The sequence below is a fragment of the Zalophus californianus genome, chromosome 8 (genome assembly GCF_009762305.2).
Source record: "Zalophus californianus isolate mZalCal1 chromosome 8, mZalCal1.pri.v2, whole genome shotgun sequence".
In the NCBI taxonomy this organism is placed as follows: Eukaryota; Metazoa; Chordata; class Mammalia; order Carnivora; family Otariidae; genus Zalophus; species Zalophus californianus.
The window spans coordinates 9,988,757-10,060,845 of record NC_045602.1 but is presented as its reverse complement, the minus strand read 5'-3'; the positions used below and the strand labels follow the sequence as shown (position 1 = coordinate 10,060,845).

At 46.8% G+C, this 72,089-nt stretch overlaps 1 protein-coding gene across 1 annotated transcript; it reads right to left on the bottom strand.

Moving 5' to 3' along the window:
• Positions 1-36,564: 36,564 nt before the first annotated feature.
• On the bottom strand, positions 36,565-61,147 carry TRIB2 (tribbles pseudokinase 2). Its single transcript, XM_027623436.2, has 3 exons — positions 60,796-61,147; positions 55,761-56,053; positions 36,565-39,044 (listed from the first exon to the last, which is right to left on the bottom strand). Exons 2-3 carry the CDS (start codon positions 55,913-55,915, stop codon positions 38,576-38,578), a joined length of 624 nt encoding a protein of 207 aa, XP_027479237.2. The 5' UTR covers positions 55,916-56,053; positions 60,796-61,147; the 3' UTR covers positions 36,565-38,575.
• Between the last annotated feature and the right edge of the window lie 10,942 nt (positions 61,148-72,089).

Below are 72,089 nucleotides of genomic sequence, written 5' to 3'. Positions count from 1 at the left end.
TAGGTTCAAACTTTTCTTGAGGGGGGCGCCTAGGTGGCTCAGTTGTTTGAGTGCTAGATTCTTGATTTCAGCTCAGGTCATGATCTCGGGGTTGTGGGATCAAGCCCAGTGTCAGGCTCTGTGCTCAGCGGGGAGTCTTCTTGTGATTCTCTCTCCCTCTCCTTCTGTCCCTCCTCCCTGTGCACTCACTCTGTCTCTCTCTCTCTCCAAAATAAGTAAATCTTAAAAAGAAAAAAAAAACTTGTTTTGAGGATGCAGTGTCATTACTATAACTATCTATTAGACTCTCAAGATGATCCATGAGAAAGCTTTGTCACACAGTGGTTCTGACAGCCCACTCTCTCCCCAGTCACCCATCAGGCCCTCCATTCTGGCCAGCCTTTCTCTCTAGCAACCTTTTCCTCCTTCCATCTGCTGTAGCTGGTGATTCTTACATCAACGTGACTATAATTACCTGGGAAGCTTGCTAGCCATGCAGATACCAGGGCCCCACCCGAGAGATGCTTAGGTCTGGGGTGAGGCTCAGAACTCCCAGTTTTAATAGGCTCCCCAAGGACACGCTGATGCAGGTGGTCTGAGAACCACACCATGAGAAATATTATGCTATGGGCTGGGAACCAAGTTATTCAATCATTTATCTATTCAACAAATATTTTCCAGGCTAGGTACTAGGTTTGGGACATGCCAAGATGAAACATCCCAACCTCTGTACCCTGGAAGGTTCACAGTCTTGTGAGCTACCAACCCTAAAACAAATAGTCATCACCAATTCTGGGAATTGAGAGAAATAAGAAATTTGCACTCAGAAGCTCTCTCAACCCGTCAAGGTTGACTCTGCTGTGGCACGAATCACAAAGCCCAGTTTTAAAAGATGAATTTCTGTTCCTAGAGCAGGAAGTTCATTCTGGGCCAAGGGAACAGAATGTGCAGAGTCAGGGTGCAAAGAGACCCCAGAGATTGTAAGAAATATGAGTACAGGGCATGGAGGGCGTGTGGAATGAGACTAAGCTAGAACTGAACAAGACTCATCCTGTGGCTGTAGTCCCTGAGAGGAATGAAGGTGGCATTTTCTTCTGAAGGTGATCAGAAGCAAGTGGAAGGTTTTCATCAGGGCAGTGGCATGATTAAAGCTCAGTTTTAGAAAAATGAAGTGTCTCAGGCTCCTTCACCTGGCTCTGTGGCCTTGAACACTGAGTTTCTTACTAGTACAGAACTGCTTACGTAGGGCATTTTTGACCCAAGCAGAAATACAGTCAGGCCCATGAGCCTGTGGACATTTTATAGATAAATACACACACACAAATTTCTCCTACGTGGTAATAAGTGGTGGAGGGGCACCTGGGTGGCTCAGTCTGTTGGATGTCTGCCTTTGGCTCGGGTCATGGTCTCAGGGTACCAGGATTGAGCCCCGTGTCGGGCTCCCTGCTCAGCGGGGTGTCTGCTTGTCCCTCTGCCCTCTCCCTGCTCATGTTCTCATTCTCTCTCTTTTTCTCTCTCTCTCAGATGAATGAATAATAAAAAAAAAAAAAGTAGTGGAGACAGAATTTAGCCGTACATTGTTTGGTTCCAAAGCCTGTGCCCCTTCTTTGTCTCTTAGCTTCTCAGCACCAAATCACCCATGACTACTGAGTAATGGGCAGATATGGGCATTCCTGAGAAATGGTGTCCTACAGATGAATGCAAAACCTCCCTTCATTTTCCCCATATGGAAGGCTATGACTCTTTTCCTATGGACATCCTAATGGACATCTAGAGACGTGAGTGTCTCCAAAGTTTCTCTGTCACTCTCTTTTTCTCCAGGAAAGGTAAGACATGAGCCCACAAGACTTCTTGCAATATCTTCCCAGGCCACATTTCCCATTGTCACATAGAGTCAAAGTCACCTCCAACCCAGACTTCTATTTGGGTAAAATGATTCCCAAAGCACTTCCTGGGAGATAGTCTGGCACCAAACGCCAGTAAGCAGCAGACACGGTCCATGTGTCTGGCATTTGCCTGGTGTATGACTGAAGCTCCTCATCCGTGGATATAGTTACCCCACGGCCTTTGAACAGGTCTGCTTCCAGACAGGGGTCTCCAAGGACCTGCTTTCCCACCATGTCTTTGCTGCTGGTTTCTTCTACCACTGCATCGCCTGAGCTTGAGTTTGCTGACAGTAAGTTCTAGCCTTCCAGGGAAACTTTGGGACTACTCACTTGCCCGGATACTAACAACCAATATGCCTCAAACACTGTCATTCATTGGCCCTTTCCCCCTCCAAGTGCTTGCTCCTCCTGTAACCTTTCTTTCTCTTCCTATAACCATGAACACTAGTATTAAAATTATTTACTGAGTAATGTTTATGTGACATAAAAGAAGAGGCACAGCATGTGTTTCTCCTTTACTCACACACACAACTTCAGACACCAGATGTGTGGGTTTTTTTCCCCACACCAAGCGACTCTCTGAAATGCCAGCTAGGTGTCCTATAATCCAATTCAATTCTGACTCTAATGGAAGTTGGTGTAAGGGCTCAATCCCACAAGACCACCCACCACTTCAGACGCCACTCGCCAGTAGGTCTCAAGGTTGCCCACAACCTCGGTCCAACATGGCTACAAATTAGAGGGTCCCACAACTACTCGTTGGATTCATTCATTTGTTAGAACAGCTCACAGAACTCAGGGAAACACTGACTTACATTTACCAGTTGTTATATAATAAAGGATACGGATGAACACTCAGATGAAGAGGTACACAGGGTGGGGTTTGGAAGAATCCTGAGCACAGGAGCCTCTGTTCCCGTGGAGTTGGGGTACACCACCCTCCCTGCTCACAGAAGTGTTCACCAACCTGGAAGCTTTCCAGAGCCCATACTAGTGGGATTCTGCAGTAGAGAAGATTCATCCTGTGGTTGTAATCAATTATTAACTCCATTTCCAGCCCCTCTCCCGTCTCTGAAGAATGGGAGGTGGGGCTAAAAGTTCCAAGCTTCTCATCTGGCTTGGTCTTTCTGGTGACCACCGCCATCCAGGAGCCCCCAAGAATCCCCTTTGTAGAACAAAAGACACTCCGATCACCCAGGAAAACGTAAGGATTTTAGGAGCTCTGGGCCAGATGCTCCTATCACTCAGGAAATGACAAAGGACTTAGAGCTCTGTGTCAGGAACTGGGGTCAAAGATTAAATGGTAGAACAAAAGATTCTCCTAGCACCCCTATTTGTAAGGATTTTAGGAAATTTGTGCCACAAACCAGGGATAGAGATATGTGTGTGTGTGTATGTGTGTGTCACTTCCCTATGTGCAAGACATTTAAATACATGATCATTTAGGAGCACCTGGGTAGCTCAGTCAGTTGAATGTTCGACTTGGTTTCAGCTCAGGTTGTGATCTCGGGGTCGTGGGACTGAGACCCGTGTCAGGCTCCATGCTCAGCGTGGAGTCTGCTAAAGTTTCTCTCTCCCCTTCCCTTTGCCCCTCCCCTCCATGCTTGCTCTCTCTCTCTCTCTGTCTCTCTCAAATAAATAAATAAATTTTTTAAAAATATAAAGACATGATCATTTAATTTAGATCTCAAGCATCATTATCCTTATTTTACAGAAGTAAAAACTGAGGCACAATAATTAAATGACTTATTCAAAATCACTCAGTAGAATGTAGGGTATCTGGGATTCAAATGAAAGGTTGTAAGCTCGTACCCATTATCCCACTGTCCTATGTCATTTGGTCCTTTTGCCAAAAGAAGATTTTTCACTTTTACTTCCTGTACCCCATGTACTCATGTTGGGGTTCTCAATCTTTGTACTCATACTCTGGATGCCTAGCCCTAGAACAACAGTGACTGCCCCAATACCTCTCAGGCACCTATAGAAACTCCAACATACACATCTCTGAACCCAGAGGCATGTGAACCCATTTTTGTCCCAAATGTACCATAAGAAGTCATTTGTGTAATGACAAAGACAAAAACATAGCAACAATGGAAAGGATGTAGAAATGTCAAGTTAAGTTTTTGAAGTTTAAATGTTTATTAATACCATTTGGGAACTGGCTGTTAAATATGGCCATGAAGGAAGGAAAAAAAAACCCCTCTTGTCTTGCCGCCCTTCAGAGTCCCTCTGTATCACAGCTGTGAGGTTTCAAGGGGGGTGGGGGGAGTTTTGTATAGAAGACATTTCAAAGATGGAATCTCGTGCAGGAATGAGGCAGTGTGGTCCCAGGGGGTGACGCTGAGGCTTTCTTCCTAATTAAATCCTCCTGTTTTTCATGTTCAGCCTCCCAGCATTGCTTTTGGATCCTCTACCACCCCCAAAGAATGCAAAAAATCATCTAGAGCACTTGATAAAATACATATTGAGTAGTACTCTTTCAAGGCTAAAGATACTCACATTTTATAATTAAGGACTCTCAAGAAGCAGGTTTGAAATGAACAGGCCCAGGCTCAGAAATGGTTGAACCAAGTGGATGTCCCTGGGGGTGGTTTTAAGCTAGGTATCCACATGTCCTCAGGTCATAAATCACTCAAAACCAGCCCACCACTCCCAGATTTTCCATGGACCTTTTTACATTGTCTGAAAAATCCAGAACTTACCAGAATGTCAGTTAGATTTACTTATGCTTCTTTTTAAAATACAAACTCCCTAAGAAATGTGTGGAGGTTTTCATTCACCAACACTTGGGTGCAAATTTATTTCACCAGTGTGCTTCCTTTCTAACACCTGGCTCTAAGCCATCAGTTCAGACAATAGAATTTGATGAAGAAGGGGGTGGGGTAGGGAGGGAGGGAAGGGAGGGAAGGGAGGGGAAAAAAGCGAAGAGCTCAGAAAGAGAACAAAAGTTTCCTGAGATGAAAAGGGTCAAAACAGCCTCAGAAGGTCAGAACTTCTGTGTGACAGAAGGTAACCCTCCTAATGTATGAAAGGTGGGCTGAGTTCCCAAGAGTGGGGGCGGTGAATGGAATAGATACGCTCGCCTCCTCTCTCCTGGGGGTGAGGCGCAGGGCAAGAGGAGCGAGCGGTGTGGCCTAAAGGAGTCAAACTAGTGCAGGCGTGGAGTTCAAGACACAGGTGCGTAAACAGCCCTCCTTTCAAATCTAAACTCAGCTCTTGGTTTGGGGACTAAGTTGGCTGGCTACATTTGAATACTTCCTGGTCTATATAACAGAAGTGTGCTGTTGAGCAAAAAGTCACACTGTACCTGAGTATTCTCATCTATAACATTGAAATAATATGATCTGGGGGCGCCTGGGTGGCTCAGTCGGTTAAGCGTCTGCCTTGGGCTCAGGTCATGATCCGGGGTCCGGGATCGAGCCCCAGGACAGGCTCCCTCTCCCTCTGCCCCTCCGCCCCGTTTGTGTTCTCTCTCTCCTTTTCTCTCTCAAATAAATAAATACCAAATCTTTAAAAAAAAATCCTGAAATAATATGATCTGCTTTATAGGATCATGTGATTATTCTAAGGTCACTCTGCAAGATGGTGGCAGAGGTAGCATTAGAAATCTGATCTTCTCATCCCTGGTCTGTTGTGTAGAGTGTGTGTGTGTGTGTGTGTGTGTGTGTGTGTGTGTCCACATCTGTGTGTGTCATATGATACCACCTTCAAAAGATTCCCCTGTACTGAACACGAGTGTTGCACAATAGCATAAAACCTGACACATTTGTCCTCTCAATCTGGATTCCTGCCTGCATACCTGAAGCAAGTGAAGATGAAATTTCTTATCACTAAGAACTCTTTTCTAATTCTCGAGACTATGACCAGATGGTATGAACAGCTGAATCTCCTTAGAAAAATTGGTTAAGAAAAGGCAGGAAATAGATGAATACAAAAATAATTTTCAAACTTTCAGGAGAGAAAAAAAAACTCTGCAGAAGAGAGTAAAAGCTATGCATTAAGAAAACAAATTATTGGAGCCAAAGTTGATAAGGGCTGTGACGGACAATGCCCTTGAGTGAGTGATGCCACAGTGAGTGACAAACAGAACTGCGGGTGAAGGGAAGGCAGGAGAAACTAGCAGGACAGCTCAGTCACCGGAGGGTCGGTAGGAACTGCATGCTATCCAGTTACCTTCAACCTCTTAGCAAATGAATGAACATCACGCCGCTTCTGTGGTTATAATTATTGCTCCTTCCTCTTGGATATAGTTGCCACATAAAATCTTCTTTTCCTTTGGAAAGAAATGATTGCTTTCTAGTAGTGCATATGCTTTGGTGCACCCGATTGAATGGAAATAGGAAGAAAGAAATGGAATGGAATCGAATTGGGAGCAGGTGCTTGGAGGGCTTGAGACGGGACCCTTGCTGAGCACCTGCTGAGCACCGGGGAGCACAGCAAGAAGCCACCAGCAATCCTCCAGGGCCCTAACTGTCACATGTTCTGCACGGGTCACCCCCATTGTGCAGATGAGAAGACCCAGCCTCTGAAAGGAGAAGTGGCTCACTCAGGATGAAGGCAGGAGTTGGATTTAGGACACCAAAGCTCAGGATTCATTTACTTCAGAAGAGGCTGATTAAATGCTTTTCACAACATCGTTAAAGATGATTCAGAGGGGATTTTGCACAGGGCGCTGCGATCTGCCTTCTCAACTATCTCCACATTACTTGGCTTAGTCCCTGGCTCCTGACCGCGATGGGAAGTCTGGGCCTCAACTGCCCACGTCCTAGCATCCTCCTGCCACCTTCTCTGCCCCGCGACCTAGAAGTTCAAATGCACACACAAGCCCCTGGGCGGTTGGCGAGGTCAGTGAGCCACCAGCCAAGCTGGGTTCTCCAGCAGCCCATCTCTCCGGGCTTGGCCCTGGCAAGGGGACAAGTGCTAATTATCCCACTTTCAGCATCCTTCAGAAACAGCAGTGACTGTGTGCTGACAGCCAGCCAGGGCAGCCGGCTCAGCTCCACTGGTTACACAAGTTCTTGCTTCAAGGAAGTCGTGGCGGGGCAGATGCCCATGGGTGGGGGGCGCGGGACTGCAGCCTGAAGACCCGTCCCCCAAAGCATGCTAGTTTCCCCGTTTCCTGCCTCTCTCTTCTTCTCCTCTGCTTTTTTTTCCCTCCCCCCTCTCTCCCCCTTCACATCTAGGATTCCAGCCTCTCTGTGTCTTTCTCTACAAGCCATTCATCTTCCCAGTTCCTTTCATTCCTTTATTTCTTTCCTCCCTCCCTCCCTCCCTTCCTTTCCCCCTTCTTTTCACCTATTCTTCGTGCTTGCTTTCTTGCTTTCTGAGGCCCCACCATTACAGTGTTCGGCACAACCTGTGACCTAGTTTTACCAAAACAACTAAAAGAAAATACGCCTAACCATGCATATATTTTTAATATCCTGAAGATCTTGGTTTCCTAGGAGCCAAGTGTTGCTATCTCTACTGATTGTGGAAAAGACTTCGGTCTCTCGAACTCAAAACTCGGGGGTATCTCAGAGAACATCTAGTTCATTCCCCCGTTGATGCAGGAATAGCCTTGGCAACACACACCAAGGTATTCCCCAAAGAGCTGTCAAGAGGACTCGGATGTGGTAGAGGAAAGTGGAGAGGTGAGGGAGACGCAGCTCAGTGCAGCACCCGAGGTCATCCTGGAGGAGTGGAGACTCCACCCAAAGCAGCCAGCTCCAAGATGGGCACCCTTTGTTGAAAATTAATTGAGTCCTTAGAGAAATCTGAGAGATAAGAAATGCATCATGGCCAAGCGAGCTGAGCACATGAAGTGGCCCTGGGTGTTCTGTGGGGTGCCATGGTAATTGAGCAAGACATTACAGAGGAAGACTCTCACTGAAAAGGCCCCTGCCCATCCCTGATTTTATAGAGGAAGAGAAGAAGGGAAAGGTACATGTCAGCTACTCGCAGAGCTGGGACTAGAACCCAAGTCCTATGACAGTAATTACTATGTTAGTCCATTGCACACAGCGATCTCCCTAAATAGAGCGAGCTGGTCTTGCTGAGAGACCTGGTTTCTGAAGATCTACCATTCAGACACACCTGGCAACTACCCTCCTCCACCACACCCTCCTACACGGCCGGCCTCCTGCTTCTTCCTCCCCACCCTTAGTTCCCCCGTATCCTTGCTGCTCAGATCTACTACATGGTGGCCTTCCCAGACTAGGGGCCAAACTTTTGTCCTGAACAACAAGGAAGAATGTCATGCTAAAATGAAAAGGCAGGAGGCTTTCCCCGGTCAGCACCGGCACCGAGCTCCAGAGCAAGCCCTCATTCCTGGACTCCAGCTGCCCCGCCTATGCTGGAGGTGCTGGATCCTGCTTAGGTTCACTCACGGTGGGTGCAGGGGCAAACACTGGTCTCTAAGACTCTACATGTCTAGATGCATCGGCCTGGATGGCGGGTAGGAGATCAACTCCCCCAGCTTGGTTTGGAATGGAAAGACAAAGCCCAGAGAGGGAAATGACTTGCCAAAAGTCACATGTCATTGAACGATGAATCTGAACTAAAAAGCGGTCGGTCTCTCATCCTGGTCTCCGAACGCCCACCACTGTGCAAGACACAAGAGTAGGTAGCAAACGCTGGTTTTATTTGTTTATTCCCTCATCCCTTCCCTGTCCCTTCTTCCCCTTCCCTCTCATTAGATTAAAGTAATTTATAAGGACTTTGTGCTTTTTTTCTTCCTGTGATTTTTTTCCCCCCAAATTTGGTTAGATTTATATAGATCTATAATTTTCTCCCTTCATTCATGTCTATAAATGCTCTCAAAGGGGTTCTGAGATCTTCTCTCTGGCCCTTTTCCCTCTTTTCTTCCCATCCTAGACAGAGTGGGGGACAAACTTAAATGAATGACTTCCTACATCTTCATCAGACTCTGACTGGGCCCACACAGGACTCCCTGCAGGATGGAAGGAGCCCCAAGGAGCCAGACGCCCTCCCAGTCAGGCTGCAGACCCCCACGCTGTTGGCGTGGCCCGGGGGCGCTCATGAGGAGGAGCGGGGCAGGCAGAGAACGAGCCGAGGAAGTTGGAGGTGGCAGGAGTCGGAGTTTCCCATGCTCAGGCAGGCTGTGTCAGTATGAAATGTGCAGTTGGGTTGGCCAAAGACAAAAGTGGAACATTTGCCTACAAATTCCAGAGGACTGAAGCCATTAAAAAAAAAAAAAAAAAAAAAAAAATCTCAGTGAGAGCAACAATCTTCTTGCCTTCCTCCGGAGATGACTATCAGGGGTTCTTTCCCTCTGGGGACCTAGGTGGGGGGTGGGGGCAGGAGGGTACAGCGTGTGAAACAGGGCATGGCCGGGCTCTGAGGTCCCATAGACCCTGCTTCCAACCTCACTCTGTCACCCGCAGGCTGAGGGACCCCGGCAGAGGCAGTCAGCGGACAGGAGTGCCCCAGGTCCATCGCTCACAATTGTATGACCTTGGGGAGGTGAGTTAACCTTGGCAAATATCCATTTCCTCACATACATAATGAGGATGATGAAACCTACTTAGCAGAATTGTTATAAAAATTAGAACTGATTAGCAGAATACAGACTAACTGTAGCTGTCCTGATTATCATGATGATCATTATAGAGGAGAGAGGGAGGGCCATTCGAGATCATCCTTCATTTAAGTGGGATTGTGCTGGACAGGACCCTGGTGGCAGTTAAGCTGTGGCGGAGTGAGCCTTGGGCTTCAGCAGAGGAACTTGCTGTATTTGAGTTGTGTGTCTGGAGGGAAGCACCCAGAATGCTCACCAGATGGGTGTTGTATAAATAGCATCTTTGCCACGCTGTGGTTGTTGCCCAAATTTCCTTACCAAGAAATAAGTTGTGTCTGCCCTTCTCATTGCCCCAGGCTCCGCTCCCCCGACGGCTGCATGACCCCTGGTCACCCTTGGACTTGTCCCCACTCCAGGGACTCCCCGCGCAGTCGGTAGCTCCCCGCAGCTGCCTCCTCAACCACCTCTTTCATCAAGAGAGCAGCACCAGGGATCCGGCACCAACCACAGCCCTATCCAAGTTAACAGGCGTGTCTCCATCTGGCCCCGCGTCTTCTGTCTGGGACGCGGCCACCCACACCATTCTCCTCCCATCCGCCAGTCGGGCTTGTGATGATTCAGCTCCGCTGGGTGCTGCAGGACCCGCTCTCCTCTCCTCCGAGGCCAGGAGGCCTGTCTGATGAGTGAGCAGGAAGTGTGGGCCGCACAGCGCGACCGTCTCAGAGTCCGGGAGAGCCCACTCACATCCGCGAGGTTGAGGAAATGTCTCTCCTGTCATCATTTTTAGCCTTGGGAGCTTCACGTTATCTTTGTGAGATGAAGCACAGGGAGGCCAAGAGAGGGAGTCAGGTCACATGGCTTCTGGTTCTGGTTTTGTCACTAGTATCAGCGTGACTTCGAAGATTCATTTATACCCCTCTGAGACTCAGTTTCCTCTTCTGTACAAGGGAAAGAGTACTGTCTGCCTCTCTTCCCAGAGGGCATTGTTGCTAAACTCCAAAGAGATGATCATGTGAAAGACCGATGTCAACTGCAAAACACCAGTGTTTAAACTCACTACCCCCCTGTGAAAAGACACATTTTTATCCCCAAACTGTCCCTTTAAGACTGAAGGTGCCTGCCAGTGGGAGGCAGGGCTTGTGACCAGGGCTTTGGAGGTTGGAAGGAGAAAGACGGGCAAAGGTCTTTGAGCAAGTGGGGGACACAGTCTAGATTTCTGGAGTTCCCTAAACAGAACCCTTTCTTTCCTGCCTTTCCTGCTCCCCAATCTCCTCGCATCCCTCTCAGAGGAGATGCCAAGAGTCTGCCACGTGTGCTGCGAGACAGTGATGTGAAATCTCCAAGGAGCTGAGCAAGTGAAAGGGGACGGGGAAGCAAAGCGACACTGAAATATGACAGAGTGTCGGGTTCGGGGAGCCCAAGGAGAGAGTGAACAGGTCAGCCTCGTGTGAGCGGTCTCTGGAAGCTTTGTGAGAGAGGTGATATCACTTCTGTCTTACAGAGGAGGAAACACAGACTCAGGAAGTTTGGATGACTTGCTTCAGGTCATAAATCAGTACGTGGTGTTGCCTGGACTCAGCCCAATTGCATCTGGTTGCAAAGATGATTCTCTTTCCATTACACCATTTTGAGCCACTTTGGCTACAGGGGAGGAGTTTTTCCTGTATCAACATTCTTGGAGTAAGGAGGTAATAGTCTTCTTCATAACCTTCTGGTTGACTAGCAAAGGCCTTTTATTCTGGGACCTCCTCCCTGGCATAAGCCTTTACCTTCTTCCATTAAGACTCCAAGCCATCCTGAGATGGCTCTCCTGAGTCTAACCTCTCCTCCTCCCTGTCTTTCCCATTCACAGACGTGCTGCAGGCTCCGAGAGGCAGTATCTACAGGTCACAGGGCAGACTCTTGAGCCCCCTTGAAGCTCCATCACTCTCATTTCCCTGGACCTAACCCTCTGCAACTTTCTCCCAAGTTCACCCAACCAAACTTGATCTCTGTTCTTATTTCCTGAGGTGCCAGTAGCAGGTGCAAGCTGTAAAAAGAATGTAGCCCTAGGAGTCACAAGATCTGGCCTCAGCTCCCAACTCTGCCATGAATAGTCTGTCAACTTGAGAAAAGTCCCTGGGGTCTTTGAGACTGTGCCTCTTTGTCTATAAAATGAGAACATGAACATTGACCCATAGGCTTGATGGCAAGCTTAAGTGATGTGATTTATTACTGAGAGCCTGGGGAAGTGTAACGTTTCTGATTGTTATCAGCATAGAGGGAAATCCACGGGTAGGCTTCTGATCTGGAATCAGCTCTTTTTCTTTCTCTCTCTTTTTTTTTTTTCTCCCAGCTTTACTGAGATATAATTCACATATAACATTATGTGACTTGAAGGTGTACACCTGATGATTTGATGCACGTATATGTTGCAAAATGGTCACCACAATAAGGTTAACACCTCCATTGCTCACGTAGTTACCATTTTTGTGTGTGGTGAGAACTTTTAAGATCTACTCTCTTAGCAACTTTCAAATATGCACTACAGTATTATTAACTATAGTCCCCACGCTGTAGTTAGATCTGTACAAACTTCCAGTTATAAGCTCTTTTTCTTTAAAGATAGGACCATGTTGAATGCCTTCAATTCTATCTCTTTTGAAATGATCATCTGCCTGGCAGATGCCTCTTGCCTCTTAAGCTCTGAACAAGTAAATCAGTTCAATCTCCGACCTGCCTGCTTCCAATCAATGCATAATTTTTCTCCTCCTCCTCTCCTCCTTCCCCAACTTTTCCTCCTCCTCCTTCTTTGCTTCCTCCTTCTTTTTCCTGCAAAATGCATTCCTCTTTTCTAGTGAAGTGTCCCTCCTGATGTTAGCTGGTTGGAGCCCAAGAATGCAACATTTGAAACGATGTTCTGTGAATACAGGCTGGGACATTTGGGCCCAATATCAAGAATGATTGCCTCCAGCACAGTCTAGACTGTAGACTGGGGCTCCAAGGAGAAGTAGTGGTAGCAATGCTTCCTGAGTCATTATTAAGCCTTCAGGCCAGGACCCAGGCATGGAGCAAGCAGCCTGTGTCTTTCTTCTCAGGAATGCTCTCTGGCTGGCAGGGCCAGGCACAGGATGACTTTAGGGAGGTGGACTCTGTCTCTCACTTCTTCAAATCTTCCTTGCATCTGTATGACATTGCGGCTAGCTGTGGGATTTTCTGTGTGGTTCCTCTGGAAGGTTTAGACAAAAGGGAGAAGCCACCCCTTGTGAGATTCTTTATGTCTCCTGCTCAGTCTTTAAGTGCTAAGCTTACCTCAAAACTGAGGAAAGGGGGAGCACAGAGCTCTACTCTCCTGCGAGACGCCCGATAACTGGCAGAGTTCACCGAACCGATCTTATCTCCATCGTGTGTCTTGGGGAGGAAGCCTGTATGATTTCTTGTCAACATGGCAGTAGAAGGTCAGGAAGACAGGTTTAATTGCAGTGTCTGCCACCTTAAGCTAGAGACCAGACTTCCCTGAGCCTGTTTTCTCAGCTGCAGAAAATACATAATAATTTTGCATTTCATTGAATCCAAGCTGCCATTATTTTATGCACTTCTAAGAAAGGAAAAAAAAAAACCTGCTGCCAATTATACTGACACACTATTGACAATAAAATACATCCTGAAATCAGAGATGTCAGAGTGTTAAAAAAGAGGGGAAAGAAACATGTTAGAACAAATGAAATGTGGCACCTATCTCAGAGGGGCTCCTATGAAGATTAATTAAGATCATGCATCTGAAAGTGTTTTGAAAACTGTCAAGTACTGTAGATATGCTACTATGTGTAATAGAGACACCACATTGCCGTAGACCAGCATGGGCTTTGAGACTGGCCAACCTGGGTTCCCATTCCAGTGTGATCGCGAGCAATGGGTTTCTCCTGGTTGGATCTCAGTGCTCTGCTCTGTAAAGAAGTCGTGATCCCTGCTCTGCTCCTGTCCCAAGTGTGGGATCACAAGTATATGCAGGGCATACTTTTCCTAAAAGTTTATTATCTGAAATTCATATTTAACTGAAGATCCCGTATTTGTATTTCTAAATCTGACAGCCCTGTGTAAACCACAGGGATCAAAAAATGTCAGGTATCCGGGCCACTCTGGGTCAGAGGATTGACACTTGAGAGTTTTCAAAGGGTAGAATTAAAGGTAAATTGATGATAATCCGAGGCTAGGAATTCTTTTTTTTTTTTTTTTTAGGTTTTTACTTATTTATTCATGAGAGATGGGGGGCGCGGGGGCGGGGGGGGAGGCAGCAGGCAGAGGCAGAAGGAGAGGGAGAAGCAGGCTCCCGGCGAACGGGGCTTGATCCCAGGACCCTGGGATCATGACCTGAGCAGAAGGCAGAGGTTTAACTGACTGAGCCACCCAGGTGCCCCCTAGGCTAGGAATTCTTAGAAGCTTCCTGGGGAGGGCCAGAGAAGGGGGGAGGGGGCGATTCTGACAGTCAGTGTGGGGTGGGCGGGGGGAGCCTGAGAGACAAGGAGGCAAGTAGACACCACCTCTGAAGACTGAAAGCTTGGGTGGTAGATTGCAGGAGGTGTTCTGCTGGTGTCTTAGGAAAAGCCAGGAGCAACAGACTCCAAATAAATGTCTTAAAAAAAAAGACGATGACTAAGTGAGTACTAGCTGCAAGACGAGAACTCAAGAATTGCATTAAGAACATGTTCCAATGTTTTTCAATAAATGAAGGAAAAGCTGTAAATTATTCATTTGTTATTTTTGTAAAATTTTCAAATCTCTGATTTCTTTTTCCTATTTCATCTCCAGTTTTTGTATCTGCAAAAAGGTTTCTCCTCCTCCCTGCTAAGTAACTTCTTTTTTGCAAATGAGGTCTCAAACCACACCAAAATTGCAGATGTAAAGCTCATTTCTCCCTTTCAGGTCCCACTGGATAGAATCCTAGGTCAGCTGCAGGCTTAATACTACTACCTTGTTCCAAGGAGAAGGCAGAGTGTGTGTGGTGCTGGGTTTGTTTTGACTTTAGGAGTTGCTAAATTCAAGTCTTTGATATTTGACCACATTGCTGAGCTATTGAAATAGTCTTGGATTTCAGTCAATAAGAAATGAATGACGTTTGTATTTTCTCAGAACACACTCATACCTGTGAATTAGGAAAGCTGGGGTCACGGTTCCTGGCTTACCAGTGGGGAGACTGAGTCCCAGGGCCATAAAGTGCTAGTCCCCGCTCCTGCAGTGGGTTGGTGGGAGCTGGATCCCAGCCCTGGGTCCCCTCCTTCCCCACTAGCTGTCTTGGCACTTCATTTAAACCATCTGGGCCTCATTGCCTCATCGAGGAAACACGATGAGTACTGCCGACGTGCAGGGCTATCTGTGCAGATCCTGTGAGATAATAGGTATGAGAGGGTATTGGAAGCTGCAAAATGGCATATCAATATTAGCAATTCTTAAATACTTAGTTTATGGGCTGAACTGGGAGAAGAATCTCAATCTTTTCAGAGGAAGCATTTATTCCCTATTTTCAACATACACACACCTTCACGTAGGTAGAAGTACTAGCCTTCCAAGATTATGGCTTGTTCCTCTGTTGAGATTTCTGTCCCTTTCTTTGGAGGAAGGGAAAGCTAACTGTGACTGTCAGATGCCCTCCTACAAGGCAGGGTGGTGTGGGACAAGCCCCTAGGGTGACAGACAGATCCAAGTGCATATCATAAGGAGAAGCTACAGAGAAAAAAGAACACTATAAATCTTAAATTATATTTGCATATTGAGGAGGAGGGCTGTTCATAAAGAGAAACCATTAAGAGAGATGGACATTCAACATCTTTTTCAGCACAATGTAAGTTTTGTTAAGAAAAACAGAAAAAAACAAGAATATGTTGGAAATATGAGAGCTGACTGCCAATGAACAAGACCAACTTCCAAAAACTACATGTGGGAAACAATATTTTCACTTAACCAAACAGGCATCGCTTTTCTAGAATTTGTATTATTAAAAATATGATCTAGATATGGACATTTAAAGCCAGAAGAAATCTTTACTAATCACGTAAACCAAGACTTGTATTTTTCAGATTTTGAAAACAAAGTCCAAATAGAAAGAGATTTCGACAGTCCCTCACAGCAAATGAGGACAGAGCCAGAAAGAGAATCTACATTCCTTGGCTCTGAGGAACATTATTTTTTAAGTACACTAAGCCCTTTTTGCTTTTTTGTGGAATTTGCGTGCATTCTCCTACCTGGAAAATAGAGAGGTTGCTTCATCTTTGCATTCCTTGTCCAAGGAATGACAATGCAGTGATAATTCACCAGCATTATACCGTGAGTAACAAAATTATCTGAAGGTGACTCCTGTGTAGTGACTTTCTCAATGAAGCTGTCCTAATTTACAATGAGTTCTCATGGTCCCCATATTCTTACTGAGACAGAAGGAAAACAGTTCCATCTGAGGAGAGCATGGTTGTGGCTGGTACTTCCTGTAGCCCAGAAACTTCTAGAGTGATCAGCTGACCCTCAGCATGGTTACCTTCTTCAACACACTCCAGCTCTCAGTAGCATGGTGCCCTCATTTGAATCATGTCTTTATTTATTTTTTTAAAGATTTATTTATTTATTTGAGAGGGAGAGAAAGAGAGAGAGAGAGCGCACATGTGAGTAGGGGGAGGGGCAGAGGGAGAGAGAGAGAGAGACAATCTCCATGGGGCTCGATCTCATGACCCATGAGATCATGACCTGAGCCAAAACCAAGAGTCAGAGGCTTAACTGACTGAGCCACCCAGGCACCCCTGAAGCACATCTTTAAAAGATTCTGGCTCTAGGGGGGCACAGCAAGATGGTGGAGGAGTAGGAGACCTGGATTTCATCTGGTCTCAGGAATTCAGCTGAATAGGGATCAAAACATCTGAACACCTACGAACTCAAAAAGAGACCGAAGAAGAGAGTAGCAACAACTCTCTGAACAGAGAAGCGACCACTTACTGGAAGGTAGGATGTGCGGAGAAGTGAATCCGAGGCGATATTCGGGAGGATAGACGGCGGGGGAGGGGGCCTCCGTCGGCCGCTTCTGGCAAGTGCTAGAGCCGCGGAGCACAAAATCGGAACTTTTAGAAGTCGGCTCTGCGGAGGGACGTCGCTCCAGTGGCTAAGCGGGGGGTGGAACCCTCGCGGGACAGTGTGATCTCAGGACTGTCGGGGTCACAGAAAGACCGGGGATGCCTGAGTGCGGCAGAGCTCCCAGGCATCAGAGCGGGGAAGCCGGCTGCAGAGACGGAGCCGAGGCGCGGGCTCTCAGCTCGGGGAGGCCATAAACTGTGATCCGCGGCCCAGTCGGGGCACTGCTCCTCCAGCAGGGACCCAACAAGCGGCAGAGCTGGGGAGACTCCCCTTCCTCCCCCGGGAGGAGCGGCGCGGGAGCGCACCGCAGGGATCTGCTGGGTTTGGAGACTCCACACGGTGTCGGGTGCCGGAGATAGAAACGCTCGGTCACAGGCCGGGTGAGCACGGAGTGCGGCCGGAGACCGGGGACACGGGAGTGACTGCTTTTCTCTGGGGGCGCACTGAGGAGCGGGGCTCCGAGTTCTCAGCTCCTCCGGGCGGAGATTGGGAGGCCACCATTTTCACCCTTGTCCTCCAAAGCTGTACCGAGAGCTTGCAGGGAACAAAAGCTCCTGAGAGCAAACCCAAGCAGCTTGCTTAGCCCGGACTCACAAGGGCGGGGCAATTCCGCCTCCGGCAAAGACATTTGGGAACCACGGCAACAGGCCCCTCCCCAGGAAGATCAGCAAGAACAGCAAGCCAAGACCAAGTTTACCGATCAAGGAGAACGGGAGAACTCCAGTGCTAGGGGAATACTGCACATACAATTCATGGCTTTTTTATCATAATTCATTAGTTTTTCAAAGTTAATTTTTTTAACTTTTTTTAAAATTTTTCTTCTTCCCTTTTTCAAACAACATCTTATCAATCCCTTTTTTAAAAAAAGTTTTTTATTTTTCATTTTTAGAGTCATATTTTTATCCCTTCATAGTAGTTACCCTTATTTTTGGCATATATGTATAAGTTGTTCTCTCTTTAAAATTTTGAGGTACAATTTCTTCTAACAGATCAAAATATACCCTAAATCACTAGTGTATGGCTTTGTTCTATTCTCCTGCCTGATCACATTCTCTCCCTTTTTTTTCTTTTTCTTTTTAAATCTTTCTTTTTAAAAACAACTTCTTATCTTATCAATTCCTTTTATAAAATCTTTTATAATTTTCATCTTTACAGTCATCTGCCATCCCTTCATTGTATCAACACTTATTTTGTACATATATAAGTCTTTCTTCCTTTAAAATTTTAGCAGGCACTTTCTTCTAACAGACGAAAATATGCCCAAAAGCTAGTGTGTGGCACTGATCTATGCACTAGCCTGATTATATTTGATCATATTCTGTTTTTTTTTGTTTTGTTCTGTTTTTGTTTGTTTTTATCTTTTTCTTTTTCCTTTTTTTTTCCCCTTCTTTCTTTCCCTTTCTTGTCCCCTAATTTCAGGTCTTTTCTGATTTGTATAGAGTATATTTGCTGGAGACATTGTTAACCTGTTAGCATTCTGTTCTCTCATTCATCTGTTCTCCTCTGGACAAAATGACAAGACGAAAAAATTCACCTCAGCAAAAGGAACACGAGGTAGTACCGTCTGCCAGGGACCTACTCAATACGGACATTAGTACAATGTCGGACCTAGAGTTCAGAATCATGACTTTAAAGATACTAGCTGGGCTTGAAAAAAGTGTGTAAGTTATTAGAGAAACGCTTTCTGGAGAAATAAAAGAACTAAAATCTAACCAAGTTGAAATCAAAAAGGCTATTCATGAGGTGCAATCAAAAATGGGGGCACTAACTGCTAGGATAAATGAGGCAGAAGAAAGAATCAGCGATATAGAAGACCAAATGATGGAAAATAAAGAGGCTGAGAAAAAGAGAGAGAAACAACTACAGGATCACGAGGGCAGAATTCGAGAGATAAGCGATACGATAAGATGAAACAACATTAGAATAATTGGGATCCCAGAAGAAGAAGAAAGAGAGAGAGGGGCAGAAGGTATATTGGAGCAAATAATAGCGGAGAACTTCCCTAATGTGAGGAAGGAAACAGGCATCAAAATCCAGGAGGCACAGAGAACCCCTCTCAAAATCAATAAAAATAGGTCAACACCCCGACATCTAATAGTAAAACTTACGAGTCTCAGAGACAAAGAGAAAATCCTGAAAGCAGCTCGGGAGAAGAGATATGTAACCTACAATGGTAGAAACATTAGATTGGCAACAGACCTATCCACAGAGACCTGGCAGGCCAGAAAGGACTGGCATGAGATCTTCAGAGCACTAAACGAGAAAAATATGCAGCCAAGAATACTATATCCAGCTAGGCTATCATTGAAAATAGAAGGAGAGATAAAAAGCTTCCAGGACAAACAAAACCTAAAGGAATTTGCAAACACAAAACCAGCCCTACAAGAAATATTGAAAGAGGTCCTCTAAGCAAAAAGAGAGCCTAAAAGCAGCATAGATCAGAAAGGAACACAGACAATATACAGTAACAGTCACCTTACAGGCAATACAATGGCACTAAATTCATACCTTTCAATAGTTACCCTGAATGTAAATGGGCTCAATGCCCCAATCAAAAGACACAGGCTATCAGATTGGATTAAAAAACAAGACCCATCCATATGCTGTCTGCAAGAGACTCATTTTAGACCCAAAGACACCCCCAGATTGAAAATGAGGGGGTGGAAAACCATTTACCATGCTAATGGACACCAAAAGAAAGCTGGGGTGGCAATCCTTATATCAGACAAATTAGATTTTAAAACAAAGGCTGTAATAAGAGATGAGGAAGGACACTATATCCTACTTAAAGGGTCTATCCAACAAGAAGATCTAACAATTGTATATATCTATGCCCCTAATGTGGGAGCAGACAATTACATAAGGCAATTAATAACAAAAGCAAAGAAACACATTGACAATAATACAATAATACCGTGGGACTTTAACACCCCCCTACCTGAAATGGACAGATCATCTAAGCAAAACATCAACAAGGAAATAAAGACTTTAAATGAAACACTGGACCAAATGGACTTTACAGACATATTCAGAACATTCCATCCCAAAGCAACGGAATACACATTCTTCTCTAGTGCCCATGGAACATTCTCCAGAATTGATCACATCCTAGGTCACAAATCAGGTCTCAACTGGTACCAAAAGATTGGGATCATTCCCTGCATATTTTCAGACCACAGTGCTTTGAAACTAGAACTCAATCACAAGAGGAAAGTCGGAAAGAACTCAAATACATGGAGGCTCAAGAGCATCCTACTAAAGAATGAATGGGTCAACCAGGAAATTAAAGAAGAATTAAAAAAATTCATGGAAACCAATGAAAATGAAAACACAACTGTTCAAAATCTTTGGGATACAGCAAAGGCAGTCTTGAGAGGAAAGTATATAGCAATACAAGCCTTTCTCAAGAAACAAGGAAGGTCTCAAATACACAACCTAACCCTACACCTAAAAGAGCTGGAGAAAGAACAGCAAATAAAGCCTAAACCCAGCAGGAGAAGAGAAATAATAAAGATCAGAGCAGAAATCAATGAAATAGAAACCAAAAGAACAGTAGAACAGATCAACGAAACTAGGAGCTGGTTCTTTGAAAGAATTAACAAGATTGATAAACCCCTGGCCAGACTGATCAAAAAGAAAAGAGGAATGACCCAAATCAACAAAATCATGAATGAAAGAGGAGAGAGCAGAACCAACACCAAAGAAATACAAACAATTATAAGAACATATTATGAGCAACTCTATGCCAGCAAATTAGATAACCTGGAAGAAATGGGTGCATTCCTAGAGATGTATCAACTACCAAAATTGAACCAGGAAGAAATAGAAAACCTGAACAGACCTATAACCACCAAGGAAATTGAAGCAGTCATCAAAAAATTCCCAACAAACAAAAGCCCAGGGCCAGATGGCTTCCCAGGGGAATTCTATCAGACATTCAAAGAAGAATTAATACCTATTCTCCTGAAACTGTTCCAGAAAATAGAAATGGAAGGAAAACTTCCAAACACATTTTATGAGGCCACCATTACCTTGATCCCAAAACCAGACAAAGACCCCATCAAAAAGGAGAATTACAGACCAATATCCTTGATGAACATGGATGCAAAAATTCTCACCAAAATACTAGCCAATAGGATCCAACAGTACATTAAAAGGATTATTCACCACGACCAAGTGGGATTTATCCCTGGGCTGCAAGGCTGGTTCAACATCCACAAATCAATCAACGTGATACAATACATTAACAAAAGAAAGAACAAGAATCATAGGATCCTCTCAATAGATGCAGAAAAAGCATTTGACAAAGTACAGCATCCTTTCTTGATCAAAACTCTTCAGAGTATAGGGATAGAGGGTACATACCTCAATATCATAAAAGCCATCTATGAAAAACCTACAGCCAATATCATTCTCAATGGGAAAAAGCTGAGAGCTTTTCCCCTAAGGTCAGGAACGGGGCAGGGATGTCCACTCTCACCGCTGCTATTCAACATAGTATTAGAAGTCCTAGCCACAGCAATCAGACAACAAAAAGAAATCAAAGGCATCCAAACTGGCAAAGAGGAAGTCAAACTCTCACTCTTTGCAGATTATATGATACTTTATGTGGAAAACCCAAAAGACTCCACCCCAAAACTGCTAGAACTCATACAGGAATTCAGTAAAGTAGCAGGATATAAAATCAATGCACAGAAATCAGTGGCATTCCTATGCACCAACAACAAGACAGAAGAGAGACAAATCAAGGAGTTGATCCCATTTACAATTGCACCCAAAACCATAAGATACCTAGGAATAAATTTAACCAAAGAGGCAAAGGATCTGTATTCAGAAAACTATAAAATACTCACGAAAGAAATTGAAGAAGACACAAAGAAATGGAAAAACGTTCCATGCCCATGGATTGGAAGAACAAACATTGTGAAGATGTCAGTGCTACCTAGAGCAATCTACACATTCAAAGCAATCCCCATCAAAATACCACCCACCTTTTTCAAAGAAATGGAACAAAGAATCCTAAAATTTGTATGGAACCAGAAGAGACCCCAAATAGCCAGAGGAATACTGAAAAAGAAAAGCAAAGCTGGCGGCATCACAATTACGGACTTCCAGCTCTATTACAAAGCTGTTATCATCAAGACAGTATAGTACTGGCACAAAAACAGACACATAGATCAATGGAACAGAATCGAGAGCCCAGAAATGGACCCTCAACTCTATGGTCAACTCATCTTTGACAAAGCAGGAAAGAATGTCCAGTGGAAAAAAGACAGTCTCTTCAACAAATGGTGTTGGGAAAATTGGACAGCTACATGCAGAAGAATGAAACTGGACCATTTCCTTACACCACACACAAAAATAGACTCCAAATGGTTGAAAGACCTAAACGTGAGACAGGAGTCCATCAACATCCTAAAGGAGAACACAAGCAGCAACCTCTTCGACCTCAGCCGCAGCAACTTCTTCCTAGAAACATCGCCAAAGGCAAGGGAAGCCAGGGCAAAAATGAACTATTGGGATTTTATCAAGATAAAAAGCTTTTGCACAGCAAAAGGAACAGTCTACAAAACCAAAAGACAACCGACAGAATGGGAGAAGATATTTGCAAATGACCTATCCGATAAAGGGCTAGTATCCAAAATCTATAAAGAACTTATCCAACTCAACACCCAAAGAACAAATCATCCAATCAAGAAATGGGCAGAAGACATGAACAGACATTTTTCCAAAGAAGACATCCAAATGGCCAACAGACACATGAAAAAGTGCTCAACATCGCTCGGCATCAGGGAAATCCAAATCAAAACCTCCATGAGATACCACCTCACACCTGTCAGAATGGCTAAAATTAACAAGTCAGGAAACGACAGATGTTGGCGGGGATGTGGAGAAAGGGGAACCCTCCTACACTGCTGGTGGGAATGCAAGCTGGTGCAACCACTCTGGAAAACAGTATGGAGGTTCCTCAAACGGTTGAAAATAGAGCTACCATACGATCCAGCCATTGCACTACTGGGTATTTACCACAAAGATACAAATGTAGGGATCCGAAGGGGTATGTGCACCCCAATGTTTATAGCAGCAATGTCCACAATAGCCAAACTGTGGAAAGAGCCAAGATGTCCATCGACAGATGAATGGATAAAGAAGAGGTGGTATATATACACAATGGAATATTATGCAGCCATTGAAAGGAATGAGATCTTGCCATTTGCAACGACATGTATGGAACTGGAGGGTGTTATGCTGAGCGAAATAAGTCAATCAGAGAAAGACATGTATCATATGACCTCACTGATATGAGGAATTCTTAATCTCAGGAAACAAACTGAGGGTTGCTGGAGTGGTGGGGGGTGGGAGGGTTTGGGTGGCTGGGTGATAGACACTGGGGAGGGTATGTGCTATGGTGAGCACTGTGGATTGTACAAGACTGATGAATCACGGATCTGTACTTCTGAAACAAATAATGCAATATATGTAAAGAAAAAAAAGAAGAAGAAGAAGATAGCAGGAGGGGAAGAATGAAGGGGAGTAAGTCGGAGGGGGAGACGAACCACGAGAGACGATGGACTCTGAAAAACAAACTGAGGGTACTAGAGGGGAGGGGGGGTCGGGGGATGGGTTAGCCTGGTGACGGGTATTAAAGAGGGCACATTCTGCGTGGAGCACTGGGTGTTATGCGCAAACAATGAATCATGGAACACGACATCAAAAACTAATGATGTAGGGCGCCTGGGTGGCTCAGTTGGTTAAGCGACTGCCTTCGGCTCAGGTCATGATCCTGGAGTCCCGGGATCGAGTCCCATATCGGGCTCCCTGGTCAGCAGGGAGTCTGCTTCTCCCTCTGACCCTCCCCCCACCCATGTGCTTTCTCTCTCTCATTCTTTCTCTCAAATAAATAAATAAAATCTTTAAAAAAAAAAAAAACTAATGATGTAATGTATGGTGATTAACATAACAATAAAAATTATTAAAAAAATAAAAGATTCTGGCTCTGTTTACTTTTCACAAAGGTTGGACAGGAAACCATCCAGGGTTATAGAGATTGACTAAAAAGATTATCTGCTGGTAAAACAAACACACCTACACAAATTACACAAATGCCTCATAGACAAAAGTGGCTGGGACAAACCAAAGTTAGATCTCAGTGTGAGCAAAAAAGTTGGTTATACCTTGGCAACTAGATTCTAATATGAGACAATGAAAATCATGCACCGGATCTTCTTCTTCTCTTTCTTTTTCTCCTCCTCCCTCTTTTCCTCCCCCTCCCCCTTCCCCTCCTCCTCCTCCTCCTCCTCCTTCTTCTTTCGCCTGGAATTCTAGAAACTCACAGTGAAGATTGTATTCTCCGTTTTTATGTCTTCTTCCAGCTACATCATCTAGGAATAGTGTAATGGTCACTCCATTTTGCCTTTTACCTTGAAATCAAGGATTTGAGTTCTAGCTTTGCTATGCTCTAGTTTGAGCTGCCTGGAAGCATCTTTGAAGTTAGTCAATATTAAAAAAATAGGTAAAATAAGGTGACAGGTTATCAAGGAATCAACTAGAAAGAAAGAAGTAATATAATAGACTGTGATACCTTAGCTTTGGTCTTCCTACCTGCACATTCTCATCCTTTTTTTTTTTTTCTATAAAACTATTCTTCCATTTTTGTTTAATGCTGGTGAGACTGTCCATAATAGTTCCCAGTCCCCTCCACCCGGGTTGGCACCTGAGCAATTGTTGGCTACCAAGAGTGCCCCTCTGCCATTGGCTCCACTGATTGGTTCAGAGATAAGCCAGGGACCTAAGCGTAACCGATAATATTCTTCCCTGGGATGACTATATGCATATAGGGAGAGAAGATATTTCTTTCTTCTGGAAAGTATAAATCTAGCACTGTCAACAGTCATATCATCACTATTGGAGGTCAATTAGGACTAATGAAGCCAAGCAGAGATAAGCAAAGTGGAGAAACAAAGAGGGAAAAGAAGCGTAGAGTTTTTGCACTTACAGATGAAGATTTTCTGAATAAAAGAAGCGGCCTGGATCAACTTAGTGGATTAACCAAAGGAATCTTGTCTTCAAGTGAAATTTTACATGAAGTCCTAGTATCAAAAGAGACAAAATGGCACCTCCAAAGGTGATGTGGTGATGAGTGGAGGGAGCAATGTGGAGCCCAGCTTGATCTCTTTTGCAACCTCATAGTAGACCGTGAAGCATTTCTGTGGGACCTGAGTGCTTCAAGTAACCAGGTTTAAAACCGTGTATGTGGTATCGACTCTAGAGCTCACTAGATTATAAACTTAGTGAAGGCAGTGACTATATCTGTCTTGTTCTCTCCCATATCCCAGTACCTAGCACTGTGGCTGGGGAGTAAATGCACAAATAAATTTATGTAGAATGAATGATGGAGTTACATTCTATTTTTGTCCTTCACTAAGTGTCATATTTCCCTTCTTAAATATGAATTTCTTCCATAGTTGCTGAGAGGTTTAGCTGGAACATGATGTGTATAGTATCTAGCATGATTCCCTTTCCACCTAGTCCCTCTTAGGAACTTTGTAGGTGTCTACTAAATTTAGTAGATTTCACACGGGACTTGGGATCAGGAGGCCTGCTTTGCAGGCCCAGGTTCAGGATGGTGTGATTTTATGCAACTTCCTCTCTTCTTTGGGCCTCCATTTCCCCATCAGTAAAATGAAGGAGCTGAGTTAGATGAGCCCTGAGATTCCTTCCAAATCTATCATTCCATGGCTTAGTATAGAGCAGGATATTGATGACTCACTTAGCAGGATAAACAAGTTCTCCTAATGTGCAGTCTGCTAAAGTAATGAGCAATGAGCGGAACTCTTTCTAAACAGAAAAAATTTTCACACCAGACAGAGTCCAAAACCTCTGAGGGTTAAATGAGGGGAACTATAATACTAAGCAGATGAATTCTCTAAAATAACATTGCAACACCTCCTGGCATTCCTATCCTTGTTTCCATAGGATCTCTCCTGAGTGATTGAACTGCTATGCATGGGGACACCTGAGGTCACCTCCAGCCCTGGCCCTGGCCCTGCGCAGCCCAGAACCCTTAACACTGTGCTGCAGATAGGCCTGATGGGCACACGGAACATCCAGAGAATTCCTAGGGAAACCATGGATTCATCTACTGCCAACTGGTAGTCATGCTTCCTTTCTCTTTCCTCTTAGCACATGCTTGGTTCCAAAGATTTTGAGGGTTCATAAGAACCAAATTAAGATAGAGAGACTGAAACTGGCCATCTAAAAACCACAAGATGCCATTATTGCATCTCTTGCATGACTTATCCCATGTAAATATCACAACAGACAAATGAGGTAAGTAATATCAACCCCAAATTACAGATGAAGGAACTGAAACACAGAGAAGTAACTTAGACAACATCGTTCTGCTTCAAAGAGGCAGAGCCAAAATTCAGACCAATGGCATCTTACTCTCTTCTTATGCTTTCAACTCCATTATGTCTATAGGCATGGGAAGCTATGTTTTCTTTTAATAAATGTGAGAAAGTAAGCTTTTTGAAAAACAGGATAAATCTATTTGTTCCAACTGGTATGATATGGGCAATATAAACTGAGTCTTGGTGAAAACAGATCAGGTGTTAGACTTGGGATCCAGAAGGAAAAAATGGCCCAAGAGAACAAGATTCTACTTGAGCAGTGCTACCTGAGCTGATGGTGTAGGATGGAATTTGTTCTAAACATTCCTGCATTGATTTTTCCCAATCTGGGCTGTCCTCCGCAGTGTTCTACAACCACGAGCATCCTGAAACTAGAGAGTGAGGCCTGGCTCTCAGCAAACTCAGTAACAAGAGTTACATAATCCCTTCTGGCAGAAATTTTAATCCTAGGAAATCAATAAAAGTTCAAATTTAGAGGCATCTTTCCAGAATGTCTTTCCAGATGACCTCAGTCCCCATGGAACTGTCTTTCTTTAGTAAGTTTCTATATTCTCTGGCAGGTTGTGCCACCCGTGTCAATGCTGAGCACAGACTCATTGGGACTTTGAAGGGACTGTGAAATCTGATCAGATAAAATTTGTGTCTACGCCTGTGACAAAATGAATCATGAAAACATTGCTTATCATATTACTGTATGCTCTTTATAACACCTGAGAAAAAAAATTGTCAGAGTTTGATGACAGGAAAAGTGTGTTTTTCATGATTAATTCATGAATTTTATTTACTCAGACACAGCGGATTTCATAGCCAATTGTTTCAGCTTTGGGCAGCAGCAGCTGAGACCATACCATAGTCTCCTACGGATGGGCCTTCCGATCGCTCTACCTAAAAATACTTATCTACCTTCTTGCCTCACAAATTGTTACTCATCCTTCAGGACTCAGTCTGGCCATATTTTTTTCAGTGAGTCCTTCTTTACCTCCCCCTAGGCTAGATCAAGAGACCCCATAATGCCTCCAGCTTACCTATGTTATAGTAATTCTCAAGGAGCATTGTGACTGTCTAGTTTCTTGTCAGCTTCCCCATCATACCCTGAGATCCTTCTGTGCAGGAATGATGTATCCTTCATGTCTGCATTTCCTGAACAATGCATGATGCAGAACAAGTCATCAGGGATATTTGCAGATTTAGTGTCTAACTGAATGAATATACAAAGGAAGGAAAGGAGGGAGGGAGGGAGGGAAGGAGGAAATGAAGAGAGTGGGAGGTCAGAATTAAATTTATGTTCAATCCTAAAAATGATGACCTTAGAGTTTTCAGCTATTTACTTTTTCTTCCTCTAGCCTTTTTTTTTTTTTTTTTTTTTAAGCCATGATGGTCATGTTTTATTTCTGAGGTTGGATGAGTATCCAGGTTTTTGTTATACAAATTCTGCACACTCTTTAAAATCTGAAAGATTTCATAACATGTTTTTAAGACCCCCCCAACATGCATGCACTCTCCAAAAAAAGATAGAGCAGTAACTCCAGCATCTTCTTCTATCCATTTATTCTTTGGTTTCTATTCTTAAACTTGTATAAAAATATTTTATTAAGAAAGAGTAGAGGGCACCTGAGTGGCTCAGTCAGCTGAGCGTCCAACTCTTGATTTTGGCTCAGGTCATGATCTCAGGGTCCTCTGATCAAGCTCCGCATTGAGCTCTGAACCTAGTCTGCTTGAGATTCTCTGTCTCCCTCTCCCTCTGCTCCTCCCCCACCTTGCATGCTCTTTCTCTGAAAAAAAAAAAAAGGAGTTGAGTGATATAAGTAAATTTATAAATATGCATAAGATCTCTGTGGAGTCACTTGGTTATAATAATATCAGTGCGATTGACAATTCTGCTAATTCCAGGACTCACTATAGCCCAGAATCACAGAGATGTGAATTGTTGGGACATCTGTGTCCTGGGGGGTAAATGGACTATAGGGAAACTGAGTCAATAACCTTTATGGATCAGAACTGCAAAACTGTACCTTATATCAAAGAGGCAACTACAATTTTCAAGCCCTTTCTCCCTGCTACCCTGCTGGTGGGGTGGGGGAGACAGAATTGATGCTGTGGAGACTGTCTTAGGACAGTCTACAACTAAGCAGTTCAAACTAAGAAGGGAGGAAAGTGCACTTGTCAGCCTGGCCCTCCTCCTGGCCTTGATGTCTGCAGTCTGCACCCCCACCCCCATCCCTTCCAGGCTAACTCCATTCACAGAGTGTTTTAGAAATCAGCAAAACAGTTGTCAATACTCCAATTTTATAAATCACATTTGGGCCTGGAGAGTCTAAGAGATTTAGCCAAATTCACATATTGAAAGAGTCTCAACACTGGAATTTGAGCCATGACTTTCTCATCCCTCATTCATTATACTTCCTCTTAACTGCCAGGGGCCCCTGAAATTTCTGTGGGACTCCATGATATGGGTTCTTGAGTCCAGGGTTCTGCTCTCCTGATTGGATGGTTTAAGACTTACAGAGACATTTCCCACGGGGGAAGGTCAGAAAGCCATTTGAGGAGGGTGATACATGTGTGGCTTAAAAAAGCTTGTTTGATAACATAGCAAACTTATATTTAGAGAGATACGCATTCTAGAAATATACTAGTTTAATACAGTTGAACAAAAGTGTCCTTGTTAAAATAAAGTTAACAAAAATCTCATCATGAAAATAGCTGAAAATAAACTCCTGGGGAAAATACCAGAAAATCCATCTTGATGGATGGGGTGCAAAGATTGCCAAGCTTTATCCAAAGGAGGACTGTCCTTTGAGAAGTTTATCTATAGCAGGAATGGCCTCACATTTGTACTGCACTGGACATCCCCAGACGATTACTCTAAGTATCTCAATAGATTTCATACTGACACCGGTGAACATTGTAAAAATAATTTAAAAGAGTCTTAGTCACATTGACAGGACTTCAAAATTACTCTCCAGAATAACATCCCTGGCACAAAGGTATCCAGCTGCTTCAGCTTTGTGAGGATCCAAAAGTCTGTTAAACCCAGTGTTCATTCTTTCTGCAAATACTGGCTGATGGCCGCTTACCAGATCCTGTGAGGGTTCAAGGATGCAACATGGTGCCTGCTTAAGATGCCTATAAGGTCTAGACCCCAGTCCCTTAAATGGTATGAAGAATTCAGACATTCAGTGAGACTGTGGCTGCACTTTAGTATTTACGACTTTATACACCACTCCAGCTGCCAGCTGGATTCAATATGGTAAAAACTACAAAGCTTCTTTGTCATAAAGAAAACTGTTGGTAACTTTTAGAAAGGATATTTTCTTCTACTCCCCAGTTGTTCCTTGCTGTCCTCCCTCCAACAATCCTCCCTGCAACTGTCCTCCTTCCCTACCTTGGCATTATCATCTCAGCTGCGAGATTCGTTATCAGGCTCCTGTGCTCTGAATAACTGTGTTCGACGTATTTCTCTGCCTTGACCCTGAGAATGTCTGATCTGTCTTCAGTCATTCAATATTCATTTGATGGGTATTGACTGTGCTAAGACCCATGTGAAGATAGAGTCATTTTAGGCTGAACCCTGCTCTCCAGGAGACTACAGTCCAGAGGTAGAGCAGAGCCCTTAGGCAGGTGGCAGCTCAAGCACGGCTTCCTGGAAGAAGTGACTGTAGAGCCCTGTCTTGAAGGTTGATGTGAGAACAGCTTCTTTCTTTCCCTGACTTTCAGTGTCCTCAACCATGCAAGAAGGGGGCCAAACTAGATAATTCTTAGGTTTCTTTGTCATCCAAGTAGCAAATATTTAAAGACAGTTAATTGTACAGGATAAGACAAATGGAAGATTTCAGATATGTGTTCATTTTTATCACTAATGAATATCTTATATTTTAAAATTTCCTTTCATGCCTTAAGTATGGTTCAGTTAGATGCTCATTATACTAGAAGTCAAAAGACCTGTCCACCAGCCCTGGCGTGGTGTCTTCCTGGGAAAGGATGCTAATCAGTGTCGAGATCTGGTCTCACGGGACAAATCTCTTTGTCTCCTACTCCAGTTTCCAGGGCCCTGTGGGAATAGCAGTGCTAGCAGCAGAAGGTGATGATGAGCAGTACTCACTCGGGAGGTGGGTCTCCTCCTCTGCAACCTCCTCCAGGCCCATCACCAGGAAGTCCACCCAGACCCCCTCTCCAGATTCCTCTGGGGCCCCAAGCCTCCACCACCACAGTCAGTAGGGAGGGAGGATCTGGAGCTTCAAATTCTTGCCAGGCCCCAGAGATGTCACTTCCTTCCCAGAAGAGGAAAACCTGGCCCAAGGATGTGACCCATTGTTTCTCCTTGCTATGGGCTGGGTTGTTCCAGGGAGGATGTGTACTTCCCTTTGATGTTGGAATTTATTACTTTTTAATGAGGAACAATCAGAGAACTGGGAATCCATAGGCTCTGAGAATGTAATGCCTTAAACCTGTGTCTCCCCAACAAGCTTAAAGGCTCCTTCGTGGTAAGAGCCGTGCCTCATGCCAGTCTCACAGAAGGGGCATACTTAAATTGAGAAGCCAGATCTTCAGAGTGGAATTTACATTTCCCTAAGAGTTATCCACTTGATCTACCCCATAAATGGGAACCCAGGAAGGGCTCCCACTCAGATCCCCTTTCAGGGAAGGATTGCTCAGGTGTGACTGGTTGGCAGCCGGCAGCTTTTAACAACCCCAGGTCCTTCTCAGGGTAGCCCAACTGAGGACTAAGCAAGATGGCGGTACAACGATAATAATCGCTGTGGGTGGGCTGCCCAACCCTGAATTCCCCAGTTTCCTTCCACAGGAATTTCACCCGAAGAGACATCCTGCATGTGTGATTCCGATTTAGCTTCTTCTCTGAGCAGCCCCAACTGGCACAGTGGTACCAGAAGTAGGGGGGACTGAGAAAGTGGGTGTTAAGATGGGGTTTGAAGACCGGATCACTCATCACCCAGCTGCATCGAGGACTCCATACCAGGTGGTACGTGGAACACAGATGGCTTCTAGTACAAAGTGGTGGCCAACTACTAAAACTTTCAAGAGTAGTAACTCTCAAAGAATGTGTGGTGAAGAGGTATGCCCTGGCCAGAGTGCTGATTCAGACATTTGGAAAGTGGGGGTGAACAGTGCGTGGGAGAGTGAGATTGCGTAGCAGAGTGGAGGACAGTGACAAGTCTTGGGCAGTTAACAAACAACTGGACACAGTGTGAAGACCCGAGGCCCCTTTTGGAAGCTCATATCTGGGTTAGTGAGAGCACACAAAATACTGAAGTTTAGACTCAGGATTTAATACTTAGGAGAGAACTTCAAAGACAACTGAACATGCAGCTAAGGCAGGCCCATTGTACCAAAGTCAGGGCCCTTGGTGGGGAAAATCTGGGTCGCTGAACATCTTGGTGGGTTCCCCCAAAGATTTTGGCTCCCTAGAATCCTGCTGTCTCACAGTCCGAAGAAGTGGCCCTCCTCCTGTGTGGGGAGACACCTCAAGACAACACGGCCTCCTTCAAACTCTCTTCTTTTGGAATTACCAAGTCAATAAATTATGCGTAGCAGCTGCTTCACCCAGCTACAAATATGTACTGTAATGATCTCCTAAACATTTTAAGGACCTTTGGTCACATAGTAGGATTGACAAAGATAGCCAGAACCCCAAATTGTCATCATGGCTCCATATGGCACCTGATAAGGGAAGACTGGGGCTACACCCCAAAATAGCTATACTTACTGGCTAGCATGTATTAGGGAACCAGTGGGCATTTATGGTCCCAGAGTTTAGCGATTCTTGATCAAGGGGACTAGAACATAAAACTAGGTAAGGGGGAGTCTGTTAACCTGGGGATGCTCTTCTTGGGTATAAGGTTTACTACCTGCAGGAGGCAGAATATTTACCAGCCCCAGAAGATGTCCCGGTCCTAATCCCTGGAACCTTTCAATATGTCAGTTTACTTGCAACTGGGTTGCAGAAGGAATCAATACTTAATTAGGTAGGTCCTTAAAAGAGAAAGAGGAAGGCAAAAGAGGGTCAGAGGAAGACACATGACAATGAAAGCAGAATCAGAGGGATGGCATGTTGCTGGAGGAGGAGAGGAGCTACAAACCAAGGAAAGCGGGTGGCCTCTGAAAGCTGGAAAAGGCAAGCATGGATTCTCCCCCAGAGCCTTCAGAAAAGAAGGCAGCCCTGCTGATGCCTTAATTTTGATCCAGTGAGTCCTGTGTGTTTGATGAACCTATAGAACTATAACATAATGGGGGGCCTGACTGGCTCGGTTGGAAGAGCACTTGACGCTTGATCTCGGGGTCACAGGTTCAAGCCCCATGTTGGGTGTAAAGATTACTAAAAATAATAAATGAACCTTAAAAAGAACTATAACATAACAGATTTATATTATTTTAGGCCATTGAGTTCGTGACACTGTGTTGCAGCAGCAATAGAAAGCTCCTACACCATCCCAGCAAGGGTCCTGGGGATGATGCAAACATGCTATTAGGGTGAGTGTTCCTAGAACCCTGGAGAAAGCAAAGGCCAACACCGAATGGAGTTGAAATGCCCAAATTACTAAGGAAAACAGTAGAGAAAGGGATTGAAGCTGCATGGAAGAAAACATGCTGGAACAGGTGTGTTATGTGAAGCCAGGAGATCCACCAGAAGACTATGTTTCACGGTGGCTCATAAATAAAAAAAGCAGTTTGCACTGACATGGAAGGGAAAACAACATATATTCACCAGTTTGCCCAGAGCTATGCTAATGCTACTGTTTTGTTTTTTTTTTTCACAGCATTGTCTGGAGAGCATCGCCTTCAGCCTTTCCACTGATAACATTCTACAGTCAGGAAGGAGGAGCAATGGTTGGCTAGCCTTCATAAGATGCCTCTACCTAAAGGATGGGAAATAAACCTGAAGGTTCAATGCCCCTTCACCAAAGTTTTTAAAGATCTGATGTTTCAGGACACCATCTTCAAAACTATATATGGCCCAATTTTTCATCGGCTACTTAAAAGAAAGTACAATGTCTCCTAAGCTTCCAGGTAGAGGTAATGTGTTGAGAATTCACCACGGATAAATGAAGAAGGGTTGGGAGGTTCTTGCAAGCATGTCCTGGGCTAAGGATTTGTGAGGTTAAAGTCAGAAACAATATAGCTGGGGAGGATCAGCCTGATGGCCCAAGATCCTTTCTTTGGGGGCCCTCCCTGAGTTGCTACCTATTACTTAGCTTCTGCAGCGGTCTCAGAGCCTGGGCTCCTAGACCAGGAGCTCAGAGTGGGTGTTGGAGGAATAGTCTCATTGGTGTAGCAGCGGCACCTTGGGAAGGGGAGCCTGGGGCTGTGCCCATGGCTGCTTCCCCACTTCGTGGAGTTCTGTTTGGCCCCCACCCTTGCATCCAACTTAGAATTTTAATTTTAGTACCTAAAAGATGTAACATGGCTTGGGCCATCTAACCTTGTAAAAGCACGTGTAGACTTCTTTACAGTCTACATAGCATGTAAAATAACAAGAAACTAGTTACCCCCACAATAACCCTTTGTTCCTATTTCACACACGAAGCAGCTGAGACTCTTAACAATGGAAGTGACTTGCCACAGATCGTGCAGGAAACGGGCATGCGAACTGAAACCATCTCTCCAAACCCTGCTGTCTTTTCGTTAAACCTACATGCCCATGCTTTAAAAGCTTCAACGGTCTGGATGAAGAGAAGTTTCTCTTCGGGGAAGGAAGGAAATTCAGGTGTGCAAAAGCTGCTGTCCAAATCCGGTTGAGTTGTGATTCACTTCAGGAAAAGGCAAAACCTTCATTTAGCCTCAATATGATTCCCTCAGTTCGTCTCCAGTCCCACACTTCTGGGAGCTGCAGGAAACATTCTCTGCAGGGTTTGGGAATGGGGGAGGGCTAGTCTCAGCTTCCCCAGTTTTAGTATTTAGATCTCTGTGCTGAGACGCAGTGTTTCCTTCTGGCAGCGTGGAATGGCTTTATAGACTATAAAACCAGGATTCAAACACAGGATTCAGCATTAACTACCTGGATGGCATCCTTCAATTAATTTAATCTCTTGGAGGCTCACTACTCATTTGTGAATCTTGCCTCCTACCTTGAAAGGCTTATCAGTGGATTAAATAGGAAATGTTGACTCCTATTTCCTCCTTCCCTTCATTTTTTTCTGGCCAGGTGTTTGTTTCAAAGTTTGGTTTCCTGACGTGACAACATATAGAGAGAGACTCAAGATGCACAGAAATTACACAGACCCGGCGGGGGTCACCTGTGGGTGACCCATCTCCAAAATTGAGCTACCTGGCCCTTGTGTACCTGTGTATTGAGCTACCTATATATAATATGTAATTATGGCAGATTATCATCTGACACCCTATTAAAGACTTAAAGATCAGTCACTGAGCTAGTCACCGAGAGAACGGGCTGGGTCAAGGACAAGGGCCACTGGGGAAAGAACCTAAGATCACAGTGAGAGAAGTCAGGTGAATGACAAATCCCCTGATGTTCATTTAAGGCCACCCACCGACAAAGCTCTTGCACACTTTGGTCCTCCAGTTTGAAGTCCGATACCTACTTTCTGGGTCATTCCAGAGATGCCTTTGATTTCTCTGGACCTTGGATGCTTTATCAAAGTTCCTTTGTCAACTCTTTATCAATAGTTGGACTTGTTCGATAGTTTTCAAACCTATCTTGCAGCAGAAACCTCATCTTCCTGCCTATAAGTGTACATCAGAACTACACTTGGGAGTGCAACTACTTTCACTGTTGCATGGGAAGAGTCTCAGCGGGCCCCTGTCACCTCTCCTTGATGGCCTTGATAAAGCTTGATAATCCTCAACTCCAGTAGCACTCCCCAGTCAAAAGAACTGCACCGTGTCATGCTCTTGGCTGATAATAGTAACAGTCTCTAACCCAGCCAAGCACAAGACACTCCCTTGTCATACCCTAAGTCAGTTTCATCTTCACGACACCCTTGGTCCTTATAAAAGTTAAGTGATTTTCCCAGTCACAACTATCGTAAAGCTTCAGAGCTCTGGCCTACCACTTCCCTAACCGCTGCCCTCACTACCAGCGGCCGAGGCCCCTTGCCCTGACCCAGGTCCAGATTAGATAGCAAGGGGGTGAAGTACCAGTGCCCAAAAGGATGAAAAAATAAAAGGATTTCTGCTGGCAAAGCCTTGAGATGTGAAGAGGGAGAGAGCCTGCTGATTCTGGGTTCCCACCAAGGTGGAAGCTCAATATATAAAGGCTGAGAGTGTGTGTGCCAACACCCCCCTCCCCCAGCCGCCGCACATGCGAAGGTTTGACGGAATCCAATTCAAACAGGCATCCATTAGGCAGCAGGCCCATTTCTGCTTAACACAGGCAGTGAAAGAGCAAAGAAATTGGATCAGCCTATCTGTGCAAAAGCCCTAGCAAAAGCCACCAGTGGGCTTCAATACTTGCAAAGCCTGTTTTCTAATGATGTGCCTCTTAGAAACCTGGGGTTGGGAGGACATTTAGCAGCATACAGAGTACCCACACAAATTATACACCGATTTACACTTGTTGACTGAACACCTCCCATGGGCCAGGTGCTGGGTCAGGTGCTGCTGGGAACAGACACAGAAGTGACACTGCGGGGTGACAAACGCTTTGTGAATTTAGAAGATGGGTCCGACTGGCTGGAAAGCCTCCCCTTCAGCCACGTCCTCCCGGATGCCACAAACCCCAGCCTTCCCAAGGACTCTCAGGAGATCTAGCCACAGGTTGGCCCTAGTGGTGCTCACTTGGGCGGGTCTCCAGAAAGTTCTCAACTCACAGTTCCCCTGCTTAGTGCTACTGCTGTTTGTCTTCCATCATTACCCAAAACCACTTCTTGCTGGACTCTAATTCAGCTGCCACCCCTTCCAGGACACCTGCTGACAGGTTTAGACTTAGGGGTTTCCATGGATCTATGTTGACCCACCAGTCCATTCTGCCCACCGCCTTTGCCTGCTTTCACGTCCTGTCCCCAGCCTGCACTGAAATGACAGGGGAGGCACGCACTAGACGTTCCAGGATCAAATTGACCCTCTGGGCTGTAGTTACTTCTAGTAAATGAGGTACAAGAGAGATGGCATTGCCCACGAAGCCCACACGGACTGGGGGAAGGGCTGCTCGGTAGACATTAGTTTCTGGGAGTTCAGTGGTCTCCTCCTTGGAGGTTTCCAATGGGGTCTGCAGCAGATGCTTTCCTTTTCCTAAGGAATCGTGTGGAAGTCTGGATGATTTGAGTCCAGGTGAGCCTGGCTACTCCAGAGCTACTAGCATACTTGCCCTGAAAGCCTCTGGGCTCTAACATCATAGAAAGCAAAACGAGCTTCAGGATTTAACAGATGGGGGTCCATGCCTGACTCCATCGCTTACAGGTGGTTTAACCCCAGGCAAGTGATGCACCTTTCTGGGCTTACTTCCTAATCTGTGATAGGAACATAATTCACACCTCCTCATGTGGTAGTGACGATTAATTCACTGTGAGATATTACCTCTAAATTGGCCAGCATATGCCCACACATGATGGAAGCTAGCTTTTGCTTTGTATTAGTGGTCGTGGTGGCTCACGCTAAAAGAATGAACCCCCGGGAGGACACAGGAGTTCCTGGCTGGTGCGTGGTGGCCACAAACCACAGATGGGAGAGACTCAGCATTTGCAGGATCTCAACATTTTAGTTAAATACGCACAATTTTATTGATTGAAGAGATTAGGACAAAAACATTAAACCAAATACAGGACAAAGCACCAGAGGCCATAGATTCCCACCATGCACATCACCAGTCTTTCCTCCTACGGGGTACTGAAAAGATAGGGGCCGGGGAAGAAAAAACGGGTCCTTCTTGACACAGCACCATCTTCAGAATGTATAACAAAAAACAAAAAAACAACAAACAACAAACAAAAAAACCCAAAACCAAAAAACTCTCTCCTTTGTATCTTCCATTATCAAAATAGAATCAGGGGCAAATCCATGGCCGCCTTGTCTCCTGACTATGAACGGTTAAGCCGCCCTCCTGGGAATGTGAAGGCCGGGCTCCTGCTGAGCAGGCATAAAGCATCCAAGATCTGCACACACATGCCACATACTATAATGAAGCACAGATTCAAGTAACATTTACATACTAGAGTCCACGTGTTACCTACCCAAAAACATAACCATTTCACAAAACGCATACAGGCAGTAAAATCCAAACAACTGAGGTACTGGAAACACAAATATTTATGCCAAAAGAGTTCTGTATCATACAGCAAATAGAAAAGCCATAATAAAAAACAAAAACAAAAACAAAAACAAACATTTGCCACTCGAAATCAAATAAAGCTATCTAGAAAAGCCAAACAAAAGGTTATTTCAGGGACAGAAATACTCAAACAAGAAAAAATATATAGATGTTAACTACAGCATGTAACATGTCATCCCAAGTCAACCCGTAATTGAAGTACTGGCTTAATACATCACAATGTGACATTTTCCTTAATAAATAGAAGAATTCTTGAAAATACAAAGGTGCGTATTGGGATAAGAGAGAGCTGTTTTTATTTATATCATCCTAGCTTCCAGCTGATTTTTCTTGCCGCTTGTCTCTACCGAGGGTTTTTGTCCAAACCAGAGGGCCTTCCAAGCCAAAAGGATCATTCTTCCTAAAGAAAAGGAAATAGCTGCCCTGTATTTCATACATGTGGGACAACCTGCTTGGTTTCACCAGTTTCCAATAAAACAAAAACAAAAGGTGTAGCTGAGACCAGAGTGTCGGAAAAGCTTCAGACTCCAAGCACCTCCCATGATCTCACCCCGTTGCCCCCATCCCAGCAGAGAGGACCCCCAATGAGGCAGCCCTCATCGTTCGAAGGAAAAAAAATTCGGGAGTGAATTTCTCTTTTCCTTTCCCTTCCTTTTTTTTTCTTTTCTTTCTTTAAACTACGATAGCAGTTAATGCATCTAGAAGTTTGACTTCTAATAGCTTCCTGTCACAAACCCATGGACACAGAACAGAATAGCTTGTTAAAGGACAGATTTTTTTTTTTCCCCTTCAGGGAGCAAAGCATCAACATGTTATTTCCTGACCAGGATATTAAATAGTTTATTTAGAAGAAATGAGTTGAAAAGAGCAATTAAGGAGACACAAACTGGACTTCTATTTTCTTTTAGCTTAGCACCCAGGTTTCTGGTCAGTCTGTGTGCACCGAATTTTTTTTTTTTTTTTTAATGAACCGCATTAAGTATCAGGTGGTTGTCTTGTTTAAAAAGAAAAAAAAAATCCTTGGCCAATTGTACCTTCCCTGAATCGTGACAAGAAGTTAAAAGCTAACAGTGCGATGCCAAGATGTGTGTTTGAGGCAGAGAGTTTTGATTCTGTCGGGATCTGCAACTATTTTGGGACAAATGAAAAGTGGGGTAGGCAGAAGCAGCCCAACTGATGGGGGTGGTCTCCAGGGGGCTATGTCAGGGAAGAGAAGCTCCAGGGGCACCTGCCCTGCTGAACCAACCCCAGACTCCCACCCCGCATCTCTCGCCCCCATGCTACATGTTCAGTCAGCTCCTTGAAGGTTCTCCTTCTTTGAACCGAGAAACTTGAGTGTCAGTGTCTTTCTTGCTACCAAGCCAGGCGATACGTGTCCCCTGGAAGGACTCTCCACTGCCCTCTCTCGCTCCTGGTACCTACTAAGTCTCTGTGGGGCACAAGCTCAGTTAAAGAAAGGGTCCAAGTTCTCTTCCATGTTGACATCCGGCACCAGCTGATCAGACACTTCCTTAGCACCATATCCTGAATTCGAGACGCTAAAATCTGTAGAAAACCAAGGATGGTCCAGAATTTCCTGCGAGGTCAGCCGCTCTGAGGGCTCCCGCCGCAGGATGCTTCGGATGAGGCACTTGGCCTTGGGCGACAGAGTCTCTGGAATGTTGAACTGGCCACGCCGGATCTTGCTGAAGAGGGAACTGGGCTCAATGTCATGGAAAGGGTACCGCCCCACCAACATGGTGTAGAGCATCACTCCCAGGCTCCACACATCAGCTGCTTTGCCTGAGTAGCTGCCACTGGTGTTCAAGATCTCTGGGCTCACGTAAGCAGGGCAGCCGTGCTTGTCAGAGAGGGAGTCATCATCTCCCCGAAGAATGTATGCATCTTCCAGGCTTTCCAGCTTGACCCGAGTTCTGCAAGAGAGAGGAGAGCGTGAGCTCCTACGGGCATGCCGAGGCACATGAACCCCATCACTGTATCACAGCCCCTGCTTTAGTATTTCCAAGACCACGCATGCACTCATTCATTCATTCAACCAGCCAAACATGACTTACTGAGTGCCTCCTAGGTGCCAGACACTGTTCCAGGGTGGGGGGCCCAGGAGTGAGTAAGACCGACAGGGAATTTGCACGATGCTTAAGATCTACTGGGGTGAACCCACACCTCCAGCAGGTAAACAGACCATAAATGACATCATCATCTCCCCCACGTCAGTGATGACGGAATAGGAGATTCGTACTATTCTCAGACACATGTAGGTCGTGATGCGGACCCACAGGATTTGAACTCAGATCCAACCCACTGGGAAGCCCCCAGAAGCTCTGTCGCCAACTTCTGGCAAGCTTCTGGCTGACATGATGTAACAGTCTGAAAGGACTTTTTACCCAATGGCATCTTGGCTTTATAACACCACAGTCCTTTTGTTAGACGTGGAAGATTTGATGATTCCATTTTCCCAGATAAAAACATCAAGGCTCAAGGAGTTTGAGTAATCTGTCTAATGCCTTTTAGCTGGGAAACAGAGAAGACTTGGTCCCACATCTTCCTTAAGGAAGTCAACCTGCTGCTCCTTCCCCACTACCAAGCTGCCTTTCTTTCGGACACAGGCAGAGCTGGGAATGTTCGAGCAGGTATGCATTGCCATAAGCCCTTCCGAGGCTGACATCTTCATAGCAAGCCCATCTTCTTTCCAAGATTTACCATGAACTTGACTCCTGTCTGGCCCATCACACTCCCAGGGGCTGGTCCTTGACCCTGATGCTTATCTGACTTAGTTACCTCTATCTTCTACCTGTGCCAACACGTACGCACATGCACATATGTGAGTCTGATTTCTCACATGTGTGCAGGGGTGTGTGTGTCAATCTTCCCCTTGCCTTTTAAGGACGACGGAGCCGGCTGACAGGTTCCAGGATGCCTCCTGGCTGCACTCATGAACAGAGGCGGAGAAATCCACATTGAATTCTGAGTCCCTGGGGCCCCAGCACCCTTCTTTATACAGTAGAGCTTGACACGACCATTGGGCATAAAATAAGCGCTTGGTAAATACTTTTGGAGATAAGTTAAATTCTTAAAATTAACTATACTAATTTGCAGCGAAGAAAGAAGCTGAGGACCAGCACACAAAATGACTTGCTCAAGACTGACAGCTGTCCCCCACCTGTGCCAGAATCTTCTAGACTTCCTTCGCTCAGGGGGACTCCCAGGAATCCTGTTTCCCTGTTCTGCCATTCCTTGAGGGGAAAACTAGGTATTGCGACCTTCCAGGGCTTAAAATGGAAATCCTCTTCCTGTTCTCCTGGCCAGAACGCTCTAACAGCAGAGTTCTCGGAGCTGTTAAACCCCATAGACTTAGTCCTGTTCCATCCCACAAATGAAGGCTTGCCACAAAGGTGACCTGGGCCAAGGGAGGAGGGGGCCGGAAGTGAGGGGTCAGGGCCTCACAGATGGTGCCTGCAAGGGCCTACAAGGTCACGATTATTCACACCAGTGGGCTCCTTTGTCTCAAAAGTGCACATCATAGTTTGTACCCTGTTGTCCCGAGGGGTGACGAGGCTCCAATGGGGGGAGAACAGGAAAGTGCTTGGAGAAACCACACTGGGGCCATTTGCCTAAATCAGAGCTTGTGACTCAGGTCCATACGCTGCTTTCCTCCTCCTCCTTCGGGCTACAGGCCTTAGCCTTAGTCTCAGCCTGCTCTGAAAAGAGCAACCACCATGGCTACTCAGGGAGCCACAGAAGGAAGGTGAGGTTCAAGTTAATCAAGTTAGCTCTCTATAACAAGAAAATCGGACGAAAGCCTGGGTTGATTCTGAGATCTCATATTTGGACTACGGAAGTTTCAAAGACTAAGGAGTAACTACTCCCTTGTATTCATTTCTGCCAATGAGCAATAAATGGTGGTAGTCTCTGGAAAAGGTGCTGGGCAGGGAGCTCCAAGAGCAGATTCCAGGCCAGACTACATCTCTCATCTGTTGTGTGGCTGTGGGGAGGTCACTCAACCTCTCTGTTTCTCAGACTTAAAGAGGAGCGTTGGACGAGGCTGTCTTCTTTTTAATTTTATATTTTATGATGGTACCATATATATAAAATTTATCATTGTATCCATTTTTAACTGTACACTTCAGAGGCATTAAGTACATTCCCACTGTTGGGCATCCATCTGGACAAGACAGTCTGAAAGTCTCTGCCAGTTTTAACATTCTGGATTCTGTAATATATAGCAACATGTCTTCTTTACCCGCTCACCCAAATTCTACTATAACCTGTAGCACACACGTTCTTCTCCCCCTTCAGCTAACGATCTACAGACGCAGGAAGGGTCTAGATATGCTCACCTGGAACTGGGCTGATGGAAAGCAAATCCTGTTCTTCCTGTTGCTCTTTCTAACCAAAGGCAGTAGGTGGGGGGGACCCACACCAGCTTCCCTAGATGTTCTAATTGGAGGTGAGTCAGGGAAACCCAAGAGGGCGGAGGAGAGGGGGCGCACACAATGGGGCCAAGCGGGTTCTCTCAACAGCTTCCTTTGCCCGACCCTCACCGGCAGCAGTCTCAGGAGCTGGCCAGCTTCCTGGCCTCCAGGGTCACTGTCATGGCAGCAGGACAGTGACAGGGATAACTATAGCTGTGGCAACTGTAACTAGCCGTGGGACAGGGACAGTCCGGTGGAAGGAGCACCCGACGTGGAATCTGGTTGGGAGCTGGGCTCCCCGCCACAGCCCACCAGCATGCATGCGGGGCTAACATCTTCCCCGCGGCTGCAGGGTGAGCCCCGGCCTCCTGACCACACCTGCAGCCCCACTTCCTCTCTGCTCCAGCCCTTCCCTGATCCTCAAACACACCGACCACCCACCACAGTCCTCCCTGGGGCCTCCGTGCAGGTTCTCTCCAGCCTCTGCCCAGAACGTCTTCCCCCGGATACGGGATGGCTCATTCCCGCTCACTTCTTTCAGGTCTCTGCTCAAATGAGCTTCACGGAAAGAGTCCTTGCCTGACCATCCTATATAGGGGGGGCACCCCACGCCCAGTCCTCTCCTGCCCTCCGCGGCCACCCGTAATACTATGCATCTGTATTTGTATGGTCATGCATTTATACTCTGTATTATTCCCTTGGTCACTGCAGGGCGATCGCCTCATTCCCACCTCCAGGAGCTCGGGAGCAGGTGGCTGAGGTCGCTCTGTATGTAGAGAACATCACCTGTGCTGATTGCTGTTTCTCCAGCACTGAGACTAGTAGCGGCCCCCCAGCAGACACTCAGTCTGAGAGGGAAAGGGGCAGTCACACCATTAACCCCTCGGAGCTTCAGTGTGCCCATCTTTAAGGGAACAACAGCCCCGCTCTGCCTCCTCGCCAGGATTAAGTGGATGTCAGACGAAGTATCCATGGGGGAAACAGGCTTTGTAAATTCCGATACCTCAGTCCCTGGCGGGGGTTAGGGAGGGCGCGGATGTGCCTCCGGAGACCCTGAGCTGCTGCTAGCTCAGCCCTTACGGGGGACAGATGTCACCACCTCAAGCTCCTGATGCTAAACCACATCTGAAGCCTCTTCCATTCTTACCTCCCTCCAGGCCACAGCCCTACACTGTGACTCTCACCTTACCCCTGTGACCCACCCCCCCCTCCCCAGGTGGCAGGGACCCTACTTCCAGCCTGACCCCCCTACTGGAAGGGTTCGATCTCGTCAATCAATGCCCTTCCTGGCGGTTCACCTCTCCGTCCTCCCTCCCCCCAAGGCCTCGGGGGCTGCGCAAATACCCAGTGGACCCGGGAGTGCAGGGGAAAGTGCACCAGACCTGCCTGCGGGCAGTCGGCCGCCCCGGAGCTGACCCACCTGCCACGTCAGCCTCCTCCTTCCGAAGCCAGACTCCAGGTGGGGCGAGTCTGGATCTGCTCATCACATCCGGCTCAGCGCGTGCTGTGCCAGATTTGCCCACATTTACCAGGCCAGCTCCATCTTGAAGTCAGAGACCCGTTGTTCCGACTCTGGCTCTGAAAATTACTAAGTACCAAAGAGAAAGCACCATCTATATATCTAGAAAGGTGCTAGGTATCGACAGAGATTTCCCCTTTAAAGTTTATAAAATCCACGTCCAAGGCAGGAATTATCCCTTTATGTGGACACGGAGCCTGATGCTCGGAAAGGGTGAGTAAGCCCCCTATGGCTAGTAGGGCCAGTCAGGGGCTGAGCGCCCATCCCTCCCCTGGGCTCCAAGCAGCCAGCCCGCAGGCCTGGCCCACCCACCTGAGAAGGGGGTGCAGGAAACCGGGGTGTCCCCATTGATGAGCCTCCTCAAAGTGGGGAGCATACATGCTCCCAGGGTCAGGGAGAGCCAGCCATGGGGCAGGAACCCCGCTCCTCCCATGGAGCAGCACAGACATCCCGGGCAGGCGAAGAGAAAAGAAAAAGAGGAAGCCGGGAGGAAGTGCATGCTTCTGACCCTGCTTCCTGCTCGGAACATCCTGAACTTGTTTGTATCACTCCTAGGCAAGGGTCAAGGCAAGTGGTCGGGATTATGTCTTTAAACAAGGACCTTCCGGGGTGCACGCATGGCAGGAACCCGAGGCCGTGCTCCAGTCCCAGTGCCGGTCCCCGTGGACTTGCTGGACAATTGCAGGGACCCTCAGAAGGTCCCCGGGGCTTGGTTCCCGCTCTGGGGAGCACGTTGCCTCTGTCTGCTCTGGAGAGCGGGGGGGGGGGGGGGGCGCGCCTGGCAGAGCACCTGCTCGTGTCAGCATGGGACCATATGAACGAAAAGTCTTTGAACTTCTGCTGTCCCCTGAACAGTCTGGGTATTATGTATTCCCAGGCAAAGGAAACTGATTTTTGTTAACAATCCCTAAGGGCATCGGTGGTCCTAGTAATTCAAATGTCCCACTAATCATTAGGGCATTGAAACTAGGAATAAGGACATGACAACTAACATCCACCTTCTCGGGTTTTTGTTGAGGATTGAAACAATGAAACAATGCAAGCACAATCTCTACCAAGTGGCCGAGCATAGGAAATCTGCAAAAAACTGATGGCAACTCTAACTGATATTAGTAAGATAAGGCCCCCACCCTCAAGCCCAGAGCCTAGAGGAAAAAGACAGATGAGCACATCCAAGTGGATGTGAATTCTGTGCCCATGTTCCTTCCCAGGCACTTTGCACTTATTTCCCACCCAGCCCCCCGGAATGTTCTCCCCCTGCCCCCAAATGTGCCCAGCTCATTCTGCTCACTTCACTCGGTCCTGACGAAGGCAATCAGTGGGCTTTGTGGAGGTGGTGGGAATAAAGACGGTACACGAAGAACAGAGATTCCTGAAAGGGACAAGGGAGGGCTGGTGGAGAATTTCTGTTACCAAAAAGCTATGAATGACAGCGGTTATCCCTGCAGCTTCTTGGAGGAAAGAGCCATTAGCCTGGGGCGGGACTGACTTGGCCAAGAAGCTGCACCCTGCATGCATTTTGCAACCTGTCCCTGGCATAGGCAGGAACCAGCCTGCTTTGCTTTAACTTCTGAATGAAAAAAGCTTACGCGGGGGCAGCCTGTGGACTTGGCACCATGCCTGGTGCCATCAGATTCCCCAGCCAGGTGAGGAAGCCAGGACCAGCAGGATGCGCTTCTATTCCTGCCTCCCAGGGGCAGCATGTAGCATAGGCCGTCGAAGTCCCGGTGCCCCTCCCCCTCCCAGCAGAGGCCCGCGAGGCTCCCTCTGGGCCCCTGGGCCGCCAGAGCAGTGTGACCACGGGCCCCTTCGGCCTCAGTTTCCCTTCTGTAAAACGAGAACATGGCCTGAAAAGGGCTCTCCTAGCTTCAAACTTCCTGAGCTTAAGTCTCCTTTAACCTGAAACTATAGGAACCGCAACACTTCTCCTACGACACCCTGGTCATCATGTATATAATAGCGACAGTAGCAACAAGAGCAGCCATGAATTCAACACCTACTATGTGCTGGGACTTGCTCAGTCGATATCTCTATTTCTCATAACAAAACAGAAAGGCAAATATTACGATACGTGCCAACTTCCTACAAAATAAGGAAACCGAGGCATAGAGGCTGGAAGGTCCCAAGCCACGTATGGGGTACCTGAAAAAACTCAGCTCTGAGTCCACATCAGGAGGATCGTCATGCTGGTGTCATCTCCAAATACATCCTGGCACAGCATCACAGGTTTACTCAGTGTCAAAAACAGAATCTGTGAAAGCAAGATTCTGGGTTTCTGGAGACAAACATGGCCCCGGGTTTATTTAGCACAGACAAAACCCTGGCATCCATGACCTAACTGCTGGAGCTCATGAGCTGGATAGAGGTGGCAGGACCTGCCCATTGGCTAGAAGAAGACACTGAGGGTACAAAGAGGTGACCCTGTCCAAGGCCCACCTTGCAAATGACTGGCAGAGCTGGGATTCAAAAGCGGTTTTCAACCTCCAAATTAGTGCACCATCCAAAACATCAAACAGGGCCTACCCCAGCAAATCATGCTCTGCTTTGAAACCTTTAAACACCGCCCTGGGCTTCTGCAGCAGGAAGAGATCAGGACAGGGTGGGCCAGGGTGGGGCTGGGCTGGGAGTTCAGCCAGACCAAGTGGGCCTGGCTGGGACGGGAAGTCCGGTGGCCTGAGGTCAGTGGAATTCGAGAAGTCACTGAAGGCCATTCCACAGGGTGGGTCCAAGCAGGAGAAGGGTCAAGTGAGAAAGGTCAGCCACTGCCAGGTCTGGCCTTGTTCTGCCCGATACCGCAAAGCTACCCTTGGCTATCAGTTCCGTTGTATGAGCAAGGGGCCCCCTGGGGGTTCCCCGTGGGGGGAACAGGATTGTCCCAGCACCCTACATTGCATCCAGCTGACCTGACAGCCACCACTGGGACTCGACAAATAAACGAAGCTAAACTCTGCCAAATAAATCGTCGCTGTAATTCTCTGTTTCCTGTGTGCAGAGACTTTTTTCCAGTAGTTGCCTCTGCGAGGCACTGATATGCCGGGTCCTGTAGATGCAGTGAACAGACCTGACACCCAGGTCAAGCTCCTTCCACATCAGCAGGAGAGCAGCAGGTGACCCCCAGGGAAACACTTCAGCTCAGGGTGAGGGAAGTCTCCAGGGATGGGGCTGGCTGGTTCTACCAGGTGCTGTGTCCTCTCACGCTGCCCCATCACGACAGAAAGGCCTGTGTTGTCTGTGCCCTGACTCATCGTGGCTCCGGGACAGCAGGAAACCATCCCACCTCCCACCTCCTAGGCCTTCACACTGCAGGAAAGCACCCCTCGAGCGCAGCCTGCATCTCCACAGGGACAGACCGGGCAGGAAGGCAGGGCAGCTCCGGACCCCTCCTCAGGACTCTTCACCTCTTGCCCAGCTGCATGAAGGCCTGGTCCCAAAGGATCCCCTGACCCCGAGTCAGTTGATTCAGCTTCTCAGAGAAGCTTCTGCAGGCAACGTACCGCTGCTCCAAGGGCCCACCCAGCCTGGATTCTTCGAGGAAGAAGAGCCAGGTGCACCCCGAGGTGCTGCTCCCCCCTTGCTGCTTAGGTGGACTCAGAGTCCAGAACATTCCTACCCATGCACCATTGGCAGGGCAGGAGGGCGGCTCAGGCCGGTCCCTGTGACCCCAGCGACCCAGCGAGCACCGGGAACAGCGGTGCAGCACTAGGCCAGACAGGGATTCCACCTGGCAGAGTCCTAAACTGGGGCTCACCCAGATGGCCCAGGCACATACCACACACGTTCCGTCAGCCAGAAAATCTGGGCTCTTGCTCTGGGTCACACCACCAACATGTTCTAGAACTTTGGAGAAAGACATTTCTACCCCATTTCTTCATCTCTAAAGATCAAAGGGTTGAGTTTAATTCTGCCTCTTACCCACCCCTCCTTGATCCCATTGCTTGGGTCTTGGTTCAGCCTCAGCATCCTGAAGTTGATACCCCTGCCCAGGCCATCCTGCACATACACTTCCAGAATCACGACCAGACCCCGTCCCATCCTGTCTCAAAAACAAAACAAAACAAAACAAAAAACCCTTCAATGGCTCCTCCTGGATTTCAGGTCAAGTTCAAGGTCATGGGCATGCATCCAGGCCCTAGGCCTTTTCTTCCCTCTTCATTCTCATCTCTGATCCCCCACAGTGCTCTCCACTAGCACGCCCCTCCCTGCCCAGGGCTCATTCGTGTCTCTTGGCCTTTCCTCACACTTTCTGAACATCCTTCTGCTTCACTCAGACCAACCCGAGAAGGAGCCCATCTCCTCCTGACACGCTCATTCTCTACACCCCATTCTGCCATTAGGACATTTTCTTCCTGCTCCCAGAGAGTTCTCTAATGCACACCCGTTCTCTGTAACGTGGTATGAAAAATAACCATTACACTATGTCTTCCACTAGAAAAGGATTCTCCAGAGGTGATTCTCGTATTCTCAATACCTTCCGCCGAACGCAGCACATAATAGATGCTTAATAAATATTTGCAACATAGTGTGGATCCCATGTCGAAGTTGCCCCCGGCTGCAACATGCTGCCTAGAGTTCAGGGTATCTGGGCATGATTCTGCTTAAGAACTGCACTCTCTCAAGTCCAAAGAAATTTCAAATAGGCTTGACTCTATTTCATGCTTTAGAGAAACTCCCAAGAGTCCCGGATAAAGGGCATTTAAAATGTGTTTCCATCCACTGCCCTCTGCCATCAATATATCTAGGGGATTTTTCTTATATTTATGCCTCCAGAGCAGCATAAGGGGCTACTCACACACCCATTTAGTCAACTGCCAGACATTCACGAAGTATTTACAAGGCTAGCCCTGTGCTAGGTAGGGAAGACAGAAAGAGAATCGGACCCCACTTTACAGTTCCGCAGAGAAAACAAAACCCACTCCATAAAACGGAAACACAGGACATCACAGAACTGCCCATGGGGCTGGTTAACTGGTGGCCTATGACCCCTCAGAGAAAAGGAAGTACTGAGCTTCAGTACTCAGTGCTGATGAGGTCCTCCTGGTGTTCAAATTGTTGCCCAATTGCATGAGAAAATTCCTTCTATGGATCGGACACAAGGGGTGGTATTTTACCTGGTGTCTATTTCCTAGAGCCAGAGTGGTATTTGAGGACCTCGGCACGGGACTCCAGTGTCCTGGGCGCAGACCCCCAGGTCTGCCAATGATTAGCTGTGAGGCCCTGAGCCTCAACTTCCTCATCCATAACATGGTGATAATAGCACTAGTTTACTCACTGGTTTTAAACTGGTTGATGTAAATACAGTAGTTAAGCAGGATTAAATCAGTTCCTTTAAGTGTCGTAGTTAGAACAGGGCCTGGTCCATGGTGGAAGCCAGATAATATTTCACTGAAATGTAAGTCCCGTGAGGGAAGGGTTCCGTCTCATCGGGTACCACAGTAAACGCAGCGTGCCTAGAACAGTGCCTGGCACATGACAGATGCTCAATACTATTTGTCGAATAAATAAATGAATCTCCAGGTTGTTGGGTGATGAGGGCCAAAGCCAACAGCTGATCATCAAGAGCAGTCATGACAGGTGCCTTTTTAAGGCTCTGCAGTGCAGCAGGCACCCTGCTGGATACTCTAAGTTCATGATCTCTGACCCACGTCAGAGAAGGTAGGCCAAGGTCAAATGGCTCAGTGAAGGAGTAAGAGATCCCACTGCTGTGCCCTTGGTTCTGCTTGCCCAGGGTCTCAGTCTAGCCCATCAGCTCATTTATTAAGCACAAACAGTACACAGCTTGGCCAGAAATCCTATTTCTAAGCAAAGAACCCTGAGGATGCTCTCCATTCTGTGATTAGGGAAGTCCTTCATAAATGAAAATAACCCCACCACAGACATTGATAACAGTGTCTTAAATAAATGTCACTTCTGCATAAATCATTAAATCAAAATGGGAACGATGGGTTAATTTCTCATTCGGTGCAGAACACTGAAGGAGCTCTTTTTGAAAAGGTGTCTACGTGGGAGAGTTATACATTTTAGTCTTCCAGGGCTCCCACTCTGGGCAATGTCCTAGAGGCCAACGATCTGTACTTACTCCCACTTCTCTCATTCTGTCGTGAGAATCCGATCACAAATGCATACACTCAATGACGGAGATCTTCATTCATTCAATGCCACTGTGTTCCCGCAGCAGGGACCACGAGACAGCCTCTGTCCCCAAGAAGCATCCAGCCCAGAAGGAGTTGAGGCATGAGGACAGTCGAGGGATGCACGTGGACATTCGAGTAGAGGGGAGACTATAAGTGTGCTATGGGAGGGGGGTCACCTACCCACCCCGGGAGAAGTGGGGGAACAAGCCTCCCCCAAGGGCTGGCAGTGCCGGAAGCACAGAGAAGTGGTCAACATAAAGAAGGGAATTCCAGGAGCTCTGTCTCCTTCAAAGCAAAAAGGTCAGGTCTTTTGCTAAAATACAATGAGCCTACAACTTCATATGAATCGCTATTGACGAAAGAAGGCAGGGTCTGTTCTCCAGTCTGGGCTCTCTATTTTGTTAGATATTAAAGCCTGAATGGAGGCTGAAGATCTACAAGAAGAGCCAGTACAGAAACTAATCCGAGGAGAGAGAGAAGGTGTACAGACCTCAGCTGGTGGGAGGAGGGAAAAGGCCTCCGCCACACCGGAGACGCAGGTCCCGTGCCTGGGCAGATGGCGGCAGGTGACACTGAGAGGCCCAGGGCTGCTGGGTCCAGCCTTCCTCCTGCAGAAGCAGGCACTGTTCAGCTTCCACAAAGCAGAGGAAATGCAACTTGTGACGTCAAGAGATAAAAATCTTCTAACCAAAGAAGAAACACATACAGAGGCATGTTTCTCAATTCACAGGGGGTTATTTCTGTGCAGGGAAATGTCAACACTGAATCGAGGTTAGGGGCAGGGGGTAGGGGGCAGCGGGCAGGGGACAGGGGACAGGGGACCGGGGGGGGGGGTGGTGGCGAGGAGCCTGGTCCCAAGGGAGAAGAGAAAGCAAACTGGCCAAACAGGGGCCGCTGTAGGAACACTGGCTTGCTCCCAGGGCAGCCTGAGGTTGCACCTGCTTCCTGGGCTCTTCACATCCTGACTCAGCAAGCTGCCCTATGTCACCCGGAGGGCCAGAGACTATGTGTATATGAGGTGAAGACGGTGGGAGCTACCACTTGTCCGTGGCTGATTATGCGCCAAGCTCTGGGTTCACCTGCATTCATTCATTTAGTTTCATGAGGAAAGTCTTCTGGATATTTCCACTCTGCAGATGAGGTAATCTGGACAAAAGAGGTTATGCAACTTGTCAAGATTAAGTTTGCTAATCAGTGCAGGAGCAGGGACTAGACTCCAGACGGTGACTCTTCCTCCACACGGGAGTAACGGGTCTTCTCCCAAAGCTCAGGCCTTCCCTTAGAGGCTCAAAGTGAAACTGGGGGCCTCCTGGAAGATCTGCTGGCCAGGCAGATCAGCCCACTACCACAGCAGGGAGGGGGAGGCTGGGGGACCTGGGCACTGCCCTCTATCAGATTCAGGGCCCCCTCCCACACACGGCCCCTCCCACTCTACAGCCCACCTCTGATTTTACTACAGGAACAAACTGTGGATGCAAAGGGTGTGTCCACGCTGAGTACAATCAGGGTAGGGGTTTAACTTCCTCAGAAAGAAGAAAAAAAAAATCACCTTAGTTCTGCTCTGCAGAAACATCCCAGGGATGGAGAAGCAGCAGTGCAAGGCTGAGAACACTGGGGCCAGTCCAGGCCCGGGAAGCGGGGTCCTTCGCTCCCTGCATGCGCCTGGTGTCCGCCTTCCCCTGTGTACATCTGGTCGACCTTCTGGCCTTTCTGAGCCTGGTGCTTGCCCTGTCAATCACCCTTCTAGCACTGATCCAATATTGCAGTTAAACAAGAAAGGAAGATGTGCCTTAAATCTGAACCCTCACATCACAAGAATTCCACTCTTCATGAAATGGCTGCCCAAGAGGTGGAGCACATTCTCCAAGAGCCTCCAGCACCCTGGGAATGGCTGGTCGAAAATGGCACCACTTTATCAATGACTTTAGGACCGGCGGGCTATAGTGAGCACCTGCCCCACCCTGTACACCTCTGGATCATTCACTGGGCTCTCACAACCACCCACAGGGATGCAGTCCTAATTTCTGCCGGGAGGAATCTGCAGCTCAGAGGCATTAAAGGACTCATCCAAGACCAGGTAGCTAATGAGGGGTAGAGACAGAATCCGAATCTAGAACCCAGATCAAAATAAAAGGGAAGCAAAGGAATCAGCAGTGCTACTAATTCAACACAGAGGCAGAAGGCACACTGGCATCAGGCCCTCACGTAACATGGGGTGTCATGCGTGTATCATGTCTTCACGCTGCTCATGGGAAACTGGACTGATGGACCTGATCGTTCTCCCAAAAACACATTCATGGGTGGTCAGGATTCAGTTACAGATGGTCCAGTATCGGAAACCCATGCATAAAGAGTCAGCACACGGGCTGGTCTCATTCTGAACCTGGTGGGGCTCAGCCAACTTCACTATGTAATGCTTTCACCTTCAGTTCCTTGCAAGAGCATCAGACATAAAGATGCACATCCCTGAGAGAGAGAAGGCCATGCACAAAAGAGTGGTCTGGTGATGTGAAGCTTAATAAAGTAGTACTTCCAAAAGCCTCTTCTGTGTCTCCCCTCCTCCAAAAAACCAATGCATAAAGGGCCAGAAAACAGACACAGACTCCATCCTTCAACGTTTCAAAAGCCTTTCAAATTCAACCCACTGTTTTCTCACCCGCTGGGTGTTGTCAGGAGAGACACAGACTCTAGTCCTATTGAAATACCTATTGACGAGGTCTTGCTGATTAGAATGGATGGTGGGGGCTGCCAGCCCAGTGAGGTCCCAGACTGCTGTCCCCCTCAAAACACAGGCAGGTTCCTTCCCGCAAGCCACTGTGTGCACCAACAAAGAGAAACTGCCACGAAACTCAACGGCTGCAGGGACACACGGAGGGAGAAATACTCTGAGTGACAACACCAGAGCCTCCTACTCTGAAATCAAGAGGTTCTAAGGCAAAACAACACGGAGGAAGGTTACAAGGCATTATTCCTCTTTCACAAAAACTTGACAGATGGCTGGGGAAAAAGTTCCTCTCAGCTACTGATGAGAACATTTGGAATGTCCTTGAAAATGAGAGTGACCTTCTCAGAGCTGCCCAGACAGAGACACTTGTCATGCTAAGAACAGCCAAGTCCTCCGGGACTTCAGCGCGGTCGGGGAGCAGGGAAAGAGCTCTGGACTGAAATGGTAGGATTTCCAGGCCGGCTCCCTCGGCATGCAGGCTGTATGACCGTAAGCAAGGTCGCGTAACTCCCGTGCAACCCAGTCACCTCGCCCATCAGATGAGGAGCTATCATTCTCCCTGCTGGTCCCCGCAGGGAGGCAGGGCTGCATGGGCTCAGGTGCCGTCAGACATGCCGGGGACAGATGATGAGCAGCTTCCTCCCTGTCACTGATGCTTCCTTTTTCAGAAGGAAAATGCTCTCTAAAGTTAAAAAGGATTTCACTTTGACATGCTTACTCCAGTGAAGTGTTATTGGTTTCACATTCATACGGGATACTTCTATCTAGATCTTTCTGGAAAGGGTCATGCTCTTTTGCAAAAGTCAAACACAGCTCCAAACTCAGTGCCAGAGACTCACAGTCCTTGTGTTGGAAGCCTCCGACATCTTGGGATTTCTTCTCTAAGCCCTGGGACATCAAGGATTTCAGCTTTGCCACCATCTACTCCTGGGCACTCTTAACTTCCCATAAAGGACAAGACAGGCCTGGAGGAAAAGGCCTTCAACAGCAAATGTGAGGTCTGACTCAGCCCCTTATTTGCTTCTAGCTAACTGTGGGCACTGGGGCCGGCACCCTCACCTCTAGGGTTCTGATTCCAGGCAGCAACAGGAGAAAACTGAAAGATGGGCCCTCTGGAGACCCTAGAGTTCACTTGTGCTCCCATGTTCTGTGACCTGAGGATGTCCACCCTACTATGACTCACTTCATAAATATGTATTTACCATGTGTGTGCTATCCCTGGACGCACCACCCCGTATACTCACTGGTGCCTGAAATTCCTCTCGAAAGAGACACAATTGAAGGGGACGTTTAAAAACTTGGATCCCCGTGAGGGAGGGCATTCATCGCCCTTACTCCCTGTGGCAGGCAAATGAATTTCTTGAGAGCTGATTTAATAGAGAGTATGTCCTTACTTCTGCTCTTTCTTATCTAGAACTCTGAGACCTCACACAAGATTTTGGAGTCCTCCTCCATGAAATGAATATGATGATACCCACCCTACCCCCATTTGCAGAGAGAATTAAGTAAGGTCAACAATAACCTAATAATAAGACCTTAAAGTAGTCCCAAACAATCACCTCTTATTTTTGTAGTTCGAGTTATTACATTTCCAAGAAAAGTGGAATGCAGGAGGAAAGAAAGTATCTTTGTCAGTATTCTGCTGGGGGTCAGGTATATGTTTAACTTCCAGTGAGAATATTCAAAGAAGCACATACCTGATGTTATAACTCAGAAAGACCTTAGAACCAATAAGACAGAGCCAGGACAATAAAAGGATAAGAAACTTGAGGCCAGGAGGAAGGGACCAAACTAAGAGGTCACAGAGGATATTAAAGGTGAAACCAGAGTAATAACCCCTGAGTCTCCAGGCTCCAAGGGCAGATGCATCTGAGCTGAAGAAGAGAATATGTGTCACCCCACACTCGAGATCTTAGAATAGCTCCCTCTTCTTCCATTTGTTAGTAAGGGTCAAAACCATGCACTATCAAAAACCAGGCTATTAGCTGCCACGAATGCCTAAGATACCTGTTTATGGGGAAAAAATATGGAACAGTAACCAATCTCTGTGGCCAGTGGGCCTCGGCACTTTGTATGCTCAGCTGCATTATAAATTGTCATCAGGGGCACCTGGGTGGCTCAGTCATTAAGCGTCTGCCTTCAGCTCTCGGGTCATGATCCCAGGGTCCTGGGATCGAGCCCCGCATCGGGCTCCCTGCTCCTCGGGAAGCCTGCTTCTCCCTCTCCCACTCCCCCTGCTTGTGCTCCTGCTCTCGCGATCTCTCTCTCTGTCAAATAAATAAATAAAATCTTTAAAAAATATATATATATATATATATAAATTGTCATCAAATTATTCCACTTGCACTAAGTAAACACAGGCCCTTTACCTTTGCTAATCCCGAAATGCTTCCCAGACATTTACCTCCCAATTAGCTGTAACCATAAAATGAAAAAAAACCAAAGCAGACACCACTAGATCTTATTATGTATCTTTTCTATAGGACATCAACAGACTTCCCTAAGCAATAGCCTAAAGCATCACAGGCCATTGGATACATGGCACAGTAACCTGTAGGTAGAAAGGGTTGATAGCCAGTTCTTCATCTGACACAAAAAAGATACTCCAGGTTAAAAAAAAAAAAAAATACTCCAGATATGTTTGTTGAGTGAATGAATGAATGGCATGCACCAGCTTTGTACTCAAATGGGCCTTAATAGCTTTGTGACCACGGACCTCCACTTCACCAACCACCTCCCTAGGAGGAGTCGAGGATGCCCAAGGCTGTCGTGGTAATTCCACGACCCACGTGGGTAGAAACTCTAGAACAATCTTTGGAATAGTCAGCAATGAATATAAATCACTTGCCTCCACCCCTCTAAAAAAGCACATTCTTCAAAAGAAAGAGAGTGGCTCGAAAGAGTTTTACAAGAGAAGTCAGCTGGAAGAGAAAGCAGGCCCCAGTGGGTTTGCTCAACAGAATGTCATGAGTGAGTAGAAGAACCATGAATGGAACCCAGATGCCCAGTGTCCTGCCCAGCTGTGTCCTACAATAACCCAGACCTTCACATTGCTGTGTATATGTATTGGCACCTTCCTTACCTGCAACGCTGGTCCTTCCCACACTGTCTGTAACATACTCATCTTTCAAGTGAGCTCCAAAAGCACCTCTCCCATAAAAACTTTCTTGACTTCCAAGTCCTAGTTAGAGCGGACATCCCAGCCCCCGGGTCCCATCTGACCCTGTATATAGTCTGCATTCAGGGCTTGGAACATTCCTTTGTAGGTGAGTTGACTAGTTAATGCATCCTGATATTCACAGTACTGAGAAATGTGAGTAATACACACGCACTTTAGCCATACATACACGTACACTTAGGAAACATCTACTGAGTGAAGGAATGAATGAATGAATTAGAAATCAGTGATGACAGGCACTGAGTGTTCCAAAGGTAGGGTTATTTCAAAAGCAAAATCATGCCTTACTCACACTGAAAATGCCACACAGGCTTGCAGCCATCTTCAAAGTTCACAAAACAAACAAACAAAAAAACACCTAATCACCAGGTCACAGACAATCCTGGCACCCGACCTCCGAGCATTCATTAACGCTGCTGGAGTAGTGGCAACTTAGTTTCCCGGGGCACTTAAAACATCACAATATTCATTCACCTCCTTCTGTCTGCTCACCCTTCCTTCTCGCCTGGATGGCAGGCAGCAAAAAAAAAAAAAAAAAAAAAAAAAACAAAAACAAAAAAAAAAAAAAAAACAAAACAACCGTCCATTCCAACCTCTCAAGCAAGAATGCTCCCGAGCAGCCCGTCAGAGTATGCTACGGGCTCTGGACAGGAATGACACTCACCTTTCTTCGTCCTTAAAGATGAATTTCCGCAGTTTCAGATCCCGCAGCACCAGCCCCCCGTCGTGGCAGTGGGCCACAGCCGAGGCGATCTGGTAGAACAGTCTGGCCGCCTCCTCCTCCCTCAGCTTCTTGCAGGTGCGGACGAACGAATGCATGTCCCCATAGCTTCGCTCAAAGAACACGTAGGCTTTGGTCTCCCCCAGGATAATTTCGGTGATTTGGTTGATGTTGCTGTGCGCAGCCAGGCAAAAGCACGGGGCCAGGGATTCCTGGTAGCAGCTGATATCAAACACCTAAGACAGGATTCACGACAAGACCAAGAATCAGGGGTGCCTCTTAAACCACGGAACCACAGGCTTTTGAGAGACAGAAGGCAGACCGAACCTGGACCCAGACCACACTGGCCCTGCCTGCTCCCAGCTGTGTAACGTTGAACAAGCTGCTTGACCTCTCTGAGCTTCCAAATCTTTATGATGTGTAAAATGGGCAAAGGACCCTTGACTCACAGTGTTGGGAGGATTATTTGACAACATGGAGGTAAAAGCGCTTTGCAAGACGTAACACGGTACACAAATGGTTAAGTCGGATTACCTTTTTCTCTCTACTCCAACTACCTGTTTATAAAAGAACTAAAGCAAAATCTGAAAGTGACCCACCCCACGCTACGCAGACAAAGCCTTATTTTCCTTCCAAAAAAAAAACAGAACAGAAGCGGGCATCACCACACAACCACAGCGATTGTATACAATATATTTTATGCAATTGTGTTATACAGCACTCTACAACATATTGGCCATTAACAGAGCAAATATGCAGACTTCGCCTTAAGGTCCTCCAATTCAATACCTTCATTTTCCAGATGTGGATATCGAGGCTCAGAGAACAAGTCAAATCGAGCCCCAGCGGCAGAGCTAAGAAATAGGGCACACAGTCCTTAATAGGAAAGAAAGCAGATACAATTCTCAAGTCCCTCCACACCATCTAGCTCAATGAATCAGTTATGCAATGATTTTCTATGAATCAAAATTAGCCTGTGAAATGCCACCTCATTGTGGGGTTATTTAAAAAGAAAATCCATCCTCAATACCTTTTTGAAACCATCCTAAGAGGAATTAACACTACAGAGAATCTTTGAGGTCATAAGAAAAAAAAAAAAAAAAAGCTTTCATTCATTTCAAGACCTCCACTAAATCAGGAATACAAATCCCTGGGTTTGGAATGTGGTTTTACTATCTGCCTGGGAATGTAGGCACATGACTCCCTTCTGTGCCTGCATGAGTGAGGGGCAGGCGTGAGGTGCTTTGCTGGAAAGCACTGCAGGCCAAGAAGGCTCCAGCAACAAACCCTTAAATGGTCCCCGTGCACCACCATTTAGCTTCTTAAATCTTTTTCATTAGTGAGAACATCCTCTCCCTGATCCTCATTTTGCAGCGTGGCCTAGAAATCACCCAACTGAGGCTCCTCTAATCCTGGCTTGGCCACCAATAATCTGGATAAGATGGATAAAGCACTCAGGGTCACTGGGCCTCCCTCCTCTTCCTGACCTGGAGACGTTGATTTAGAACTCTGTTGACCTTTTTGGGTCCGGATCCCACGTGAGAACCTGATAAAAGCTTTGTCCCCTCTAGCTGACAATGCCCATTCTCCAACGCACGCACAATACTGGATTCATTTTCAGGGGATTCACAGGCCTTCGGAAACCCATCCAGGGACACAGGCTGCCATTTAAGATCCACAACTGAAGTTAAGTCGCCCTTCGGTTCAAAAACCAAAAGAAATCTGTGAGTCAAACAAGGATAGTAAGAACCTCAGGAGGGCTGGTGCTAACCCAGGGCGAGGAAGCAAAGTAACGTTGTGAATGAACCATAATGAGGCATCTCAGGAAGGCAGTACAGCTGCTAGAATTTAAGAATGAATACTTCAACGTCTCCAGAGACCACAAATCACACCCTGATACTGTCAAATGATGACCCACGAGCAGTGACCTCAGAGGTCCGTTCAATTAGGAATCTGAAATGCCTGAGTCAACTTTAACACCCAGGCTGCGGGCAGCAGAAACCTAGGAAAGCCTCAAAAATTTCAGAGAGTAATAAACGTTTTGCAGTGGCTAATGTAAACATTCCGTGTTATATAACGGGGGTGGGGGGGCTGGGGGGGGGATGGGTTCTGAAGCTGGAGGCTGCAGGCTCGGTCTCTCCAGTGCTTGTGGAGTTACGATGGTTTATCATATACTTCCTCCTTCAAGTTGCATTTTTAAAAAACTAAAAGGTGATTTTTGCTCAGCACCTTCAGTCAGTTACCCCGTCCCACTGATGAAAAACTGAACGGACACAGAAATTTAAAAAAACAAAAACAAAAACAAAAAAACAACATATTCATGGCAGCTTCAAGAAATAGCCAATACCCTCTGTAGGAGATCAAATTCCAAGATGGTGGACAGAGTATGAAAAATAAAGCAAATACTTCTCTTCTCCCAAATGGGTAGGTACCAAACTTTTAGTAGCAGCTATCAGAGGCATTTAAGGGGGTTGGACTGGTGTTTAAACCATCACCTTCAAATGCAAAATCAAGCCATAAGCCTGGCTGCCACCTTCTTTTAAATGTTTAATTTGGAGCCTAAGTTATATAATGTCACAGCTGAGATAAGGCAGGAAGGTTAGGCCATCATTAGTAGCATTTGCAAAAAAAAAAAAAACCCAAAACCAAGTGCCCATTTTGCCAAGATAGTAATTATGTCAATGTGCATAGTAGCTACCAGCATTTCCATGAAAATAATAAGGTAAAGACCCCCCTAAAGCTGCCTTCCTTCATTTGCCTAGCTTACAGTGGGCTCAGGGAGACAATAAACAGGCTTGATTATTTTGGTTAAATGACCCCAAATGGTATCCTGTAGCATTCTCTCGTGACAGTTCTCTATAGGAATGGCATCTTTACATTTGATCTGTTTTTGCAAAGACTTTTTCCTTGGGTCAACATAGAGCTAGGAGACATGAACTCTATATTCTGAGACATCAAAAGGAACTTGATTCAATGTGTAGATTTCACAGTGCCTTGCAGTAAGCTGAGTTCACACTGTGTATCTGAGGGTAGCTCAAAGAAGCAGCCTTATAAAAACCACTTGGAGCTTCCTAGGATATACACAGCTATGCTTGCATAAAAAGTCACCCATGTCACCTCTGGTAAAAAGGCAGGAAAACAGGCTGCTGTGTCTTAAAGGGATGACCTCTGCCAAGCAGAACAATGATACTGCACTTAAATCCACTTGCAGCCCCACAGTAATTGGTGAGGGCTGATTCAATCTTTGCAATAACTAAACCAGCAGATTAAGTACAGTTTCAGGCCAAAGAGCACGTCTATGAATGACACCGTAAGGTCAGCCCAAAGTGAAATATGTCTTGAAGAATCTGGAGGGAGAAAGAAAGAGCAGGGGCAAGTCACCTCTGCCTTTAAACAAAGAAATAACAGCAAGATGCTCCTGCAGAATTTGAAGGCAGAGTCCCTTAAAAGCATCTCCAGCCTTTGAAAAATATTAAAATGCTGTACCGAAGTTGAGCAAAAGGAGTGAACACACTGCTGGGCGATTGTGCATATTTCATAGGAGAGTGGCAGCTCTGTGGAATTCATTCATTTCAAAGGATGACTCCCCTATTGTGCAACCTTGTAGGTCTTCTGAGAATTCAATCCAGCTCTGAATAGCCTACTGAATTTTGGTTAACCGGGCACAGTTGCTCTGGGTCTCAATAACTTGGGAGAAGTTGCAAAATACCAAATGCTCAGTACAAGCAGAGAGCTATATTTGAAGAGTCTCTGATTTCCCCCTGAGATCTGTACTGAGCAATTCCAAAACTGATTGAAGACCTCCACAAAACGCATATTTACAATGAAAGACTCCAGTCCCCCACAAAATAAAGCAATCTGTGGTTAATGGTAAAAAGTGTGATGTATTATTTGTAGCACAGCTGTACAGAGTGCCCATTTCAAAGACAGCAGAGGTCCTCACTCCTCACTAGCCCCTTACCCCTCCCCCAAGAAAAACCAAGAATGACCAAATGTAAAATTGACAATGAATTCTTGATCTATGTCCAGTTGCCTGGGTATCCCCTATGCTCTACTCTATTCCTCTTTTTTTTTTTTTTTTTTTTTTTGCAACTGTTCTCATTCCCTTGTCTGGAGTGCACACACACAAAGACACACAGACACACCAGTTGGGGGTCAAAGACAAAAAGGAAACTGAAGTGCCCATCTCTATATTAGCGCTGTGAATCCCTGGGGCTCCAAACGCCGGCCTGTAAACCATACTGGCAAAGGTGTGTGTTGGGGGTGGGGGGCGCGAGGGGGTGTTCGGGCACGGAAGTCTGGAGATGAGAAGAAACGAGACAAGAGAGGAGGACCCAAAGGACTCACTTTCCTACACCCAAAGGTGCGCTGGTGGCTTTGATTTCCACCCCCAATACCTTATTGCAAGGCTGCAAGGAGCAGAGAGCTCTTTGTAAACTCCTTCCCCGCGCTGGGCCCCTGGCTCAGCCAGAGGGGACACCTTTGTGTGTCTCTTTTAAAGGGCACCTTCCAAACAAAGGTTTAACACCTGCACGCTTCTCAGAACAATGGCTGCAAAAGGAACCCAGTCATCAGTGCCTTAAAATTAGTGGGGGATTCCCTACTTCACGGTGGAAGGGGAGGGGGCTAGACACAAGGAGAAACCCCTTGGGCAGCGGGACCCGGCCTAGAGCTGAGGCGCTCCACGAGCCTTTGGGAGCACGCGTGTTCGTGGCCCCCGCGCAGTCCCGCCGCCCTTCCCAACCCCGGGCTCTCCCCAAAACGCCCCCGCCGCAGCCCGCCCCATTGTCTGCAACGCTCTAAAAACTTCGCAACTAGTCGAACGTGAACAAATAAATAAACCCATTTAACGAGGCCACGGATAATTATCCCGCGAGTCTCCCTCCAGGCTCCGCAGCTTGGCGACCTCCCGCCCCTCCAAACGGCCGGGGAATCTTTTTAAAAGACAAAAAGCAAAAACAAACCCCGAGCTCTTTACCTTGCACACCAGCTCCTCCCCACTGTGCAGAGCACGGCACGAAAAACGGTCTTCCCTCGGAGGATCCAACAATAAATAAGTATTCCCGATGCAAGAAACGCAATAGCGACAAGTTCGGAGTCTCGGGGCGGGCTCGGGGAGCCGAGGTTCGGGCTGAAACTCTGGCTGGGTTCGGCGGACCTTATAGACGACAACTCTTCGAAATCCTGGGTTTTGTTCCGCGATCTCCCATATCTTGCTATTGTGATGGGGGTAGACCTGTGTATGTTCATGAGTGTGGGGATCGCACTCGGCAAACAAAAAACCCGCTGGAGAGATGAGTCGCTGGCGAGTGCGGCTGCAGGCGCCTCCGTGCCACGGATTTTAAAAGGGAACGAGAGGGGAGGGGACGGGAAGGGGGCTACGCGGAGAAAGAGTTAGAAGCCCCCAAATGGGCGCCGCCGGGCACCTCGTCTGCTCCGAGCCCGGCTCCCGGGGGTGCTCAGTCGGCAGTAACTCGGGTCCTTTTGTTACCCCAAAGCAGCCAGCGATTTGCAGAATCTCCGCACTTTTAGTTTCTCTCTCTCTTTCTCTTTCCAACGTGGATCTAGACGAGTAACCGGACTGCTAAGGTGGGGAGCTGCAGCGCCAGGTCTCCCGAAGCGATCCCCACGCAGCCTCCCGAATCGCAGACGGGGCGGAGGAGCCCTGCTGTAGTTTGTGCAATCTTCGAGGAGCGCACGGCAGCAGCTTGGTCTCAACGCGTTAGAAACCAAACAAAAAGAAAAAGGAAATAAGCACGGGTCTACCGGCTCGCGCCGCACGGCAGACAGAATCCGCGCTGCACCCCTTTTTTTGGTGGAAAGGGTGGGGGGCGTGGAAGGGGGGGCGCCGGCGAGGGTAGTTACCTACGTTTTAACTGTAGATGGCGTCTGAGGCTTTTCCAAGATCGCAAGAGCTCTCCAAAATTTAAACAAACAGACAAAAAAAAAAAGAAGAAAAAGAATAGCAAGGGAGCATTTAACTTAGAGCGGTCACCGCTGCCAACAAAAGACTGCAAAAGCCGGGCACAGAGTTGCGGCGCCGGCTGGGCGCAGGTACCGCGACAAAGCCCGGGTTGATCCGCCGGGCGGAGGTCAGCACAGGCTCATGCTGTCGCAGCTCGCTCGTGCTCCAGATCGTCCTCCGAATAAAGCGAGAAGTGCGGGTACGGACGAGGGTAGATCAATGGTCTCCGATTCCCCCGGCACGAGCTTCCGGGCGGGAGGGGGGGGAATCCTCCGGGCGCTGGAAGGGGATGCGCCCCCAGCCAACCTGCGGCGTTCCTTTCCCGCTGGATAACTGGATCTTGCCTTGGAATAATTTACAACCACTCCGTCTCCCCCGACCCTAAACCCAAATTGCCCGCTGGGGTTTGTTTTGGAGAAAATTGATGCCTTTTCTTCTTCGTCTTTTATTTATTTATTTTTCTTTCTTCCGCAGAGGTAAGAATGTGTATTTAAAATTGAAGGGGATGGCCGATGGTGCCCGAGGCCAATCCCCGAGCTCAGCACGCCCGCAACTCCCGGCGAGGCGGTATTAATAGTTACTTACGTGGCCGGGGATCTCGGAGCGAGCGGGGCCCTGTGTGCGCGTGTGTGCGCGCGCGCGCCTCGCTCGCGCTCCGTCTCCCCATTCAATGTCACCGACACATTTCCACGGAGCCTCCGCCCCCTCCCCCCCCCTCCGCGGCACCCGCGACTGGCTCAGCACAGGGCCGGCCCCGCCCTACCCCCGCCCGGGCCCCCCTCATTGAGCCGGGCGCCCATCAATCAGCCCCGCCGCTGCCAGTCCTCGGGCGGCTCCCCGCGCCCGCCGGCCGCTGCCACTACCATTGCAGCTCTCGGCCCCGACGCGGGCGCCGGCCTCACGGCTCCCCGGCTCGGCAACAGTGCCATATCCTTCCGCGGCCCCGGGCTGGGAGAAAGCGACCCCGCAACGGAGGGGGAGGGTCGCGGCGCCGCCGCAGGCGGTGCTCAGTGTACTTCTGCGTACCTAGTTGCTCTTGCTGGCGCTTTTCCCCGGAAAGCCAGGCATCCTGAGAGCATCAGGCCACCGCGCTTCGGTTGCACCTCTGAGCCAGGAGCTGTTCCCTGCTGGTGATCGCTTGCATCAGTGGTGCTGCATGTAGTTTCAAAAATTAGTTTCATTATCTTTCCCCAACACCCTAGTCCCCATTTAAAAAGAAAACAGTTGCTTGCTTTGGGTTGGTGTCACCCTGGTGTCACCACCTCCCTACCCCTCCACTCTCCACCACCGGGGCTTTGAGTGTTTTCAGCTTGAAGACACCTTTTGACTCAGACCGAATTTAATCACTAATTCTTCCCCTCTCGGGGCAGTGCCCAGAGGGCCTTGGTGGCCCAGTGAAACAGACACCTGCATCCAAGGGCTCTTGGCTCCCACCGGAGTGCGGGGCTGAACAAGATCTCTTCTGTTAGCCACCCCTGGCCCCAGCACACACAAGTACAGCAAAGGCATTCAACATTGAGAATCAGGCGCAGTTTTACCGCCCGCCCCTCCCTGCCAATTATTCCCAACGTTCTAGGGAGGCTCCAGTCCTCTGGCTCCGGCAGAAACACAGCAAAGGGCTTGAACTCCTTCAGAGGTTTGTAACTCAAGTCTTAACCTAGTGTATCTTGGGAAACCAGAAGCAATGTGGTTGGGGGATGAACATCTAAAAAAAAAAAAAAAAAAAAAAAAAAAAGCAAGGGACTGGGAAAGGTGAATTTACAAGTCTCTTGGAGCCCTCTGAGCTTCTATATGGACATATGCATATTTTCTAATGCAGGAGGGAAGGGGGCCATACAATTTATTTTTCGCAGTAGGACTGTTCTGAGGAGAAAGGGGACCTATTTATAATTATGCACAACTGAGTTACTCTAGTGATAAAAAGTTCCTGGGAAATTGGCCAGAGAGGACACTGACTATATAGGAGGCCACCACAGGGCCAGAGTTTGAAAAGAAGGTCAAGAAGTGGCCTCATGGGTCCTGGCACCTCTCACCATCTTAGTGTTGGCAAACCTGCCTAGGACTTGGTCCCTGGCCCCAGGGGAATTCACAGGTTCCCCCACGACTATCACCATGACTGCTAAGCAGAGTCCTTTAATCCAGTTCTGTCCCCTGAAGATACTCAAGTGTTTGTGCTGTTCTCAGGAGCAGCCTGAAGTAGCCTCTGCGGATGGATCAGAAAGACACTGGCCTCCTCTGTTCAGTGGCCACCAAGAGTGCTTTATCACTAGGGGTTGGGAGGCGTTGTCCCAGCCCCGTCTGGGCCTCCAATTTTAAATGAAAATTGAGTCAAGACTTTTTTCCTCCCTGGGTCCCTGTTTCTTCAACTGTAAAATGAGAAGCATAACACCCGCCCTGCTCAGCTCACGTGATTGCTTTAGAATTACATTTTCAATTCCAGGAAATCTACGCAGGCTTACTATAAGCCAGGCCCTGTGCGGGTTGTTAAGGACCCACGTATGAGTAAGATTTGGTCTCTGCCACCCAGGAGCTCAGAGTCTAGCCCCAGAGAAAGGCATGGAAATACATCATTTCATTGCATAACAATGTGGCAATTAGAATATCAAGGGCGCACACAGGAAGAAGCAACTGTTCCTGGACTTCAGGGACTTTTCCCAGAAAATGTGATTTTTTTTTTTTTTAACTTGAATTAATCCAGAGCAAATATTTACTGAAACCTACTATGTGCCAGACACTGGATTTGGAGATAGAATGATTTAAAAAAAAAATACATTTCCTGTCTTGGTGGACCTTGAAAAAATTCTATGAGCCATAAAATAACATGAATAAGAGATCCTTGTTGACATTTCAGGCAGGAAGAAAAATGTGCAAAAGCAAAGCAGTGGGCTCCTCTGAAATTTCTAGTTAACTTGCCACGGCTCCAGGATTGGCAGTTTAGGAGCAGTGGCCAGGCCTGCGGCTGCCCAAATGGATTGGAATTAGAATGGGAAGGGATTGGAAGACCAGCTAGAGCCCATGCTCTTCTTGGTAGAGGAGATACAGTGTCAAGCCTGGAGTTAAACTGGGAAGTGGCGGGGACCTATTGGTGTTTTAGAAAAATCCTCGCTAGAGGAACATTCCAGCAAGCCTCCCAGGAAAGAGAGAGCCCTGTAGCCAGAGAGATCAAGAAAATTATAAACTGATAGTGGTGTGGAACTGATGCTTATATGACTGATGGTTCATTTATTACTTCTGATGTAAAGTATGCAGTGGCTAACTCCTCCTCATTCTCAAAGGCCAGATTCATGTCCTTTGGAAGCTACTGCAGGGCAGGATATATTAGATAATTATACCCAGTGCCTTCAATATTTTTATGTTTATTAACAGTAATCGTGGTCAGATTGAAAAAAAGCAAGTAGTAGGAAGATCTGGGTGGGACTTCTCATTCATTCACTATTTAGCCATACAACCTTGGATGAATTTAGAATATCTTAATTTTAAGGTGAAATTATTATCTGAATTTTACCTAACACATGAAAATTATGGAAGATGTGTATAAAGCAATGAGCACAATGTCTTGCATGTAGGAGAAATAGTTATTATTACTGTTACTATTCCCACTGTTATTATGATTGGCATATACATATACAGAGCAATCCAACATGCAATGATTAATAATAGTAATAATAGATAGGGGCGCCTGGGTGGCTCAGTCGGTTAAGCGTCTGCCTTCGGCTCAATTTGTGATCTCAGAGTCCTGGGATCGAGCCCCAGATCGGGTTCCCTGCGCAGGGGGGAGTGGGCTTCTCCCTCTCCCTCTGTCCCTCCCCGCTACTCATGCTCCCTCTGGTACGCTCCCTCTCTCTCAACTATTAAATAAAATCTTCAAAAAATAGTAATAATTGATAAAATAGATAAAACGCTTAGAGTATCAGTACGATGTGTGGGAGTGGTTAAACGGACGGTGGCAGGAATGGCTACATATAATATGCAGCTATGATAAAATACGTGGCAATTAGAGAAGGGAGGCACATTTTAACCCATCCACTTTCATCGAGACTGGATCAAATCCAGTCGCCTTAGTTTACTAGCCTGCTGTGCATGCTTTCCAGAACATTCTCCATTTTGCAATGAATTTAAATGCTCACTCCTTTACATCAGTGCTCATTAGTCCATTCATTCAGCAAGCATGTAGTGGTAAGTACCCGCTAAGTGTGAAGTCCTAAGCTAAGGGCTGTGTTTATTGATCAGATAAATGGTTTTTTGAAAAGAATTCCTAAGACGACTGTATCACTTCAAAGCTAACATCTACCAAATGTGATGACCTTCATCTTTCTGAAGCAGCTCTTACAGCAAGCCATAGCTAGGCTCAAAAATTTGTGACCAACCTCCAGGACAAATCGTAGAGAATGCTACCTTATGCCAACATGCAGACTGTGGACTCCACAACTCCAGAACAGCCCATTTCCATTGAGGTCTCTGAATGGCAGCCCTGGAGGCATACAGAGCAGTTTTCTTGGCCATACGTGGAGCGTGGAGTTTAGACTCACGCGTGGGGCTGGTATTCAGGAAGTTACCCACTTCATCCCCCGCTCTCATCTGTTACACACCCAACAGCTACTCACCACTCTGTGAACTTCAGATTCCCACCACTGAGGCTATGACTTGAGTTACACCTTACTCCATGTTTGGTGCCTCCTTGGTTCCCAGGAATTGCTCCCTGCCAAGGTTTTTTCTCCACCTTGCTTGACTCCTCCAGCTCAAGTTCATGTTCCCAGTTCTAGCTGGCCTTATGGATTCCTCAGCTTTCGAATGATGTGTTCAAAATCAAGGCGGTATGGGTGTGCTTGGCCAATAATGGGGAGATTTGTGGTCTTCTTGTATGAGTTGCCATCTAGATACACCTGATAGGATCTACAGATGCCTTAGCATGAGGGTCAGTAAAAGTAACCAAGATAAGTGCCCCTAACTATTCCTCCATGCAAGGTTTAACTAGCCAGCGTATGCAAGACCAAATTGGGAATGCCATTTCCACATCCTGCTCTGCAGTGGTTCTAGGAGGTTCCCTGTCTTACACTGACTCCTTCACTGTCTCTCCAGGTTCCATTAGTAGCATTTCATTATTCTGTGTTCAACTTCATATCCCTTGTTGCCTTCCTTAAACACTCTGCCAACTCTAGAAAGGGTTTCTGTCCTCCATTTGTGTAAGGAGGAAGAAAAAGATCCAGGGAAGAAGGTGCACACATCCACTGCTACAGCCACTGAAGTGGTTTTGGCCAGGTTCACGGTGATCTGGGGTTCAAATGTAGTTGGGACCAGGAGATACATCTCCAGTGGCGATGAGGCCTGTGGTTTGCTTGTAGGTTCCATGCCATAAATTGTCCCATTACTTTGGAATCTTCTCTATTACCAACTTTAATGTTAGTTATATTTAATTATGCCTTTTGAGTACCACTTTCTTTCTCTCTGGTTCTTACACAATGCTTCTAAATAAGTATTATTATCCTCACTTTATAGATGAAGGAACCAGGACCCAGATAGACCAATTAATTTTTTCCATGGTGGCCTATTATTGCTCAATGGCTGTACAGGTGTGTGTGTGTGTGTGTGTGTGTGTGTGTGTGTGTGTGTGTGTGTGTGTGTGTGTTGGGGAGGAAGGGGAGCAGGGCAATGAGTTTCTTCTGAAACTCTATGGTGTTTTATTACATCGTGTTGCCTGTCATCAGGCTTTCTAGAGAGTTCTAAACCTTTGGGTTGAATGCCCAACTCAGAACCTTCCCATAACAGTGACTTCTTTTCTCAATTTTTTTAAACCACTCATGCTCTGAAAGCAGTTGTTTATTTACAAGATGATTCCTAGTAGTACCTATTAAAAGGTGACTTCTTGGGGCACCTGGGTGGCTCAGTGAATTAAGTGTCCGACTCAATCTCAGCTCAGGTCTTGATCTCAGGGTCATGAGCTTATAAATAAATAAATAAATAAATAAATAAATAAAAGGTGACTTCTTGTTTGTTTGTTTTATCACAGCGAGGTAAGGTATGTGTTTTTCTTTTTGGATAAATGGTCCACTGGGGCAAGTCCAGTATATAAATACAAAAGAAATTGCCATGGAGGAACCATTTTCCTCCCAAGCCCTGGTTTTATAGTTCTTCTTTTCACACAGGAAAATAGTTCTGAGTCCTCACCCACCAGGGAAATGAGCAGAAGAGAATTATTACTGTTACTCACATTAAGAGGAGTGTAGGAGCTCCAGCTTCTGGGAATTTTCTGGGTCTTGCTGATCGTCTAAGGTCCTATTACCCATTGTCGAGCAGCTAACAGAAAAGTGAAAGCAGGTAAAATGAACCAGCTTGTCCAGGAGGAGGTCCCCATTTACAAGTCATTAGACTGCTAGGTTTTTGTCCAGACGAACTCAGCCTGAAGCTGTTTTGGTAAATCTAGTGTGTGTTTCCATACGTGGCAGGAGGGGCCCCCACAGGCAGCAGGGCTCTGAAGGGTACATACCTTTCTTTCCCTCCGAGGCGTGGAGATTATAATATTTTGCTGAGAGAGGGAAGAGGAGAAATCAGATGATCACCTCAGTCCCCCTCCAGCTTTTAAGATCCAAGCTTCAGTACAGGGGAAAATGGGCTCGTCACCAGTAGACCAATGTCTGAACAATGGTGCATTGAGTTTTCGTCCTATTTGGGCCCCAATTCAGCCAATTAGCAGCATGGCCTTGGATGGCCCTGATTGTTCCGATTAAGGTTTCTAAGAATTAATATGTGCAACAAGCTTGCCAACTTAGAGAGCACTCTTACAGATTTGTCCGCTTGAACCTCACAACAGCTCCAGAAGAAGAAACTGAGTCTCAAGGAACTGAAATCGCCAGCTAATGAGCACAAAACCAGCCCATCTGATAGCACAGCCTGCATACATTTTATAATCCAGATCTGCTTCCTACCATGGCTCCTTCTTGTCCTCGGCCCTTCTGTCCCTTTTTCTTCCTCTGTGTGTCTCCTCTCTCTTCTTCCATCTGTGTCCACGTATCATCTTAAATTTAAAGCCATTTTTGGATCATATGTTCGGGGTCCTTGCATGGGATTTCATTTGATGACAACTATAAAGTTGCAAACAAGCAAAATATGTCTGAACAGAAAGGTGATGTCGATAGAATAGCAGTTTCCACCTTGTGAGCCCTGGATCCCCAGGTGGGCTTGGAGCAGAGCACAACCCAGCGATGGGGACTCAGCTACACCTGGGACAGCCCACTCAGCAGACCCCCTGGGGAAGGCACATGCTGCGTCTCACCCTTGTCTGTGCGATTCGCTTTCAAATATACATACGTGATTTTGTGGTTAATAAAATACAAAATGTAAACAAATCACCGATTTCATGATACAGTTTCCCATGTAGGCAATTAAAAATATATCTCAGCATAATTGCTATCGCTGGAGACAACATGAAATTTTATATCCTTCGCTATGGGACCCAGAACTCTAAGGTTGAGGTTTGTTTGGCACTGGACAGATGGTTCCTAGCAATTCACCCAACACTTGAGAAAATGAGTCCTTCTGTAGTTGTGGGCCTGGGGGATGGTGCAGGGTCCTGTGTGTGTAAACTGGAGGAGAGGTTGCTGAAATAAAATCCCTTGTTGTAAATATGAGTTTATGCCCCAGGGCCCAGGGGTCATTCTTTCCATTTGCATGATAAAAGAGCCTGCTAACGAATATGACTTTTAGGGGGTTTTGCCACAGGGAAGTAAGCTGCTTTCTCTATGGGCCCCAGGGTTGCTCAGTGACCACGAGGCTTGATCCCTGACAGACTTGAGGAAACAGCGTCTGGGAAAGAGCTCAGTGAGAAAGTCAAACAACCGTCCCTCAACAGGTCCAGAAGACATTTAGTGAGTCCTTATTTGGAACTTCAGGAGCTCTGGGACCTTAGGTCAGTTCCGGGACATCCATAAGTAACCCTACATCCCTGAACCCTCATGACGGCGGCCATTTTAAAGAAGCCGATGTAGGTGAAGTGCTCAGGTGGGTCCTTACTTACCACAGGGCCGCCACCACTACCATCACTACTCAGGACTGCCAGGACCCGTTTCTCCCCCTCCCACGCCTCCCCCTCCCCTGTTCCCCCTGCTTCTCTCCCTGCCTCCCTCTCCTCTTCGTTCTCCTTGCTGACCCTGAGCTGGACAAGGCAGGTGAAGGTACACTAAGGTCTCCTGCCTCCCCTTGAGCTGCTGGCAGCCTGGTGAGGAGACAGCACCTCAGGGACAGGTGTAAAGACCAAAGGCACCGCTGGGAATCCCAGCCAGAAATTCAATTCAGGTTCCATCGGGAGCTGGCCAAGCCTTGACAGCTTGGACCCATTCCTTTTCTCAAAGTTCCCTAAAATTCCTCAGGTAAAACTGGCAAAGGATCACACTTTGAAAAACCTTTACTTAGCTCATCATCTTCCCTGCTTGCAGGGCCCCTCTCAGGGGAAAAAAAAAAAAAAAAAAATGCCCCAGTGTATGTCAGAAGGCCTCATCCCCAGATGACAAGACAGAGTCAGCCCTTTCTCTAGACACCAGTGTTGTTCACACAGCCTGCCGGAGTCCGGAGTGGGGCTATTTCAAAGGTAGGGACAATCCCAAAAGAATCTGAATCAACTTTCTGCTCAGGCTAAAGGAGGCTTTCTTTGTGAGTTATGTAACCAGGGTCCAAACTAAGTAAGAAGAGTAAAGCCCTTGTCTCAGGTACAAAATTTAAAGGAACACCCAAAACATCAGTAATCAAGAGAAATAATATTTCAAGGCAATATTTAAAAAAATAAAAATCAAGGGAAAAGAAATCCATGATGAAAAATATATACAGATTTTAAATAAACAGTAGATCAGAATTTGTGATGTTTCCTTTTGCCTCAGGCTCCCAAAAGCTTCTCCGGCCCTCTTACTGATCTGGGCTTTCCCCAGGAGAGGGAAGAAAAGAAAGAAGGAAACGTGTAGTTTTGTTTTGTTTTGTTTTTTTCCTGCGTTTAGTTTATGACCAGCACTTTGCCAACACTATCTCCTATCTTCCTCAAGATCCCAGTGTAAAATAGGCATCATTAACCACATTTACAGGAAAGGAAAAAGATGAGTTGCTCTTGTTGGCTGGTACCAGGTAGAAAGAGAATTCAAATTCAGATGAGGCTGAGCCCACAGCTTCTGACCTTTTCACACCACTATGGATCCACTGAGCCTACTGAGGCGCTGGCTGAGTTCTTGTCAAAAGAACTGCTCAGACCACCTTAACAAAATTCCACTGGCTGGGTGGCTTCCGCAACCGAATTTTGTTTTCTCACAGTTGTAGAGGCTAGAAGTCCAAGATCAAGGTGTCGGCTGGGTTGGTTTCTCCTGAGGCCTCTCTCCTGACCAGGGTCACCTTTTCCCTGTGTCTCTTTGTGGACTTTTCTCAGAGTATTACGCTCCTGGTGCCTCTTTCTCTTCTTTTTTATTTTTAAAATTTTTTTTAGGATTTCTTTATTTATTTTAGAGAGAGACACAGAGTGAGCAGGGGGAGGGGCAGAGAAAGAGGGAGAAAGAATCCCAAGCAGACTCCCCACCGAGCACAGAGCCCGATGCCAACCTCCATCTCATGACCCTGAGATCAGGACCTCAGCCGAAACCGAGAGTGGGACGTTTAACTGACTGAGCCACACAGGCGCCCCTCTTTCTCTTACAAGGCACCAGTCCAATAAGACTGATGACCTCATTTAACCTTTACTTCCTCTATACTAGCCCTGTCTGCTAATACAGTCGCACTGGGGGTCTGACCTTCAACATACGGATTTGGTGGTGTGGGGGAGGGGAAGGACACAGTTTAGGCCCTAACAGGCAGTTACTGTGCCCGGGGATTTTGTTACCATAAACATCACGGAGATTACTGAGAGCATATCTCTGTCTTCCAAATTAATAGTTTGAGTGGAGGCATGCAAGGTATACATAAATTATACTATACAATCAGTCCTAAAAACTATAACTGTAAAATATAAACTAGAGTAAAAAACAGGATTTTGTGTGCCCCTTCATCCTTTAGAGTAGCCCTTGGCACAAAGTACGGGATACATACATATATAAAATTCTGGAGAAGAAAAATAATTTCTCCCACCAGGAAATGAAGCAAAGGAAGCATTTGAGCCGGCCTTGAAGTCTGAGCAGAATATCAGCAGGTCAAGATGGAAGAGTGTCTAGGAAAAGATACCATGCGGAGTGCTGGAGGGAGGAAGGCATAGGCAGCCAGGTTCGCTCAAGGCAGAGGCAGAGCTACAGGGAGGGAGACAAGGCTGCTGCCAGACCATGGGGGAATGCGAACGTTGAGCTAAA

Excerpts from the sequence above, each read along its gene's own strand:
- TRIB2 (XM_027623436.2), bottom strand. The coding sequence starts at position 55,915 with ATGCATTCGTTCGTCCGCACCTGCAAGAAGCTGAGGGAGGAGGAGGCG. Across the intron at positions 39,045-55,760 it reads ATCTTTAAGGACGAAGAAAG|AACTCGGGTCAAGCTGGAAA; the intron begins GTGAGTGTCATT and ends TCTCTCTTGCAG.